The 72,089-nt window shown below is 37.5% G+C and overlaps 3 protein-coding genes, 1 long non-coding RNA gene and 1 other non-coding gene across 7 annotated transcripts; 1 reads left to right on the top strand and 4 right to left on the bottom strand.

The window, feature by feature from the left end:
* Nucleotides 1-6,706: 6,706 nt before the first annotated feature.
* LOC112754416 (uncharacterized) lies at nt 6,707-10,864 on the bottom strand. 2 transcript variants are annotated; one of them, XR_011874360.1, is made up of 9 exons: nt 10,671-10,864; nt 10,536-10,585; nt 10,182-10,278; nt 9,785-9,819; nt 9,624-9,686; nt 9,334-9,502; nt 9,129-9,162; nt 7,505-7,609; nt 6,707-6,846 (listed from the first exon to the last, which is right to left on the bottom strand). It is a non-coding gene; the product is annotated as an uncharacterized lncRNA (long non-coding RNA). The 2 variants fall into 2 exon arrangements; XR_003178549.3 differs by lacking the exons at nt 10,182-10,278; nt 10,536-10,585; nt 10,671-10,864 and having other exon boundaries at nt 9,785-10,029.
* A 13,499-nt stretch (nt 10,865-24,363) lies between these two features.
* LOC112754413 (uncharacterized) lies at nt 24,364-33,911 on the top strand. 2 transcript variants are annotated; one of them, XR_011874359.1, is made up of 12 exons: nt 24,364-24,504; nt 25,055-25,141; nt 27,217-27,305; nt 27,547-29,829; nt 29,912-30,223; nt 30,337-30,443; nt 31,330-31,571; nt 31,665-31,877; nt 32,010-32,102; nt 32,239-32,340; nt 32,444-32,794; nt 33,646-33,911. XR_011874359.1 is itself a non-coding variant. In XM_025802055.3 (11 exons), the coding sequence occupies exons 5-11, from the start codon at nt 30,205-30,207 to the stop codon at nt 33,724-33,726; spliced, it is 1,101 nt and encodes a 366-aa protein (XP_025657840.1). In that variant the 5' UTR covers nt 24,364-24,504; nt 25,055-25,141; nt 27,217-27,305; nt 27,547-29,829; nt 29,912-30,204; the 3' UTR covers nt 33,727-33,911. The 2 variants fall into 2 exon arrangements, 1 of the variants encoding a protein (XP_025657840.1); XM_025802055.3 differs by lacking the exon at nt 30,337-30,443.
* A 5,822-nt stretch (nt 33,912-39,733) lies between these two features.
* Nucleotides 39,734-41,153, bottom strand: LOC112754412 (uncharacterized). Its single transcript, XM_025802054.3, has one exon. It carries the CDS (start codon nt 40,805-40,807, stop codon nt 39,878-39,880), a length of 930 nt encoding a protein of 309 aa, XP_025657839.1. The 5' UTR covers nt 40,808-41,153; the 3' UTR covers nt 39,734-39,877.
* A 9,243-nt stretch (nt 41,154-50,396) lies between these two features.
* On the bottom strand, nt 50,397-50,504 carry LOC112760279 (small nucleolar RNA R71). The gene has a single exon (XR_003180728.1). It is a non-coding gene; the product is annotated as a small nucleolar RNA R71 (small nucleolar RNA).
* A 17,989-nt stretch (nt 50,505-68,493) lies between these two features.
* LOC112757207 (probable choline kinase 1) lies at nt 68,494-70,496 on the bottom strand. Its single transcript, XM_029293842.2, has 5 exons — nt 70,421-70,496; nt 69,878-70,269; nt 68,810-68,851; nt 68,664-68,708; nt 68,494-68,619 (listed from the first exon to the last, which is right to left on the bottom strand). Exons 1-5 carry the CDS (start codon nt 70,467-70,469, stop codon nt 68,494-68,496), a joined length of 654 nt encoding a protein of 217 aa, XP_029149675.2. The 5' UTR covers nt 70,470-70,496.
* Nucleotides 70,497-72,089: the final 1,593 nt, after the last annotated feature.

Below are 72,089 nucleotides of genomic sequence, written 5' to 3'. Positions count from 1 at the left end.
AGGGAGTTAGGGTGGTCGGCAGAGTAAACCTCCTGGGTAACACGAAATTCATCACCTCGACCGTGAATGGCCCAGGGGAACTTTCTTGATTGTCGTCCTCACCATCTGACCAAGCTTCCTCATCATGCTCGGGTTGCTCTTCGTCGTGCCGAGCGGTTTCAGAGACGTGTGTTGGTCCTGATTGATGTTCGGTTTCTCCTGTCGGTTCTTGCCGATCATTGTTGTTTCGATCTGGGTGTTATTCAAGTTGGCAATTTGATTTGCCATTCTTTGGTTCTCTTCGGCCATGCGCTGGTTGGCTTGCCGCAACTCGGTCACCATCTGAAGGAGTTCGGATGGTGTGGGTGGAAGGTATTCAGCCATGACTTCAAACGAGAACCTCGAGGTCGATGATATATGGAAGGGATTATATTCTCGGCCCCACGGTGGGCGCCAATTGTTCTTGTATGGATACCTGAAGGGTGAGCTCGGTCCCTAGGAGCCGATGCCGAGTTATTATCTTCGGGGACGACCTTTGAGCTTTTGTATAGATCCGAGCTTTTTTCCAAGAGAATGTCCAATCGTGCTAGGCGTGAGCAAGGAATAAGGGGGGAGTGTACCTGCAAAGGCACTCCGAAGTTTATGTAAGTATTGAGCATTCAATGTGTCTTTAGGATAGGAGATCATACCTTTTGTAGGTGGAAATGTACTAGTCGGTTATGTTTCTGCTTTATTGTCTGTATTAAAGAGCAATAATGTTGGGTTGGACGTTTCACTTTTTGAAAAGCATTCCGTTAAGCTGAATTATAACGTAAGTTACCAATTAATGACGTTGATTGCCGATTAATAATGTGGCACCGATTAATAACGTAACGCCAAACTATGATGCGTTCTGCTGAGTTATGACTCATAATGCCGAGTTATGACTTGATATTTTTAACGGTCAGATCATTATTGAACTAATATTTGCTTAGAAATTGTCACTAAAAATTTTTAAAATTTTATTTGTAAATTATAACTTATTATTTGCTTAAGTTGTTACTTTTTAAAATTTTATTACGCTTTCTTAGGTTGTTGCGTATATAATTTTTAATATTGTTGAACCAATTATTTACTTAGGTGTCGTTATTAAAAATTATTAAAAATTATAAATTATTATTTGTTTAGATTGTTCACTAGAATTTTTTAAAATTTTATTTATAAATTATAAATTATTATTTGTTTAAATTGTTACTTTTTCATTTCAAGTTATTTGTTGAGTTTGTTATTTTTCAAATTTTAAATTATTTGCTAAAATTATTACTTTTTAAATTTTGAATTATTTGCATATTACTCTTTTTAATTATTGATTATTGTAGTTACCTCATATTCCTAAACTAATAAAATAACATTTTTGAAAAAATTAATTTAAATATATTTTAATTTAAATTTATTTTTAAACTAATAAATTCACGTCATTACTGTGATTTTTGAAAAATTAAGTTCTATTTAAATAAACTAAATAAAAAAATAAGAGAATCTCTTTAATTTAAATTTACATATGAATTAACTAAGTTCACGTAATAATAATACTAATTCTATTTAAATAATAATTAAAAAGATATTTTTATCATTTTTTGAATTAAGTACGAATTAGTTTTATCACTTAAGATTTAATTTATAACTAGATGTAAATCAGTTTTTACGTAATAACAATAATAATTAATAATTATTCAATTAGTTTTCGTGTAACAATAATAATTTGTTTATATTATATCATTTTTTAGTTAGTTGTTAGTATTTATATTTTAAATTCAAATCAAAGCCAATTAGATTTTAAAAAATTATAGCTATGAGTCAAGAATTAGAAATGCACATCAGCATACCTCTCTTAGTACAATTAATTGCACCTTTTAAATTTTTTCTATCTTTTTTTAATGACGTTCGTATTCATAAAATTGTTGAAATCAATCATATAGTTAATAATTTGTGTGTACATATATGAGTGATAAGGTTATGAACACTACCGAGTTACAAAAATTTTTCATTACCATCTTGTATCTCGATTATTTAGTATAATGAATTATTTCCTTTACATATGTGCCTTATTTAAAATTTCTCTACTTTTTTCAATGGTAATTGGTATTCATAAAATTGTTGAGATCAATTATATGGTTGAAAATTTGTGTGTATATATATGAATGATAATGTTATGGACAGTTGGACACTACCAAGCTACAAAAATTCTCTACTGCCATGCTCAATGAGATGGTTTGTCTCGATAAAGATGTGAGTTTTTTGCCAAATTAATGTTAAATTTGTTTTATTGATATTTTAAGTGTGTTATTTACTATTTTTATTTGTTCTTTGATTTTTGTGTGTCAATTCTAGGGAGAAAAAATACATGCCTCAATTAAGAGGATTCTTGTGTCTCGATTCATGAATTTGTTAAGAGAATGAATAGTTCTGTGAGTTTAAACCAAATGTACTGATGTACGGAGACTTTTGGAATCGTCAAGTATCCTACAATATGGATTTAGGTTTGTGAGTTTTGATACTTTCAATGCTCCGAGTTTGATTACACCTATTTAGTTTATAAGTTTGTTATTTTAAAAAATATTCAATGATAAATTTATTTAATTCATCGATAATTTTGGCTGTATTTTTTTAACAAACTTATTGATAATAAATATTTTTTATTTTAATCCATTTTAAATGTTATTGAATATCTTTAGAACACTCTTGAAAAGGATGACAAGTCTACCACATACAATATTATTGAAATGAAAGTCGATGATAGATAATTAATTATTATTTTTTAAATATAAACACTTACACATAATAAAGGAGTAAAATAAAATCTAAAAATTTTAATATTAATTTCAATGAAAATTTATTTATTTGAATTTGTTTTAAGATTTCATTCTATATATTCAAATTTATTTATTTTAGTATTTTGTATTTAAACTGTTATTTTAACTTTATTTTGTTATAAATATTTTTATAATATTAAACTTTTTTTTTGTATTGGAAGGATTTTAATTTGTTAAAAATATTTGTTTCCGCTGAATAAACATTTTTTTTATTTAAAATATTATTATTGATATATTAATATTAAAAATATAAAAAATAAACATACTTTAGAAAAAAATTTTACGTCGTTTGATCTTTACAAAATTAAAATGATTAATTAATTAATTATTAATTTTTAAATTGTAACTATTTCTTTAATAAAAAATAATTTATAAATTGTGTTTAAAATTTTATGAATTAATTAATTTTAAAATTTTAAAATATAAAATATATATGTATATAGTTTTGGTATAATTTCTTTTATTGTTATTTTTAACTTGTAATTAGTCTTTTTAATATAAATACTTATACATATTAGATGAGTAAACAAAATCTAGAAATTTTAATATTAACTTTAACGTAAATTTATTTATTTAGATTTATTTTAAAATTTTATTTTATAAATTTGAATTTATTTATTTTAGTATTTTCTATTTAGATTGATATTTTAACTTTATTTTGTTATAAATATTTTTTAATATTAAACTTTTTTGTGTTTGAAAGATTTTAATTTTTTGAAAAAAATTTATTTTCGGTGAATAAATATTTTTTTATTTTTTTATTTAAAATGTTATTATTGGTATGTTAGTATTAAAATTATAAAAGATAAAGCATACTTAAAAAAATGTATTATAAAAGACTGTATGGAGAACTTTGGCTTATGATATTCATCGGAGATGACCTTCAGTGAGGAGATTAACTTTTTATTTACCTAAAAAGTAAAATATCATCTTTAAAGACGATGACAATCTTGAGAAAATCATGGATTAAGAAAAAGAGAAAGGTATGATATTCTTAGCATGGATGGAGGCCAATAAAAAATTTGAAGCAGGTCAAACTTTAAGGTACGATGAGTTTTCAAATCAAATTATTTATGATAGAGAAGAAAGGGAATGACATCCACGCAAGAGAGAGTATTCTATGTGGAGGTTAAACTATGTTCCACTGGGTACAGGTGATATCTACTATATGAGAATTTTGTTAATTGTTCAAAAATATTGCACAACATATGAGTCTATTAGGATAGTTAATGAGACTACACATCCTAGATTCGAAAGTGCTTTCTATTTTATGGGACTACTGTATGACGATGGATAATTCATTACAGCTATTAATGCGGTCTGGTCATCAATTAAGAAAACTGTTTGTGATGCTATTGATATCTAATAGTGTTAGCAAACCAAATCATATTTAGAATGTAACTTAAACCTTATTGGCTGACGGGATACTATATACGAGGAGAAAAATATTGAAAAACCAAGGTATTTCACTATGTGGTAAATCATTGTCACATGTAGGACTTTACTTTTCAAAATCAGTATTCACCCATAGACAAATTTACGTTACTTTGTCAAGAGTTAAGAGTCACAATGACCTGAATATTGTAATTCTAGATGAAGACATCAATCCAAAATTATCAACAATAAATGTCATGTTCAACGAAGTTTTTAATAATATTTTGATAAGAAAATAGTATTTTTATTTTAGTAACATGTTATGATTTACACCTTTGTATAAATATTTGTCGTAGATATAACTAATTTATTAATTATAAGGATAAGTATGATTTTGGTCCTCCAGGTAGGGGCTGAAAATTTTTTTCGTCCCTTGCCTTTTTTTCGCTCCAAAATGGTCCCCAAAGTTTCGATTTGTTTTAAAATCGTCCTTTTTACCAATTATATTTTTTTTATTACCAAATTACCCTTTATTAAAAAAATTATAAAATAAAATAAATATAAAATAAATAAATAAAAAAAGAAAAAAAGAAAGAAAGGGGGATACAGAAGCGGGGTGGGTGGGGAGAAAGGGGGGTGGGGAGAAAGGGGGGAGGGGGAGGGGGGAGGGTGGAGGGAGAGAGAAAGGGGACCCATGCCGCCGCACCGCCGCTGCACCGTCGCCCCCGCCCGCCGCTGCACCGCCGCCTCCGCCCGCCGCTTCTTCTTTTTCTTCTTCCCACCGCACCCACCGCCGCCTTCTTCTTCTTCTTCTTCCCGCCGCCGCCCCCACCGCCGCCCCCCAGTTCTTCTTCTTCTTCTTCTTCTTCTTCTTCTTCTTCCCGCTGCCACATTCCCGCTGCCACACCCACCGCCGCCCCCCACTTCTTCTTCTTCTTCTTCTTCTTCTTCTTCTTCTTCTTCTTCTTCTTCTTCTTCCCGCCGCCGCACCCACCGCCGCCCGCCGCTTCTTCTTCTTCTTCTGTGAATTGAATTTTTTTGTGAAATTTCTGAATTTTTTTGTGAAATTTGTTATGGAATATTGTTGTTGCTGAAATTTGAATTTGGAGTATTGTTGTTGATTCTGGATCTGAGTTTTTGTTTATCTGAGTTGAGTTCTGGATTTTTTATGATGATTTTTTGAGTTGAGTTTTTGTTTGTTTGAGTTTGAGTTCTGGATCTGAGTTTTGGATTTGAGTTCTGATGAGGATGACGATGATGATGTTGATTTTCTGAGTTTTGGTTGGTGTGATGGAGTGGCAGTGGGTGGAGAGTGGTGGTGGTGGTTCTGGTTCTGGTGGTGGTGGTGGTGGCATGATTTTGGAGAAGAAGGGATAGGGGTATTTTGGTCCGAGGGACCATTTTAAAACAAACCGAAACTTTGGGGACCATTTTAGAGCGAAAAAAAGGTGAGGGACGAAAAAAATTTTCAGCCCCTACAATGGGGACCAAAATCATACTTATCCCTTAATTATACTTTCATATTTGAAATAAAATTTGTAACATGGAGCATAACATCATATGCCAATTACTTTTCTAATGAGGTTAGTAAAATACTAGGTTGTCGATAAATTTTCATTAGCCTTATGATATAAAGTTTAGTGAAAAATTGACATGCTACTATTACAGTTATATATGTTCTTATTTTTTAGGTCTCTTTCCCTATGGTTCAAGAATGTTATATACTTCAAACTATTCCCACTACAACAAAATAGCTTTTTAACGACGGTTTTTTTTAATGCTTGGTGACGGTTTTAACTATTACTAAATGGTTTTACGACGGTTAAAGAAAGCGTCACAGATTTGAGCGTCGCTAGCTGACATAGTAACGGTTTTGGACCACCGTTGGTAAGGAGTGTCGCTAAATTGTTTGTGACGGTTTTTAAAGTATAAAACCGTCACTAATTTGTAACACTTGTAAAGGTGTTTTTTATATTGTATTTCGCAACATTTTGAAACTGTCGTTAAATTACTAAATTCTGTGACAGTTTTTTCTTATATTTCATGACTATTTTAAACCGTCACTAAGTTACTAGTTCTTATGATAGTTTTTAGGTATATTTAGTGACTATTTAAATCGTCACAATATTTTTAGTGACAGTTTTTCTATTTAAAACCGTTACTAAGTTATTTATTCCTGTGACAGTTTTTTCCTATATTTAGTGACAGTTTTAAACTGTCATAATCTCTTCAACATCAAAGATTTCTATTATCAAAAGTTAAATTCTAGAAATGATATTGTATTTCAACAAATCAAAATTCAATCCCACAAATTTTACAAAAATAGCAACAATGTATTTCAAAAGTTGAATTCTACAAGTTCTAATTACATAGTCATAATCCCACTTCAACTCTCCTTCTTTCTTAGCCTTCTTCTCATCATACCTGTAAAAACATAAAAGAAATAAAAGAAAATTATATTACTTAAATCAAAGAATAACAATCATGTATAGTTCACACTTTAAGAATTTGGTAAAATTAAAAATTGAGATATGATCATTTCCTCTTGCATTAGGGAATAACACTAATTTAGCATCTTCAACAATTTTGAGAAATTTTTTAGGACTTTGATACTTCTTTATTAGCCTTCTTCTCTTCATACCTGTAAAAACATAGTAAAAAATATAATTAAAGAGTTCCATGTTAATAAATGGTGCACACTGCACAGTTTATCAAAGAAATAAAAGAAAAAATAAATATAAATTAAAACGGCACATTTGGTATGACTTGTATACTATTAATGGTTCATCAAGAAGAAATGTGCTTTAGCAAGACTTAATCAATTTGCTAATTACACAACTTAATCTTTTATCACCAATATTTACTTACAAATTATTCCTTAAAGTTTAGTTCGTCAATAATTACTCCTAAAAATTATAAAGAATTGATTTGACTCATGTTGGACGCACTCATTTGGGACCTTATCAGTTCATCAAATGAGAGAGTGTGGCTTCACCCTTGAGTGGGACCTACACTACATCCTATCATGATATAGTAATGAACTTTTCAATTTGTACACATCACTCTTCAATTAAATATGCTATAGGCTTACACTGTTAAATTCTGCTTCACAAAAGGGGACTAAAGTAGGGGAAAAGATGAAAATGAGAACAAACAAACTTGAAGTCGGCAAAACACAATCCAATGGACATAAAAGGTAGTTTCAACTTCCAGCAAGTAAAGTATCTGCATATATAAGTTTTCAACTCATAACCAATTAGACATAAACCAATGGCTGCGTGGCAAGGAAACATGCTTACCTCCCACGTTGCAGCTGATAGTGTTTCACCGGATTCACTCTCTTTTAGCAGCCTTGTTTCTATCCAAGGGCAATCAATGCTCCCTTCTCCTAACCATGCCAAATACTACCAGGAAAGCAAGCAAAACCCAAAAATAGTGCAATCACAAATCATATGAAATGACCAAAGATTAGATTGAAACCACAAATTCTACCTATGACTAATCCACAATATAAACTCAGAGCCAACTAAAAGCATTGTTAAATACTCAATTGAAGAGCTAATTCACAATATAATATGAACAAAAGTATATATGTAATGTACTATTTTAATATACTATAGTTTTCATCCTTACATGATGAAGCAAACTTAAACTTAATTACCCTCCCACATATAGCTAAAGTCTTCCAAGAAATCATCACGTGATTCCAAAATGTATGTAGTGGTTGATTCACAAAAATAAATGAAAAACATGAGAAGTAAATTACTGTGCTAACACTTATATATCACAGATGAAATAATTAACTCAAACTAATTAAAAGAATATCAAGCATTAAATTACATACACAACTAACAGTTTTTGACTCAACTTCCACATTCCAAAGTTGTTGTTAAGTCAATGAAGGAAGATCACAAAATGATAATGAAGCTCAATGCTTGATTTGAAATTTCGAATTCCTTCCCAATTTTGGGGCATAACAAGGAATCAGGACAATATTCATGGCCCAGAAACAGATTAATTAGCAACAAAAACATATGTGACAAGTATGGGATTTGTTTGAAGCATCTCTACTTTTACATTTTTAAACATTATTACTAAGCAAAATCAATCATAGATGCATGAAAGTAATGAGTAATTAAATTTGCAGAAGCAGAATTAAACACATGCTAAGTAAATATAAACCACTTTTTCACCTTACTATTGACTAAAACCAATCTTAGATAAATCAAAGTCATCAGTGATGAAGCTCGCAAATGCTGAACCAATCTAATTGACAAATGAACTAACATTTAACCAATCTAACTAAAAAATTAGCTAATTTTTAACCAATCCAACTGATTTCTTCAGCTGTGAAATATTACTAGTCTCTCCTTATGCTTCTAACTTTCTATTAATCTAACAAATCCTAAGCTTTTCAAATACTAAACTACTAAACATAAATCACTCAATTTCAGTATTGTTAAATACTCAATTGAAGAGCTAATTCACAATATAATATGAACAAAAGTAAAACATCAAAGTGGAGACTATAATAAACCCTAATGATAAGAGCATTTTTAATGTCAGACTTGTACTACAATAGCAATAGAAATAAGAGAATGCAAAGAAAAAAAATCAAACAAATTTGGTTGAAGCATTTCATCGAACATGTTGAATATTGTGGTTGAAAGAGAAGAAATGGTTACTGAAAAGAGCCCAGAGATTAAAGAGCTCCTGCTGAATTTAATCACACATTGAATTTACATCTCATAAAGAGGCAATATCAAAGCTAATCTAATAAAATAGATCAATGAACAAAGAAATTAAAAAAGTTGAATCCATATGTGTTAACACATCAAGTCATTAACCATCGATTAATCAGAAAATAAGATCTTGAGAGAGGCACAGAAACTAGATGAGAGCAGATCAGTGGAAAGAACTGACCAAAGGCGAGAGAGTTCAGAGGCAGTGACGGAGACTGGGGGATCGGAGCAGAGAGCAGAGCAGCGGCGGCGAGAGCAGATTTGAAGCAAAAACAGAGCAACGGCAGAAAGCGGCATAAAAGAGCAAAAAAGAGCAGATTGGAGACGAGCTCAGAGGTGGCGAACGAAAAATGCTAACTTCCTAGAGATTCAGATTCAGAGTTTACCTGACCCTTAAATATGTTCCTCAAATAAACAATAAAGGCCATTAAAAGAGTTTACATGGCCCTTATCCAGAAGATATCGACAAAGGGACTCCGAATCATCAATTCTACCAAATCCTTCAGCTTCTTTTCCATAGTAGTAGTTGAAATCAATGAATAGATAAAATGCCCCCTGCATGTGGGAAGAAAGAATACACATTTATGAAGCAGAACAACAAACATATTAGGAAGAGACAAAACACAGAGAATAACTATTAGGGAATTAACAAAAACATAATTGAGTTTTCTCAAACCTGGGGTTCTGATATTTTAAGACCCTCAATTTCCCTAAAACTTTTAACCAAGAAATCTCGTCCCTACAAGATGAGAAAATTAGAATTTTCTTGGTATGCTAATATTACACATGATAAAAAAAACTGAGAAAAGGGAGTAACAGCATTTGCTGCCAACAGACCTGAACCACAAGAGCTTCACCGAATGTCTTGAAATCTGTGGCATAGAGAGGTTCAACTGTTAAACCAAAACCAAAAGAAGAGCCAACCAAATTGAGTTTCCCTATTCAAAGCTCAAATTTCTCTTCCCTAAGGGCCATTTCGGCAGCCTCTTCCTCCTCATCATCAAGCACAAAGTACTCATTCTTCTCCACAGGCCTAAACATATAGAACATCACCATGTAAAATGCAAGGCTCACGGTCTCCTCGGCTGCATTGCTCACCCACTGGTACTTATAATTAAAAGATTCAGCATAATGCTATTCTTGCTTTTTCAATACTTAGAATAAATACATCAATGGGAGATTATAAAATTAAACAATCTAGAAGAAAAAAATTAATCTGAACAGAATTTGAAACCTTGTCGAAATTTCAGTGTCTTAGTGGATCCTCTTGATGAAGTAAACACATCCTCAATACCAGCGAACTACAGCACCTTCTTTGGAACCCTCATACTCTATTGATATAAAAAATTAGGCAAGAATAAAATACAAGGAGACATCTTCAATTATATATAAAAGTCGTGAAACTTCAATGCTAACAAATCCGTACAAGGCATAACAAAGTCATAGTATCCCCTATTTTCAGATTTCAATCATGATTATACAAAAATTTGATCCTCCTGAAACCTAAATTTGCATATTTCCTCCCTGGAGATTACGTGTATCATAGATATAAAAATAAAAAATTGAAAAAGAAAGAAGACAGATATACCGTCGATGACCTGAGTGATTGATTCGAAATCCATGAAAGTTTTGGTTGCCCTGTCGTGAGAGCTCTAAATTAGAATGATCGGTCGCGATTTGACCGCAGAATGTGAAAAGAACAGAATAGATTAGGGTTTTATACTCGTGAAAGAGGGGAAGAGAAGGACGAGGGGGACGGCGAACGGCGAACGGCAATCGATAAACGGCAAAAGCGAACGGAAAATGGAGAACGGCGAACGCAAACTGCAGTGCGGTGAAGGCTAAGCTGTGGTGATACTTTCTCATGTCCTCTTCTCATATCAAACGAGCATGAATAAGGTGGAAGAAATAGGAAGTAAATGAAAAAGTGTAAGAGGTATAGTCTCAACATAGTGACTAGTGACAGTTAAAAAATTTGATGCAAAAGTGTCACAGTATTGCTAAATAGAGACATTTATTTTAAGTGTCGTAAAATAAGCGTAGCTATATACTTAATTTGTTGTAGTGATCCATTTGCATTTTACTTTGAATAAAGATAAAACAATATATTCAGTACGTTTATTATATAATGACGATAATAGAGTTATACTAAACTTGAGAAATTTATCATTGTAAAATATTATTTTCGATTTACCATGTCAAATTATAATGTAAGCACGTACATCGCATGGATTTAACACTAATATCATATATTTGATAATATATATAATGATGATTAGTATTTTTTTTAATAAGTACTTGTCAAATAAAAAAATAAACTTAATCCATATAAAATTTTCTTTTAGATTTTAAATTTGATAAAATAAAAAATTATTTATTTTTTATTTTTTAATTAATTTGTTTTATTAAATATTATGTGATAATAAATTATATTTTTATATTTTATATCATGAAAAATATAGCATAAAATAATATAAATAAGTTATTCTAGTAACTTTATTATATGTATTTAAATTATATTTGTGAATAAAATATGTAAAATATGTTTGGTTTAATAAATTTATTTAATATATTAAAATTTTAATTTCATGAGATAAAAAAATAAAATTTAAAATAATTTAATAGAAAAAAGAAAAGTAAAAAAGGAAGAAAAAATCAAATAAAATAAAAAATAATATTATTATAAATATTAAAGTATTTTTGTAGGATAATAGATATAAAAATTAGTTAAAAAGAAAAAGACCAACTAAACCAAATAAAAAGCAAATAATACAAATGCGTGAGTTGGGATTTGAGATCTAATTCATACACATAGCAACACCTTTTCCTACCCTTACATCATAAGTTTCGCTCAAGACATACACCATTTTTTTTTTTTAATTTATGAAAAGATAAATGAATAACTATGTTATTGCTAATTATTACAGTAATACAAATATATTGTGAAAATTGAGAAGAAAGACTTCGGAATCGGGACCACTCCATTAGCTTGCGTCACCACTGTAATTCACGTAATTAAGTAGTCAGGCGGATCTTGTTAAGTTTTAGATGCAAGACTTAAGTCCAGTTTGAAAACATAGTTTAATTAAGTTATTTTTAAAAAAATAATTAAAACAATAAAAGTGTTCGGCAGGTCGGTTATTGGACGGTTCAGGTCAGGTTCAGGGATGAAGGAAGGGGCTCGTCTGATCACGGTCTTCCAGTCCGGGAGTGCGAGGTCCCGAACACTTCGTGTAAGGGGGGATGTCACCTGCAAAGACACTCCGACGCTCTTGTCAGAATACGTGCAGGTGGAATAAGTGTAGTGTAAGGATATGATGTACCTCGGGGGAAGTGCCAGTCTTCCCCTTATATACATGTCAGTGTTGGGCCCCTCTGGAGGGCAGGCCCAAATTCCCAAGGACGCAGTCCCATAGCTGTGAGAGAGCCGTACGGGACGCGTTTCCGGGTCGGTTGAGAGGTATGTGGTCGGGCCGGGTGGAGCTCGGGTCGGGTTGACCCGCGGGAGTCCAGGGCCGTAACAGTGCCCCCGACGCGCCAGTGATGGTCGTGAGGCGATTGGTGGTGCGTGATGTCCTTGTTCGTGTGTTGTCACCGAGTCGGCTGGCCGTGGGAGAGGCGCGTTTCTTGTGCGCGTGTCCCTTGGTCTGTTGAGGCGTTCGTTCGCCGCTTCGTTCTTCGTGCTGAGCATTAAATGCTCATAATGGGTTAAAACTCCGTGCGTAAATACCATTTTGCCCCTATCTCTTTTCGCGCTCCTTGTGGTGGTTTTTAAACAGTTTCTTTCTCTTTTTCTCCTACCCTTGCCATTTTCACTTTCCTCTCTCCCTGATATCCAAAATTCCCTGTTCAAGCCTTCTCGTTCCTTCTTTTTCCTCTCAAGTTCTTGCAACCAACTCAGGTAATTTCTGCTTCCTCTTCCCTTGTGTTTATGCTATGTTTTACTGCTGCGTAGTTGTTGTTTGCGATTGTTGCATGCTTGGTTTACTTTAGCCGAATGGCCTTCCAATGGTGGGGTAGACGAATTAAGGGAGGGGTACCATTCCTGGGTAGGTTTTGGGTGATTTGCGTGATAGGCGTAGTTTTTGACTATTCTTGGCCATGAGTTTGAAAAGGCATAGTTTCTGGGTTTTTGTGGACTCCCGACCTCATAGTCTAACGGAGTGGTACCCCGATGTAGGTATGCCTCGCATTGTTTTCCGGTCTTCTGGATCTGGCGCGGCCTACGACCCGTACGCCTGGGTGACTGACGATATCAGGAGTTCGCCCAACCAAATGGATTTGGAGGAGTTGACCGAGTTCCGGCAAGCCGGCTACTTGTGCGGGGGGACTGACGAGGAGGCCAACTACGAGGCCATTGTCCCTGCCCCCCATGAGCGTATTTATGAGCTCAACTTCCACTCTCCTCGTGTCCCTGATTGGATTTGGTTTAACAAGTCCATGTTCACACAAGTTGGCATTCGGATACCGTTCTCCGACTTTCAAATGGCGCTGCTGAACCGGATATCCGTCCCCCCTTCTCAGCTTCATCCGAACAGCTGGGCTTCGATCCACTGCTTCGAAATGGTTTGCGAGCACCTGGAGCTGCCGGTTTCGGTGGACGTCTTCCTCTTCTATTTCAACCTTACCAACCCTTCCAAACAGGGGAAGGAGAGGAAAGGGTTTCTCTCTTTCCGTTCTGCTCAGGGTAGGAGAATTTTTGGCCTTTTTGAGGACTCCTACCATGGCTTTAAAGATAAGTACTTCAAAGTTCGTCCCGTCAAAGGTCGTCACCCCTTTTGGTTGTCGTTAGAGGGGGAGCGCCTTATCCAGACTTATTGGAGTTTTGGTGCGGGGTCGAATCATTTCATCAAGGTGACATACAAGAGGTTGTCGCCTGTAGATAAGCAAATAGCTGACGTACTTTTTGCCATTTTTGAAAAGAACCCTGTGAACCCTCATCTTCTTATGGGTGAACGGGAGGCCGCCAGGAGCTATATTCGTGAGTTGTTTGCTTATGTTTCTTTGTTGTTGTTTTTCTTTTCCCGATCTAACGACTAATGCGCCTGTTGTTTGTTGCAGTGGAGATGTCTGCCACCGTGACTGGTCTTGAGAATCTGATGAAGACCTTTTTTGAAGCAAGTGAGGACGAGAATGCCGAAGAGAAGGATGCCGGTAAGTCGGAGGATCCTTCAGGGGAGAAAGAGAATCAGGCTGTGCCTTCTCCCCAGGATGCCGACGTGTCGGGGAAACAAGCTGAAGGGGTCCAGGCTTCCCCTACTCGTGAGGAAGGGCCCGCTGGAGGGCACGCGTCTCTCACCCCCCAGCCGGATAGTGACGTGGAGCTCATCCATACTCCCAAGAAGCGAAGGATGTCTTCCAGCCCGGAAGGGGCCCTTACCATAATGGAAAGGAACTTTGATGCTACCAAGTTTATTGACTCACAGTTGATACCCGGGACCGAGGAGCATTTTCACGAGACCGAGCTGTCCGGGCAGGCGAGGTGGATGTACCGCACCTTGCTTCGTGGGGCCGTGATAGCTCAGAAGGCTGAATTCGAGTTATCGGGGATGGAGGCGCTCCGGAGGAAGCTTGAGTCCTCTTTTAAGGCAAACAATGACTTCAAGGCCCAAGTTGAGCTTCTCCAGGGTCAGCTGTCTGAGATGGGGGGAAAGCTTAGCGCTGCTGAGGAGAAAGCGTCATTTGTTGCGGAGAGGTTGAAGGCGTCCGATGAGACCGTGGCCCGGCTTCTTGAGCGTGAGATGACCTTGGAGGGTCAGCTGAATGCCGCTCAGGGTCGGGTTGCCACCTTGGAGAAAGAGCGGGAGCAGGCCGTCTCAGAGGCGAAAACCGCTAAAGCCGAAGCCGCAGAGCTTAAGAAGAAGCTTAAGGTGACCAGGGAGCAAGGGAAGAACGCCATCTCGATGACCGAAGATGCCCTGAAGGCTTAGCTAAAGATCGCATCTCTTGATTTCGACACGTCGTCAATTGGTGTTTTCAAGACTATCCAGGACGGAAAGATTGTTGACATGCCGAGGAAGTGAGGTCTTGTAACTTAGGATATTTTGTAATGCATTTGCTGAACAACTTATTGCTCGTTTTTGTTTTGACTCTTTGTAAGTTATGCTTATTTAGTCGTTTGGCCGAGTTGCCGTTTGCTATATTTGCTGTCGTTGTTTTCTTTCGGGGGTGGGCTCGTGCCCGTTTTTCCCGTTTTATGTTTGTTATGGCTTGGATCGCCGTGGTCGTGTTGTCGTCGTAGTTGGCTTTGGCCGTGAGGAAGATGGCCCCGGGGTGATCAGTCCCGGTCTGCCGTTTTAGGGGCGCTCGTGCGCGGCGCACGTGGGAAAGTAGTGTACAAGTGCGAAAATTTTTGGCAAGTATGAGTTAGTCGTTAGCTAAACAAATTAATAAATATGGCGAGTATTTAAAATAAAAAGATAGATCATCATGCGAACAAGGCGAGTATTTACAATTTTCTTGGGTTCTCAGGTCGGCGAGTCGTCTGGTCATGAGTAGAACCTTCTTAGGCTACCCGTATTCCATGTTCTGGGTATTTCCTTGCCGTCGAGTCTTTCTAGCTTGTAAGCGCCTTTGCCGAGTACTTCCCTTACCAATTTACCGCCAGCTTGCCTTCCCCTGGGGTCGGGATGCCGATGTCGTTGCGTCGCAGGACGAGGTCCCTTTCCTCAAAATCTCGTTTGAGGACTTTTGCGTTGTAACGCAGGGCTATTCTTTGTTTCAGCGCCGTTTCTGATAGGTGAACCATTTCCCTTGTTTCCTCAACCAGGTCCTTTTCGACCGCTTCGCTCATGCCCGCGAGTAGTAGTCGGGGGCTCGGTTCGCCGATTTCGACGGGTATTACCGCATCGACCCCGTATGTTAGGCGAAGGGGAGTTTCCCCCGTGGCGCTTTGCTCAGTTGTCCGGTAAGACCATAGGACGGAGGCGAGTTCGCCAGCCCATGTTCCTTTCTTATTGTCTAGGCGCTTCTTTAGACCAAGAAGGATGACCTTGTTTGCAGCTTCTACCTGCCCGTTTGTTTGGGGATGTTCTACCGAGGAGAACTTCTGCTTTATCCCTAGGCCAGAGAGGAACTCTATGAACTTCTTGTCCGTGAACTGGGTCCCGTTGTCTGAGATAACGACCTCCGGGATACTGAAACGGGTTATCACCTGCCTCCACATGAACTTCCGACAGTTGGAGGACGATATCATAGGCAGCGGTTCAGCCTCAACCCATTTAGTGTAGTAGTCAATGGCGACAATGAGGTATTTGACTTGTCCTGGGCCGACCGGGAAAGGCCCCAGGAGGTCGATTCCCCATTGTGCGAAAGGTCGAGTAGTCGTCAGAGAGTTTAGCTCGGATGCCGGTGCCTTGTGGAAGTTGGCGTTTTGTTGACACTTTATACATTTTTTAACAAATTCCTTTGAGTCCTTCACCATTGTCAGCCAGTAGTATACTGCTCGGATGAGCTTCCTTGCTAGGGCTTTGCCCCCGATGTGGTGTCCGCAACACCCCTCGTGGACTTCTCTAAGTACATAGTCCGTCTGGTCGGGGTGCAAACACTTCAATAGGGGCTGGCTGAGTCCCTTTTTGAATAGCTGTCCCTGTATGATTGCGTACCTAGCCGCCTCTCTTCTTAAGGTTTTGGCTGCTTTCTCATCTTCAGGCAACTTGCCGAGTTCCAGGAAGTTGGTGATGGGGTCTAGCCATGAGGGGCTCGACTTCGTCAAGTGGAGGGCGACCGTCGGTTCCTTCACCATGCCTTGGATAAGGGACCGGTTACCCGACCCTGGCTTTGTGCTCGCCATCTTAGACAGGAGGTCCGCCCGTGTATTCCTTTCTCGTGGGACGTGTTGGACGATGACCTTCTGGAACTGACTCGTTATTTCTTTAACCTTTTCCAAGTATTTTTGCAGGAGGGGGTCCCGGGCTTGGTAGCTTCCGTTCACCTGCGAGGTGACAACTTGTGAGTCGCTGCATACTTCGACCTTTGTCACTCCGACTTCCCGAGCTAGTATTAGTCCGCCCAAGAGAGCTTCGTATTCTGCTTGGTTATTTGACACTGGAAACTCAAACTTAGTCGATTGCTCATAGATGACCCCTGCAGGGCTTTCTAGGATGACCCCTGCTCCCCCGAACGTTTGGTTGGAGGCCCCGTCAACGTGGAGCCTCCACCGTGTGCCCGTTTCCTCGGGGGGCTCCCCCGTCACTTCTACCAGAAAGTCTGCCATTGCCTGGGCTTTGATCGCATGTCGGGGTTCATATTGTAGGTCGTATTGGGAAAGCTCGATGGCCCAGGTCATCATCCTACCGGCCAAGTCAGGTTTTTGCAGCACTTGGCGAATCGCCTGATCCGTCCTTACGACTATACGATGGCTCTGGAAGTATTGTCTTAACCTTCGGGAAGAGATTAGGAGTGCCAGCGCCAGTTTTTCCAGTTTGCTGTATTTCAATTCTGGTCCTTGGAGGACCCTGCTCATGAAGTAAACGGGTTGTTGGGTCTTTCCTTCTTCTCTAACGAGCACTGCGGCAAGTGCTTCCTCGGTTACTGATAAGTAGAGGTAGAACGGTTCTCCGGCCTTGGATTTTCCGAGGACCGGTGGTGCCGCTAAGATCTACTTGAAGTGGTTGAATGCCTCTTCGCATGCTGGGGTCTATTCGAACGTCATTCCTTTTTTCATTAGATTGAAGAAAGGCAGAGCTCTTGCTGCTGACATGCCGAGGAATCGGGATAGAGCCGTTGGACGTCTTTGATACAACCCGGGCTCTTCATCTGGAGGACTGCTTGACACTTCTCGGGGTTGGCTTCCACTCCTCTTTGAGTAATCATGAATCCCAGGAACTTTCCGGCCTCCATGGCAAACGCGCATTTGAGCGGATTAAGCTTTATGCCGTGTTGCCGTAGGGAGGAAAAAACGCCATCAAGATCGCTTAGGAGGTCGTCGGGTCGTGTGGTCTTTGCGAGTATGTCATCCACGTAGACTTCTACTATTTTGCCTATATGTTCACTGAACATCCTATTCATCAGCCTTTGGTACGTGGCCCCAGCGTTTTTCAGGCCAAAAGGCATTACCTTGTAACAGTAGATCCCCCCTGGCATTATGAATGTCATTTTTTCCTCGTCGGGTCGGTGCATCGGTATCTGATTATATCCTGAGTAGGCATCCATGAAGCTCAGATACCGGTACCCCGCCGCTGCGTCGACGAGTGCGTCGATGTTAGGTAGGGGGTAGCAATCCTTGGGACACGCCTTGTTCAGGTCAGAGTAGTCCACGCACATTCTCCATCCCCCATTGTGCTTTTTAACCAGGACCACGTTCGACAACCAGGTCGAGTAGTCCAGTTCTCGGATGAATCCTGCTTCTAGGAGGCTAGCCGTCTGCCTGGCTACCTCTTCTGCCCTTTCTTGGGACATTTTTCTCCTCCTCTGGGTCACTGGCTTGGTTCCCGCCTTAACGGCCAGATGATGCGATACGAGCTGGGGATCTATTCCGGGCATATCGGCAGGCGTCCAGGCGAAGAGGTCGGCATTAGCCCTGATCATTTCCATCAAAGGCTCCTTCATCTCATGGAGGAGGTTCTTGTTTATGAACGTGAACTTATCGTCCTCCACGCTGACCCTGAATTTTTCCAAGTCTCCTTCTGGCTCTGGTCTGGATTTATCGTCTATCCTGATGTCCAGGTCAGCAAGGAAGACCCCAGATGCTTCTTTGGACTTTTTCCTGAGAGAGAGACTGGCGTGGTCGCAAGCGACCGCCGTTTCCAAGTCGCCTTTGATGGATCCTACGGATCCGTCGTCGGTGACGAACTTCATCACCAGCAGCTCTGTGCTGATGGCCGCCCCCAGGTCGTTGATGGTTTTTCTTCCCAGAATGATGTTATAGGCTGTGGAGTCTCGTAATATCACGAAGTCCGCCATGACTGTTCGTCGTTTTTGCCCCTGTCCTACAGAAGTCGGGAGTGAGATGATTCCATCCGGCTTGATGAAGTGGTCCCCCAACCCTACCACACCGTGCTGGTGGGTCGTCAGGTCGGCGTCCCTTAGCCCCAGGGCATCGAAAATGTTTCGAAACATGATGTTCGAGTCTGCCCCCATATCTACCAGGATTCGTTTGACTAGGCCCGTTCCGACCCTGGCCGTGATGACCATGGGCGGACTTTCCGGTGCCTCGTCAAACCGTTGGTCCTCCGGGCCGAAGGAGATGGGCGGGGTACTTCGGAAACTTCTAGCAGTCGAGGTGGAGACCGCTAGGACTTTGGCGTCTTTTTTTGTACTGACTTTGACCTTGGGGCGGTATTTCTGGCCGTTACCACATTTACCACTGTAAGGCCGTGGTCGTCACCCTCTGGTTCCTGCCGTCGCCTTGTCGATTGGGATCTGTCTTCGCTATCGTGGTCCCGGTTGCGTCTCCTTGGTTCCCGGATAAGGTGGGAGAAGTCGGCAAGTTTCCCATCTCTGATAACTTGTTCCAGGGCATCTTTTAGGTCGAAGCAGTCTTGGGTCTTGTGTCAGTAACCCTTGTGGTACTCGCAGTAGAGGTTCTTGTTTCCTCCCGTTCTATCCTTCAGAGGTCGGGGCTTTGACAATATCCCCTTTTCCGCTATCTGTTGGTAAACTTCGGTGATTGGTGCCGTGAGGGGGGTATAATTGGTGAACTTACCAACTCGGAGGAACGGTTTGGGTGTTTTACTCGGGCCGCCGTCCCTGGCGTGTTCCTTTAGTCTCTCCCTGCCTTCATAGTGCCGTGTTTGGTTGTAGGTGGGCTGCCGTTTATTGGCAGCCACGACCCGGCTGACTTCTTCGTCGTTGATGTATTCTTTGGCCACGCATTGGATCTCTTGCATTGTCCAAATGGGCTTTGTGGTAAGGTGTTTCCTGAAGTCCTCATTCGAGAGCCCGTTCGTCAAGCACAGGCTTGCCACCGAGTCTGTCAGACCGTCAATTTTCAGGCACTCGTCATTGAAACGGTCCAGGTATTTCCTGGTCGGCTCTCCGGGTCTCTGTGTTACCCCTAGCAGATTGATCGGGTGTTTGGCTTTGACAATCCAGGTCGTGAATTGAGCCAAGAAGGCGTGGCTGATGTCGGAGAATTGAGTCACTGAGCCCTGCGGGAGGTTGTTGAACCACCGTATTGCTGGGCCCGCCAAGGTGACTGGGAAGGCACGACATCTGACCTCGTCTCCTACCCCTTCCAGGTTCATTCTGGCCTCAAAGGCCGTCAAGTGTTCCAGGGGGTCTTGTGTTCCATCATACTTCATGTCCGTTGGCTTGTCGAAGTGTTTCGGCAGCCGGACCTCGAGCACAGAACGGTGGAAAGGGGTCGCTCCTATTATCACTGGTCCCCGAGTAGTTCTCCCCGGCTCGTCGTTCTCCCGACGGGCGTCCTCTTCGCCTCTGTTCGACGCCCGCCGTCTCTCGTGTCGGGCGTAAATGATGGGGTCCCAACTCCTTCTTCTGGCTCGTCCCCGTCCCCCGGTGCTCTCCGACTCGTATTGGGGGCTGGGTGAGCGCCTCGAGCGGCTCCTTGAACGGGAGCAGGTGGGGCTCCGCTCCTGGGTGCGTTGGTCGCGTTCTCTCTCGGCTAGCCGGCGCTCTAAGTCTTGCATCCTATGGCGCAACTCTTGCATTATCCTGGCGTGGTTGTCGCCAGTACCTCCGAAGGGGCGTCTTTCGTGAGTCTGCGTTGTGTCCCTCGGAGGCGACCTCTGCTGTTGTCGGGTTTCTGTTGAAACGGCGCCTCCCCCAAGCACGGGAGGCGCGGCCTCGCTGCCAGTTCCAGTCTGGACTAGTACGAAGTCCATGGACGAGTCCCCACAGACGGCGCCAATGTTCGGTAGGTCGGTTACCGGACGGTTCAGATCAGGTTCAGGGATGAAGGAAGGGGCTCATCTGATCACGGTCTTCCAGTCCGGGAGTGCGAGGTCCCGAGCACTTCGTGTAAGGGGGGGATGTCACCTGCAAAGACACTCCGACGCTCTTGTCAGAATACGTGCAGGTGGAGTAAGTGTAGTGTAAGGATATGATGTACCTCGGGGGAAGAGCCAGTCTTCCCCTTATATACATGTCAGTGTTGGGCCCCTCTGGAGGGCAGGCCCAAATTCCCAAGGACGCAGTCCCATAGCTGTGAGAGAGCCGTACAGGACGTGTGTCCGGGTCGGTTGAGAGGTATGTGGTCGGGCCGGGTGGAGCTCGGGTCGGGTTGACCCGCGGGAGTCCAGGGCCGTAACAAAAAGATTATATTAAAAATAGTTTATAAATAAATTATTTTGTGTTTAAATTTTTTATTTTAAAAATATTTATTTTATAAAAATGTAATAAAAAATAATAATAATATGAAAGAAATTATTTTTTTAATTTTTTTTTAAATTTTTAAATAATTTTTTAAAAAATTATAATTTAATTTTAAAAATTATACTAAATATTAATATTATTATTTTTTATAAATTAAAAATTTAAAAAAATTACTTTTAAAATTTCTCCAACGAACGAGTCTTTAGTATGAAACTATGAATAGTTAGTGTAACTAACTAACGTCAGTTAATTGTGTGAATAGCCGGGCTACGTGACTAGGCTCGTGGTCGTTTTGTTTTAGGGTTTTTTTTTTATTATTATTATTCTTATTAAATAAGTCAGATTTAGATTTTTTATAGTTTATTAACTGAATAGGCTAAGTCATATACTTTTAAGAAATTTCATAAAATTTATTGGATTGGTCCATTGAATATCATCTTTTAAAGTTTGATATTTTATAATTTATGAGATTTTTTTGAGTAAATTATTATTTCTATTCATAAAATTTTTAAGTACTACTGATAAATTTATCTATACAATAATAAAATTAAAGTTGTACCCATAAAATTATGAAAGATAAAATTTGTACGATAAAATTATCTAAATCCTAAAAATCAACTCAAAAATTTTAAATTATCTTTTTTAACCTAACCTTATCCATCTTAATCCCTCATTCCTTTTATGACTTTATCACTACTAAAATTCTTCTACTCCAGCTCTCATCCGCATCTATCACAGCCGCCAATACCACTGCCACCACAACGTAACCACCACATGTCTCCTCTTTCTCTTTACCACCACCATCCTCCTAACAAACAACCAGATTCAGAGGTCAAAAGTTAGAACCATAGCAACGCCACAAAACCTAAACCAAATACTAGTCACGCCACCATTCCCATAACCACGTTCCTTGCCACTACCATAACTACCACTTTGATATCCATCGTTTTTGTTGAATCCACCTCTACAACGGCTACCACCATGGCTAAATCTACCCCCACCATATCCACAACCTCTTACACTTCTCAAAACATCGCCATCACCTTCGTCGTCGTCATGGGACTGAGGCTTATTGACAGTGAAGTTGCGGCCGTTGAGGTTGGAGCCGTTAGCAAGGTCAGTGTCTCCAGTGGTGAGCTCCGTCGACAGTGACAGCAGGCGCGGCGCTGGCAGAACGGCTCCTCTTCCATTGTATCCCTCTTCCTTTTTCTCTGGCTAAGTCGAGCTCTTCTTCTCTTCGTTTTCTGTGCCTTCAGTTACAACGGCGATGACAAAGATATTTTTGGTTGCTGCTCTTTTATTTTCCGTATACCATAGTAGTGGTAGGACTTTCTGATCCAGTAGTCATTCTTTTTTTCTTTCACTCCTCCATCTCTCCTATTCCTCTTCATCACTTCCCAACCTCCTCCTCCCTCTCTAGGAGAAACAAATGATTGTGATGTTCACTAAGGCATGAAAAATAATTGATTGTTAACCCTACGAGAAATGACTAAAACAAAGTTATACTTGTTTTGGATTTTTTTTTAATTAAATTATAGTTGTGATTTGTAATGGGGAAGAAAGGAGGATAAGGGACTAGAAAAATTAGGGTTAGAAAAAGCGTAATTTGAAATTTTTAAGGTTTGGATAATTTTATCGTACGGATCCTATTTTTCATAGGTACAACTTCAATTTTATTGTTTCATGTGGGGTGCACATGGCTCGACCCGGCCCGAAGACCTAGTTCAGACTCGAATACTTTGGAGGTTAATTTGGTGTGATTTCACCTGGTCTAGGATCAGGTAAGGGTCTCAAAAATAGACCCGGTCATTGTTTAGGGTCGGGTCCGAGTTAAGGTGAACCCGGCTTCACCCAACCCATGTACATTTTAAGAAGACTAAAAATTAAAAGGTATATATGTTTTAAATTAGTTCCAATATTATGTTATATTAATTATAAACTTATTGTTTTATTTTTAATCACATTTGATGAATTAAAAAATAAATCAAAGAAGCATGAAATTAGAATTTATAGACAAATTCAAGTTCAAATATAGATATCAACTTCACGATAACAAATATATTTTTTTCCCTTTATAAATAGGTGATCATAATTTTTGGACATAAAATTTAGCAAGACTCAAACCTCACCAGTCTAGACCTGATTTTAGTGTGACTCAAAAGTAATGTGATTTTATTGGGTCTAAGATCGGATAAGACTCTAAAAAATTAACCCGGTCATTATTTAGGATCGGGTTCGAGTCAAGACGAACCCCACTTCACTCGACCCATGTATATTTCTAATTTCATGAGTAGATTTATCAATATTTAAAATTTTCGTAAATAAAAATGATAATTTACTTAATTTTTTTTAATATTTTGGATCATAAAAGAATTTCATGTATTTTCTTGGTAGGTGATAAATTAGTAATATAAAATTATGTAAGTTATTAATTTGGTATTAGTGTATTCTTTTTCTAGGAACAATTTAAATATCCAAACTTAATACTAGGTTGGTTTTACTATACGTGGATTATATATTACTTGAATATAATTTGAATTTAATTTATGTTTATAGACTGTAGTTATAAGTAGAGTTGTAAATATGGTTTATATATCAATAAATTATGAATTATAAATTCTTAAATGTATCTAATGTTATTTTGGATTTTTTTAAGTATATGATTTTGAATTATAATGCATGAAACAGATTAAATAGGCTTGTGGGATTATATTTTTTTAATTAACAAATTAAATTTGAACCTCGAAATTAAAAAAGCTTATAAAAAATAATAAATTTGGATCCTCTAAATTTTTAATTTTTAATTTAGAGAGAAAAATGTGATCTCTAACCCTTGAATAATTTCTCTCTCATATTTTTTTTGTCCCACCTATAAAATAAATAGTGAGAGATTACACTTTACCTTTTAAAATGAAATTCAAACTTTAGAGAATTCAAATTCAAAAATAACACTACAAAAAAAAGAGTTTAAAATGGCATTAATATTACGGCAATTTTAAAGAACCGCCGTAATACCCGGTTATTATGGCATTGTTAGTTGCTGCCATAATTAACTTTGTGTTTGGTGGCGGTTCAGGTGATTATGGCGGTTTTGAACCGCCATTTTCATACGTATATAAAACAAAATAACTGGAACCCTAGCTCATTAAACGAAACACATCCAGACAGCGCTTTCGATCTCCCTTCTCTCTCCTTCGTCTCCTCCGTGTAACGAAGCCCTCCGACAACGCCGTTCTTCCCTCTCTGGCTTCTCCTCTCTCCGCCGGTTACCATTTCTCTAGGTACCTCTCCTTCTCAAGTTAAACTGAAATAGTTATTGATTTGTTTCTCTGCACTCCCTCTCAAGTTCTTTACACAGAGAGCTTCTTCATTTTGGTTTCTTCGTTTTTGCTGATTTTTGGTTTGCTTAAATGAAAATCTCATGAATTTCGATCAAGGTGTGAGCCACTCATAGATCTCTACACTGCACACCCAGTTTCCTTTCTCCATTTCTCTCATCCTTCACCTCCATGCAACCTAACTCAATCCAGATCCACTAGTGCAACTTTTCTTCTTCTTCTTCTTTTCGTTTGAATTTTCACTGTGTTGTGCAGTTTTTGCAATCGTCGTCGTTTTCACCGGTATCTTGTGTTGGTTAATCATTGTCATTTTTTAAAATCCCTAATTATTTAAAATTGTAATTTTAAATCGTTGATCAATAAATCTGTACATGAAGTTTCGTCAAATCCTTATTTCCCAATTTCCATGCTCGTTATTTATTCACAACAATTAATAATGATTAATTAATTAATTATTGTCACCGTTTGACCTCTCTTCTTTGTTTGTTTGTAGAAAATTGAAAACATGGTACCAGAGAGGCCGTGAAAGCTAGATAGTCAGATCTCATTTACAGAAAGAGAGAAAGAGAAAGCCACGACGGTAAATCCTTCTTTGGAGATTAATGTAAAATTGTTTTTGTTGTTGATAATGGTATTAATAATAATTATTTCTCTTCCTTGTTCTCGTTCATATATATATAGTGATTGATTGAGCTGTTCAGAACATATATACTCTAGGCTCTGTTGTTTACTAGGATTTTGTTTTTACAATTCATTTGCTACGTGATAATTGAATTGCTGGTTTTCTGTGCTATTAACGCTTTCTTATTGTTTCTCATGTGAAGGTTTCTTCTTATTTGTTTTTCTGAGCTGTTACCAGCTGGTTTCATATATCCTTTGCTAAGTTTTGTTTTTTACAGAACATTTGAACTTGTGTTTGGTAGGTGATGTTACTTTGCAATTGGTTTGTTGGGTTTTGGTCATTCAGATTGCAGTTTTTGAGCTTGGGGACCATTCTTGATGCAATTGTTGTTTACTAATTAGTCTTATTCTCCATATTCTTATGTTCTTAATTGGTGAATTTGCTAGACTTAGTTCTGGACGTTTTAGTGTTTTCTTTGTGTGTCTTGCTCATTAATCATTAAGTTTAATGATTGAATTTCCATTATTTGAAACAATGGAATCAGAAATGGTATCTCAATATGGAGTGAAATTCTAACTTCTAAAGGTTCATATTTTCTAACTTTTACAAACCAGCTAGTAGTTTCAGATTTTGTTCTGCCTTTATTTTTGGTATCTTATTTGTACATGTCTTGAGAGTCAACAACTCCATACACAAACTTTACTTCTACATTCCTATGTAACAAAATGAATCTATCTATGAACTCTACAAAGGATGATTTGGTGTATCTGGCATATTTGAGTAATCAGAAACCTCCAGTACCAGTGGGTGTATGTCTGATTTTGGATTATATTGCTGAAACACTACAACAGAAGCAGAAGTGGAGAAATCTGAAGAAGCCAAGTAGCTTCCAACAGGACCAAGCTCTGAATAATCACTTGTGTTTACCAAAGGTGCTACTTGTGGAATCCTACCTACCAAAACTAGATTGCTCCTACTCTTTTCCATCAATACATTTTTAACATCATCTTTGTTTTCCACCAACCTTTCCTCATACACTATAGATTCTTCACTACTACTGCATACACTTAAGAACTCAGACCAAAACTGCATAGACTTAAGAACTCATACCATAGGCTAGTGCTTCGCGGTCATCACGTCTTCCAAAGAATGCAGCCACTACATTGTAGAAAATAAGTTTTAGTGTTTTCTTTTAATGATTTACGTTACTTCTTTTTGGTTCAGTTGTTTCTTTTCTGTATTTAATAGCTTAGTTTTAAGGTTCTAAGATTTCCTCTATCACTTGAAGACCAAGACTTCCCTTTCTGAGTGAAGAGCAGCAGTGCCTGAATTGAATGCATGCTCTTTTTGTTATTTTTCCTTATAAATATATTTTGTTTTTGTTATTATTATGTGTTCAATCAATTATATATATATATATATATATATATATATATATATATATATATATATATATATATATATTATGTATTCTATATATAATGCCCTTTCTGTGGTTTTTTTTGTTTCATTATAACTATTTATTATTATTATTATTATTATTTGTAGCTGTTTGTCATTATTGAAGATAAGTATCAAGGTGCATAATTGGTCTTGGAGTTATATAAAAGTGTGTCCTTTAATTTCTTATTCATATTAGGGATGGAATATAGCTCTATTTGTAATGTATCCGTATGTGATGTTATCTAAATCGTGTGAATATATATAGGTGGGGCCTATATCTATTTGTATGTCGCTGGGATTGTAATCAAGCATGAATATATTACAGTTTGGAGTTTGGACTCCACCAGTTACACTAAACCTTATAATACTAAGTTACTAACAGTTTGTAGTCTGTACCCATTAGCTTGACAACCACATATTGTTGTAATATAATCTGTTTAATTAAATAATAAATAAAAAGTATAATATATGAATATAAAACTAATTAGTTAGTTAGTTAATATAATATGAGTTTTATATGAATTGTTTTTATAAATTATAATTTGAGAATAATATATTTGCTTTATTTTTTGTCTCTTTTTATCTTGTAGAAAAAAATTAATTTGCATATATACAACTACTTGAGAAGGAAAAGTTCATAAAGCCACTATAACAGCCACAAAATTATCATTTGAAAGAGGTAATTATAATTTTTTTTATAATTTCTTTTAGAATACTATTTAAGTATTTGTTTGATATCTAATTTGCACATACAAGAATTTCTTTTTATAATAGCGCCTGCTGATGTATACTAGTTAGTTGCCTAGTAAATATGAGAGAGAGAGAGAGAGAGAGAAAGAGAGAGAGAGAGATTTATTTTTAATGAATAGATTTTTTAATATTCCTCTTTGTTGTCCCTCTTCGTCATGTCAATTGATAAGTCATGGATTGGAAAACCACGAAACACGCACGAGTATAAAGATGGTCTAAACAAGTTTTTGGATTTCGCCTTTGAGCATCGATCTCTCAGGGGTCGTTAAATTAAATGCCCTTGTCCGGTGTGTGATTTTGGCAAGTGGCAAACAAGAGAGGAAGTTTTTGAACATTTAATAGTCAAGCCATTTCCAGAAAACTACAAAGTTTGGTATTGGCATGGTGAAGAAGCAGTGGAGTTGGGTCACAAGCTCATCAAACTAGTCAAATTGTACAAGATGATTCGACATCTCAACATCCAATGGTAACAACGCTCAATGACGCGTTTGGAGTTGCTGGACCTGACTTGAATGAAGATGGAGATGGAGATGAATACAACATAGAAGATGGAGATGGAGATGAAGACAACATAGAAGATGCAGAAAATGAAGAGCACAATGGAGAAAATGTAGAATTTTACAAGTTGTTGGAAGATGGTAATGAGCAATTGTATGAAGGGTGCACAAAGTATTCAAAACTGTCTTTCTTGATTAGTCTGTATCACATAAAGTGCTTATACAGAATAAGTGACAAAGCCATGACCGAAATCCTCAAGTTAATAAAAGATGCTTTTGGAAATGCGAAGATTTCAAACACATTCTATGAGGCCAAGAAAATCATAAACAAACTAGGGCTTAATTATACCAAGATACCTGCTAACCCTAATGACTGCATGTTATATTGGGAGGAGGATGAAGATTTGCAAGAATGCAAAAGATGCAAGACATCTAAATGGAGTGATGCTAAAAAGAAGAAACCGGCAAAGATCTTGCGATACTTTCCACTAAAACCGAGACTTCAGCGATTATTCATGTGTTCTAAGACTGCACAATTAATGCAATGGCATGCTTCGGCAGAAAAGAAAGATTCGAAGATGAGGCATCCGCGGGATTCTGAAGCTTGGAAGACATTCGATTTACTTCATGATAAGTTTGCCGAAGATCCTCGAAATGTACGTCTTGGTCTTGCAGCTGATGGATTCAACCCTTTTGGAACTTTGCGTACAAACTATAGTGTTTGGCCAGTGGTGCTTATTCCATACAATCGACCTCCATGGGAGTGCATGAAGCCAACATCACTTATCTTGTCAATGATTATTCCCGGAGAGAAAATACCGGGAACAACATAGACGTATACTTACAACCTCTTATCAAAGAGTTAAAAGATTTGTGGTATGATGGTGTTCAAACATTCGATAGGTTCAAGAATGAAATGTTTACATTGCGAGCAGCATTAATGTGGACAATTAGTGATTTTCCAGGCCTTGGTAACCTATCTGGGTGGAACGTACACAGTAAATATGCTTTTCCCACATGTAACTTCAACACTGATTCATATAGATTAAAGCATGGTGGAAAATGGTATTTTTTGGGGCATCTCCGTTTCTTAGAAAGGGGTCATAAGTTTAGGCTAAGTCGTGCAAAATTTAATGGAAAAGTTGAGTTGAGGGATTCCCCAGCAGCACTAACAGGGTCAGAAATATTGGAACAACTTGAAGGCATCAATGTTTCATTTGGGAAGGAACTACAGGCAAGTAAAGGTAAGAGGACTCAACGAAAAGTTGTTGAAGAAGATGATGAATCGGGGATGTGGAGGAAGAAAAGCATATTTTTTTATCTTCCTTATTGGGAGTCTAACTTATTGCGCCACAATCTAGATGTTATGCATATTGAAAAGAATGTTTGCGACAATGTGTTATACACCTTGCTCAATGAGACTGGAAGGTCAAAGGATAATCTCAAAGCTCGTAAGGATCTTAAAGAAATGGGTATAAGAAAAGATTTATGGCCAGATGAAAATGGGAGATATCATCCATCTTTGTTCACAATGTCAAATTCTATGAAAGATATATTCTTGCGTACTATAAAGAATATTAGAGTACCAGATGGTCTCTCGAGTAATATTTCACGGTGTGTTGACCTGAAGCAAAGAAAGCTCTCTGGATTGAAGAGCCATGATTGTCACGTCCTTATGCAGCAACTATTACCCATTGCCATACGTAATGTGCTACCAGATAAAGTTACTGCAGTGCTAATAGAGTTGTCTTCATTCTTTCAACAGTTGTGCTCTAAAAGCTTAAGTCTTACTGAACTTGAGAAGCTCCAACCTCGAATAATCCTTACCCTTTGTCATTTAGAAATGTTGTTCCCTCCTTCTTTCTTTACAATCATGGTTCATTTAACCTGTCATCTAGTTGATGAAGCAAAACTTGGAGGACCAGTACACTATAGGTGGATGTATCCTATTGAGAGGTAAATATCTCTTTTCAATCATTGTTCATTTAACCTGTCACTTAGTTATATCTTGCTTACTAAAGCCAATTATACAAACTAGGTATTTAGGACATTTGAAGTCCTATGTACGAAACAAAGCTAAATCAGAAGGTTCTATAGCTGAGGGATATGTGGCTGAAGAAGCTCTTACATTTTGCTCTTGGTACTTAGAAGGGATTGAGACAAGATTTAATAGGCCACCACGTGTTGATGATCGTCCGGATGGTAATTACAGTACACATGTTGATTCACTTTTTTCACAAATGGGTAACTCTAAGGGAGCTTTCACAGTATTTGAGTTGTCACCTATGGAAAAAAAACAAGCACATCGCTATGTGGTTCTAAATTGTCCGTATGTCAAACCGTTCATTGAGTAAGTACTTAAGGATTTGCGTACATGTTTTTTATTGCCAAATGCCTAAACTTTGCATTTTTATTTACTTGAAAATAGTTGTTTAGTTAGAGTTAAACTTCTATATCTGACAGTGACTTTAAAGATTTTGTACGAAGACGATCTAAGGGGTAGAAGGCCTTCAAATGTAGAGATAGAAAAAAGAGTCAATAAAGATTTTGTTACTTGGTTTCCTACGCAGGTAAATAGAAAAATGATAAGTTTTTTGCTAATATTGAGCAGTATTTGTGGATATAATAACTAATATGTTGTTCTATCATAATAGCTTATGAACCCAGACATTATGAACCCAAACATTATTATCAATAGCATTAGAAATCTGAAAAGATACTACTTTTCTTTATGCCCATGAATAAGTCTCAAGTTTGTAGACTTGTAGTACAAGAATTAAAAATCATTCAGATCTACTTTTGAACCTAGGGAGTAGCGCCATACATCAAGGCTTTTTTTTGGGTATTAAAACGGGACTTAAAAGCCTGAAAAGAATAACGAAATTAGATGCAAACTACTCAGTCTAAGAGGCTCCTCTATCACCTTCTTGAAAGATTTTGATTAGCTCTGAAGGAATAGCAAGGCTTTAATGAATTATTAGTGGTCTGGTGCAGAATGCTAGAACAGATCGGAGTGTACAGAGAAAAACTATCATATCCATGTTAGAACAGATCGGAGTGCCAGCTTTAATGAATATTAGTGGTCTGGTGCAGAATGCTACATAATCTGAAGTGATTTAATGCTGTATAGTTAGTTTTTCATTGTTTAAAATTATTGGTTTAATATAGAACAGTGCTTTGTAATGATAAATCTATGTAAAAGGCTAGGCCTATTATTAATGAAATTTTTCTGTCCAAAAAAAAAGAAGCAACAGATCCGAGTAATGTTCTAATGGGAAGGGAACAAAATTCTGGCAGCAATACCCAAAAAATTAAAGCAGATTAACATTAACTAAACTGTATTTTAGGGCTTTAATTAAATAAGACTTTACCATTTTATTAGTAAAGCGAATTTTATTTATTTTATTCTTTAGTCGCTCATTTACTCATTTATTTATACTCATTTGTCTATTTTAGATGAATATGAAAATAGTACACGCCTTCATTTATTAGCGAAGGATGTGCATAATTTGCCAGAAGGTTTGCGCATAGTCGTCAATTTTGATAAGCATCATGCAGCAATAGGAGAAGCAGCTGGACTCCTTGCAGGAGTTTGTGGGCAATTGGCCACTGATTATGTAGCATTTCCAATCAGTTTTGAAAAGTGGTCAGACATTCCAGCAAGCTTTTTTGAAAATCAATGGAATATTTTTTTCCTAGTAAGAAGATTACTCAAACTCTAAAGCTTATTTCTTTGCCATTATTTAGTTATATTTGCTGGTTAATATATATTCTTTGTTATAATATTGAAGGCTCGATTTTGCTTCAAAGTGAGTGATAACTTGGCCAAACGATTTTTGCTGCAATCACTTGGCAAAAAATGGAGGGAACATAGGATAAAGCTTTGGAATGATTTTTATGATCCGAGGTTGAGTAAAACCGAGATCATAAATAATGCACCAGAAGATATTGCTCCAGATCAGTGGGCTCTATTTGTAGAATATCGTTTGAAGCCTGAAACTCAGGTAAGTACTTACTCTCCTACTAAAAAGCCTTATATGAAGCAGATATTGTTGCTGCCTGCTCTTGTATTTTATTTTATATAGAGTTGAATGCATGTTTGTCTCTATTTAATTGTGTCCAAATTTAACTTGCAGAAACTTTGTAAGAGGAATCAAGAAATTCGACAAAAACAAATAATTTCTCATACTTCAGGTGCTAAATCAATTGCAAGAAGAAAGGCTGAATTGGTAATCAATTAATGCATGCATATCTAATCTATCTCAAATATAATGCATGCATCATCTCTTAATTTTCTGCATATCTAATCTAAGTTAGTAAGCTACTATTTTTTGATCGAGTCTTTCTAATTTTCTTAAATTTTAGACGGAAGAGACGGGAAAAGAAGTTAGTAGGGTTCAAATGTGGGACATCACTCACAAGAAAATAGATGGAAGTTATGTTAATGAAAAGGCTAAAGAAATAGCGGTAAGACTAAAGTGCAATAAGTAACTTGTTTGTATTTCTTTTTCTTTCTTTTTTATAAGATAATACTATTTTTGATTCTTTCTCTTTCTTTTTATATATGTAGGAGAAGATTGAAGCACATAGTAGCCAACAACCGATGGAATCAACTGTTAATTCTCCTCTTGATGCTCTTGGAGTAGTTTTTGGGAAAGAGCACCCTGGTCGTGTTCGAGGTTTAGGTATGGGAGTTGTTCCAACAATTGCTTTCAAGAACAACACTACAAGGATTAGTCAAATGAATTTAGGTTCTTCAAATGATGTTGGCACATCATCTACTTGTGGTTCAAATGTGCAAGAAGAGTTAGATGCCGTTAAAGCGCAATTGCAAGCGCTAGTCTCCTATATTGCTTCTAAGGAAGGAGGTAAAATTCCAATACAATTGGCTGGAATGTTCCCTACTCAACAAGTTTCACAGGTACATTCATATTTTGCTTATGATTCATATTATTAATATAATTAGTAGTAGTGCTAGCTTATGCTAGAATGATAGTAAACCTTGTCTTGTGTGTACAGTATTTTGCATTAATATTTTGAGGAAAGACTATACTATTATGTTTTAATCGAACTTTGATTGGTTGCTTGCTTGCTATCTTCTATGTAAAAGGAGATGGGACCTTGGTAGTTGGTAGTAATGGGATATTGGCTTCATTTCATCCAGCTCTGCATTAGATGGGTAAAAGATCCTTTTAATACTGAATTGCAAATTATATATTTTAAATAAAGCTATATCAAATAAATAAATAAACAGGGTTAGTCATAATTTTAATTTTGCCATCAACCTTAAGTTTGTTCACTCTTCACACCAAGCAAACCTTCGGGTTAGGACGCGCTCAATGATATTTAATTTTCCCAAATGAAAATATCTAATGATACAGGAAACCTATATAACTGAGTATAGTATACAGTGTGCTGATCAAAGTATAGTTTTCCAATTGTAAAGAGTGTGACTGAGGGAGGAGCTAGTTAGGAGGGGCCATGAATCAATTCCAATCATGTATTCTTCTTTTATCAAAACCCTGGGCATATGTGAATGAAAACTATGGGTGAGATACAGAATTGATAGTATATGTTCTTTTATCAACTGTTAATTCTTGACTTGCTCAGTTGCTATGTATCAATGCTATGTAATTAGACATGATAAATGTGTGAAAACAGAGTCAAATTTTTATTGTATCAATGCTATGTAATTAGACATGATAAATGTATATCAATATATGCCTTTTTCTTGCATTTCTTGTGCTCATAATAGTTATATTTTTATTGTAGGGATTGGATCAGGAGAGTGAGATTCTATCACCAAAAGAGTTAGGAAGTAGGTCTTATGGAGCAAGCAACAAGGAAGCATGACCTTGTTTGATATGTTAAGACGTATATTAAGAATTATATGTTAAGACGTATTATTGAAAAATGTTACTTTGATACTTTGTTTTTGGATTATGACATTTCAATTATGACTTGGATTATGACTTTTGGATCATGTATGAATTAAAATCATCATATGATGTTTGATTTATGACTATGCCTTTTGGTTATTATGAGATTTTTAAGTGAGTTTCAAAAATATCACTTTAAATTGGTAGTTTCAATCTTATTTTAAAAAGCATTAAATTGTCATCATAATTAGGTACAAACGGCGGTTAGAAACTCTCATTTTAAATAAAAATGATGCCATTATATGCTGGTAGAAACTGCCATTTTAAACACAAAAGATGCCATTATAACCTGGTAAAAACGTAGAAACTGCCATTTTAAACACAAAAGATGCCATTATAACCTGGTAAAAACGGCGCCTAGAAACTACCATTTTAAACACAAAAGATGCCATTATAACCTGGTAAAAATGACAGTTGTAATGGTAAAAACGGCGGTTTTCAACCGCCATTTTAAACAAAAATGAAGCCACAATATTCTGGTAAAAACGGCGGGTGTTCAAAAACTGCCATTTTATGCGGAAATAACGGCGGTTACAAACCGCCATTTTAACCCTCAAAAAATCGCCGTATTATCCACAGGTTATTACGGCGGTTTTTTGAAAACCGCCGTAATAACCAGAATGGCGCCCAGAATAACGGCGTTTCTTGGAGGCGCCAGTTTTGGTCATAATGGCGGTTCTAACCGCCGTAATTTTCCAAAATAACCGCCGTTTTAACCCCTTTTTTTGTAGTGTAATAGGATTCAAATTTTTTTTTTTGGTATTTACAATAGAATTAAATTTTGACCACATATTTATCAGATGGGTCAGGCTTGATTTAGCAAAAGCCCAGATAAGCCCAATCCTAACAGCAAAGAGTCCCAAAATAAAGTACATTAATAAATAACCAATTTGGGTTGGTCAATTGGTCAGTTTACTCGTCCGTTTAAGTAAGTGTTAGAGTTCGAATCCTGTCTTGTGTATAGGGTTGGAAGTGAGTCAAGCTAGCTCATGAGCCAGTTTGAGCTCGACTCATTAATAGCTCGATAAGCTGAACTCGTGAGCTGGTGAGCCGATCTTAAGCTTGGATTTGAGCTTATAAATTAAATGAGTCGAGCTTGAGTTTGGATAAGCTCAGCTCATTAGCTCGTGAGCTGGCTCGATTATATATATAATATTAAAAGTATAGATAAAACGCATATAGGATATGCGTATTAATATATATATATATATATATATATATATATATATATAATTTTACATATATATTAATGTTGTTAATTGTTCAAAATTTTATAGTCATTTTTTATATATAATTTTTATTTAGAGTATAAATAAAAAATTTATAATTGATAGATAGACAATATATTAAATTTATTTTTTTAATATTTTTTAATATATATAAGTTATAATTTGTTGATATAGAATTATAGATTATGTTCCTATTATTTGAGCTAGCTTGTGAGTTCGAGCCAACTCGTGAGCTTTCGTTGAGTCGAGTTTGAGCTTACGTAATAGGCTCGCTTGTTAATGAGTCGAGCCGTGAGCCAAATTTAATTTTCATGAGCCGAGCTTGAGTTTGGTCTAACTCGACTCAACTCGGCTCACTTCCAACCTTACTGATGTATGTAGTAATTTATTGGTTAGTAATAAATCTTTAAATAGAGTTTAGATCTATAAGAAATTAATTTTTAATCTATTGAATTAAAAAATACCGTGAATAAAAAAAACTACGTTAATAAATAAATAGAGGTTTTAGGCTTTACAGTGACTGCAATTTACTTTTTTTGTCATTTAAGTTTTTGTCAATTTACTTTGTACAATTTAAATTTCTTGCAATTTACTTTCTGTTGATCAATTCTCACTCAATTCACCACTGTTAGCTTAACTAAACTAATCACCTCACTAAAGTTGCTTGATCCATTAGTTCTCGTGAGATCGATCTCACTCTAAGTAAGTTTTGTTACTTAATGACAACCTGATATACTTGTCGGTAAATTTGTGTGGAATCGATTTTCCCTCGTCAACTTCCTAACATAAACTTGATCAGCATATATATATATATATATATATATATATATATATATATATATATATATATATAAAATTAGCCTTTCTTAATAGTTAATGTATGTTAAGTGTCTCTCTTTAGTCTGTTAACAAATAACTATTTACTTTTTTTGCAAGATTATATTACCATTGAGACTAACGTATTACCAATTCACTTTTTAGTTATTTTATTAATTCATGTATTCTCTCTTCCCAATTATTCCATAGAGTAATAATTTAATAAGTATATCACTGAAAAAGAAATAATAATATATGCAAAGGAAGTAATTTGGTTACATTTATTTGTTTTTCTATAAAGTTCAATAAAATTATATCCATATTTCTATACTTCTATATATACTATATATAAAGTCTCCAAAAATGTACTATATATAAGGCTCATATAAGTGAGACATAATGTATAATGTTTTTAAAATATCATTCATTATATATAGGATCGAATCCAAAAATTTGGTAAAGAGACTAAAAATTAAAATTTTATATAATTAAATATAATCTTTTTTTTTCATTTTTATAATAATATAAATGAAAAATTCATATACAGATCTAGCAGCAACAATTATTATTTTGTTTGAGCCTATTTCAGATATATGATTGTGATGTTCACTAAGACATGAAAAACAATTGATTGTTGATCCTTGGAGAAATGACTAAAAAGAAGTTATACTTGTTTTGGATTTTTTTTTAAATCAAATTATAGTTGTGATTTGTAACGACGATAGAAAGAGGGACAAGGAACGAGGAAAATTAGGGTTAGAAGAAGGGTAATTTTGGATTTTTAAGGTTTGGATAATTTTGTCGTACGGATCCATTTTTCATAGGTACAACTTCAATTTTATTGTTTCATGTAGGGGTCTACATGGCTCGACTTGGTCCGAAGACCTGGTTTGGATCTGAATACTTTGGAGATTAATTTGGTGTGATTTCACTAGGTCTAGGGTCGGGTAAGGGTCTCAAAAATAGACCCGGTCATTATTTAGGGTCAGGTCCGGATCAACGCGAATCTGGTTTCACCTGGCCTATGTACATTCTAAGAAGACTTAAAACTAAATGGTATATATGTTTTAAATTAGTTCCAATATTATGTTATATTAATTATAAATTTATTGTTTTGTTTAATCATATTTGATGAATTAAAAAATAAATCAAAGAAGTATGAAATTAGAATTAATGGACAAATTCAAGTTCAAATATATCAACTTCACGGTAACAAATATGTTTTTTTTCCCTTTATAAATAAGTGATCATAATTTTTTGATATAAAATTTATCAAGAATCAAACTTCACTAGTTTAGACCCAATTTTAGTGTGATTCGAAAGTAGTGTGATTTTATCAGGTCTAAAATCGGATAAGACTCTAAAAAATAGATCTGATCATTATTCAGGATTATGTCTGGGTCAAGGCAAACCCAACTTCATCCGGCTCATGTTCACTCTTAATTTCATGAATAGATTTGTCAATATTTAAAATTTTTGTAGATAGAAATAATAATTTACTCAATTTTTTTAATCTTTTGGATCATAAAAAAATTTCATGTATTTTCTTGGTAAGTGATAAATTAGTAATATAAAATTATGTAAGTTATTAATTTGGTATTGGTGTATTCTTTTTCTAGGAACAATTTAAATATTCAAACTTAATACTAGGTTGGTTTTACTATACGTGGATTATATATTACTTTAATATAATTTTGAATTTAATTTATGTTTATAGACTATAGTTATAAGTAGAGTTGTAAATATGGTTTATATATCAATAAATTATAAATTATAAATTCTTAAATGTATCTAATATTAGTTTGGATTTTTTTTAAGCATATGATTTTGAATTATAATGCAAGAAACAGATTATTAAATAGGTTTGTGGGATTATATTTTTTAAATTAACAAGTTAAACTTGAACCTGAAATTAAAAAAGCTTATAAAAAATAATAGGATTTAACTTTTTTTTTTTGGGTATTTATAAAAGGATTTTTTTTTTTGGTCTTGTAATAGGATTACATTTCGACCACATATTTATCAGATGGGTCAGGCTTGATTTAGCAAAAGTCCAGATAAGCCCGGTCCTAATGGCAAGGAGTCCCAAAATAAAGTACATTAATAAATAATTAATTTGGGTTGGTTGATTAGTTAATTTACTCATTTATTTAAATAAGTGTTGAAATTTAAATTCTGTCATATATATCTAATAATTTATTGACTATTAACAAATTTTTAAATAAAATTTAAATTTATAACAGATTAATTTTTAATCTATTAAATTAAAAAATATCGTAGACAACAAAAAAAATTACATTAATAAATAAATAGAGGTTTTAGGCTTGAAGCGTGTCTTTCTACAATCTCAAAAGACGGCCCAGTCTTGTCCCCTTCCCCAAGCACCCCAAAGCACATACATGTCCAATTGTCCAATACTCATTTGCAAAAACGTACAACAACATTATGGAATCTCTCGTACATGGCTTCTCCTAAAATATCTTGTAACAACTGTAACTCAGTTTCATTTTATTCAAAAAATTAAGTAATATATATTCGAGTAAAAGTTTTTTTTAGTCTCTAATAATTTATTTAATGGACATTATATTTTTTTAATAATTATAAAAATATAAATTGATTTTTATTCATTTTTATAATTGTTAGTAATACATTACATGTTGAGGTGTTAAATAAGGTATTTACATACCTGTCTCTTTTGTAATAGGAATAAATCACCTATAAATCCTTCAACTGTTTAGCGTGATCCCTCTTTTGCTTTTTTCACTCTCTTTCTATCGCAGTCTCCTCCTCATCTTCTTTGACTCCAAAATCCTAACCCCAACAGTCCTATCGCTACCGCATACGTACTTCTCCTCATCCTCATCACAATCATCGTCGTCATCAATAATATCATCATTAGAACTCGAAAATCTGAGATACTGGTGGCACATGTTCTGATCTTTCATAGAAACGTCGTGCTACGATCAAGTGAAAGAGAAGGCGTTGGGATCTCAATGATGGTGGAGGGAGATGACATGGGGCAACGAATTTAAACTTCTTCTAGCAGGTCTTGAGCTTAGCGAGGAATTTAGGTGGAAGAAAGGAGAGTTTCGAACAGAGAGGGAGGAAGCGGCGATAAAAAGAGTAGTAGAAGCAATGGAGAAATCACGCCGGCCAATTAAGAAATTGAGGAGTTTAGGGGACAATTTATCCCTATTAAAAAGGAGACAGCCACGTAGATACGTTATTCGATATATTAGTGTGACCTGCTGTCAACTAATAGAAATGAAATCTCTCCAGTTTTTTTAACACAAGTGTGATCTCTTACCATTAACTTTATAAGTGAGACCAAAAATAAATATGAGAGAGAGAATAATAAAGGGTGAGAAATCACAATTGACACCATCCTTTTTCATTGAAGAGGATCACTCCGGTCAACTACTTGCATGGATCAATTTATATTTTTATAATTGGCAGCGAGGGCAATGGCAATCGAGTAAATGGGTAGAGACAAAAAAAAAAAATTTTACTCTATATATTGATATCAAAATATGGTATAGTTAACTGCTAATCAATTATGTCTCGTTTTTCATAATTACCGATACAATCTCAATCACAGCGTAGTGCAGGTTAACATAATATTTACAACATTGATTACTCGATGGTTAAACTCAAATCCAGAACTACTAATTATAATCTCTATTGATAAATGCACGAGAGTGCGATTTGAATAAATTCAACGAAAATATTATGTGTAACTTGATGATTGTAGCCTTGTAGGGGACGAAATTAGCACCACATTATATAAAATTAATTCCACTATACATATAATATAATATTTTCCTTAATCTAAATGGTTGATCTATCCTTTAAAAATGAAAATATATGAGCAAAAGATAATATATAAACCTTATGAGTCTAGATAGATTAAGAGGGGAAAATCTCAATAGGTGTCAGTTTCGTCAAAGTCTTGAGAGAAAGAAAAACCAGTTGAATGATAGATAATAATATATAATAATATATAGAAGCTAAGTGAATGAATCAATCAGGATTCTTACTGTTAGCACATATCAACAAAGAGAATCCATTGTCACTTGTCTGGAAATCCTTCTCTTCTAACAACCACAACCTACTGTCCAATCCACTCCTCGTACGGAACATGAAAACAGCAGAGCCTCTGTTGTTTTGATCGAAGAAAAGCCAATCATGAATGTCCCACATCATATCCACAACTAAACCGTCCACGAAAACAGTTTGGTTCCCGCGAAAGTTCCACTTCAGCCTCTTCACCTGCAAAATTCTCTTCTCGTCCATATGCACACACAATACTACTTCATCATGTCCATGTCCCTTGTAACATTCTTCGTCTTCCGTACGAAAATTTATCACTATGTCGTGCGAGGTTCCCGCATCAGAGAACCTCGTCTTCGTCGAAAACATAGTATTGCCAAAGAACCTCTCGATTCTAGAAACCAACGAGAAGCTTCCATAGCCACCATTTGCCTCGGCGTTCTTGTTGTCACCGAGGTGCAGGCAGGGTTCTGCGTCCACCGAAACATCAACGTAGAACCCGCCAATAGGCTCTGGCCCTTGATCGCTGCTGTATTTTGCGGCAGTGACATCCCACGAGACTTGAACGTGAAGGTTCTGAGACTCCAAGGTTTCGTTTCCTTTGCTTTTTCTTAATTGGTGCTCCTTTGGTATGGAGTGGAAAGAAGGATCAGAATTATTGGTAACGGTTATGACGAAGCCTTGGCCTATGAGTTTCTTGGTCCAAGTTATTGATATCAAGAGTAGTTGTGGTTTTTGCGTTGAATTAAAGTTGACTTTGTAAACTGAAGTAACAGAGTATTTGGTGGAAGAAAGGGTTATCTTTGGACAGAGATAGGCTTGGCTTGAAGGCTTTGAAGAACAATACGAATCGGACACTCTAATCGCATGTTCATTGTAACATAATGCTAACCCTCTCATTGTTAATATTAAAAGAATAATAATTAACCCCAATTTTTTAAAAAAATAAAAAGATATGGATCAACGGTTACTTACTCTTGTGTTTGCATAAGATGGAAGAAAGAATTAGCTAGCAACTACAAAGAGATGGAGAGATTGAAGGTGACAAAAGACAGGGCAACTTCCGCTTCTGGAGTTTTCCATGTGTTAAACGTCCTTTCCGTTATCTTTACTTCTTTAGCATAGCCTGTTGAGAGAAACATAAGTGGAAAGAGTAAAGACAAATATTAACACAGGAAGAAAATGAAAACCATCTTCCTTGGCTCCTACATTGAATGGCACCACAATTAAATCCAAGCATTAAAATTAATTAATATTTTACTTTATCATGATATTGAAAAGTCATGTGATGATTCAATCCTAAACCGATTACGTTTCTTTTTTGGCTATTAATCCCAGCTTTGACCTTATCTACTTACAATATTCCTACAGTAATAATACTCGATGCTTTCAAATAATTTCCTATTTAAAATTCAATTTGGTCTAAAATAACTTTTATTTATAAAATTACATAACGTTAAATTCTTTTTCATTAATAGCTCTATTAGATGACAGAGAAGAAAGAGCAAATAATACATATGCTTTACAAAAAGAAAATGAAATTACAATAATAGAATAATTAATAAGGATAAATTGAGATCATTTATCTAAAATTAAGATTATGACGCTATTAATTATCTTTACTTTTATGTAAAACTATTGAGTAATAATAAACAGAGGTAAATACCAAATCGGTATCCGAAAGATTTTGGCGCTGACAAAATGATATCTAACTTTTGTAATTGACAAAATAGTTTTTAAAAGATTTTAAAATTTGACAAGCTTACCCACGAGTTCACCGGAGCACATCTCCGGCAAGTACAATGCTGACATGACCATTATGTTTTGATAACATGGCAAAAACCCTCCCCAACCCTAATCCTTTCCCTCCAACGCATTCTCCCCTTCCCCCTCCACAACGCACTCCCTCCCTTCCCCTTCCTACATGCATTTTCCCCCTCCCTAACCCTAATCCCCCCTTCCTAACCCTAATCCCCCATCCCCAATCTAAAATTTTACCTTCTGAACTCTAATCCCCCTTCCTTTGCCCCTTTGAACTCTAATTCCCCATTCCCAACGCATTATCTCACACTCTCAACTCACTCTCCTCCAAAATGGAAGTGGAGCTCAACCTTCTTAATCTTACAGAGCTAGTGTCACCGACACCGCACTGTCACCATCTCATCCTCGGGTCTTCTGCATCCGCCAGCGTCGTCTGTCTCCTTCGTCGGCCTCGTCTCCATCACATATGCTCACTGCTCACCGCCAGTTGCTGCTTGTATCTGCCTACTGCTCGCCCCCATTTGCTGTCCTGCCTCCTCTGTTTGTGTTTCATCTTGGCTCCGTCGTGCCGTGCCTCCTCTGACCTTGTCTAAATCTGCTTCTTGCCTCGGTGGTGTCTATATTAAACTTTATTTTATTTTATTTTGATTACTGTATCTGAATTTGTTTATTTTCTCTGAGTTTAATTGTTATTAATCTTTTTGAATTATAAATTAATCTAAAAATTTGGGACAATTCATGATTTGAGACAATTCTGTTGATGTTGAGGTTATTGTTGCTGCGAGTGGTGGTGTTGAGGTAGGGAGAGGAGAGTGTGCGTTGGTAAAGGGGGAGTAGTGGAGATTGCTGTTGCTGTTGATGTTGAGATTGTTGTTACTGCGAGTGGTGGGGTTGAGGGAGGGAAGGGCAGTGTGCGTTGGGGAAGGAGATAGTGGAGGTTGTTGTTGCTGTTGATGTTAAGGTTGTTGTTGCGAATGGTGGTGTTGAGGGAGGAAGGGAGGAATGTACGTTGGGGAGGGGGTTTGTGATGGGGTGGGGGCTGCGATGGGGGAGAAGAGTGCATTGGGGATGGGGGTTGCGACGGGGAGGGAGAGGGAAGGGGAGGGAGTGTGAGTTGAGAGGGGGCTTTGGGGGTGGTTTACCAAGCCACCAAAACACGGTGGTCTCGTCAACATTGTGCTTGCCGGAGATTTGCTCCGGTGAGCTCGAGGACACGCTTGTCAAATTTTAAAATCTTTTAGGGACTATTTTGTCAATAACAAAATTCAAGTACCATTTTGTATCTTTCGGGTACCGATTTGGTATTTACCTCTAATAAATATTACTTGGTAAAATTTGAGATGGACCAATTAATATGTACTTATGTAATTCTCTTTTTCTAGTGTATTGATAAACATCGGGGCAAAGACGTCCAAAAAAAAAGAAACTAAGCAGAGATTACTCTAGAGAGAGCAATACCTATAGAATCAGCATAAAACTTTAAAGAAATACAAGAAGGCATATTGAAAAAAATATGACAGCTGGACTGAAGACTGTAGTCAAAGTGAGCCAACTTATCGACACAAGTATTTGCTTCCCGAAACTGATGATGAATACTCCAGTTAGTAAATCTGCTGCATGTGTTTCTGATAGCCAATACTAAAGATCAAGTAGCATGTAAATCGATTCTCTCCTGGAGGCAAAGCTTCATCGTAGCAACAGAATCAGCCTTAATAATCAGATGAGAACAACCAATATTCAAAGCTAGATCCAAGCCTAGCAAAATTCTCCAAAGATCCATTATCGTCACTGTTTTGCAATCTAAATTAGCACTAAAGCAAGACAGAAATCTTCCATCAGAGTCCCTTAGGATCCCACCACAAGCTACTTTTCCTCCATCTAACACGGAGCCATCTAAGTTAAGCTTAATAAAAGGGTGATCTGGTGGCTTCCATTTGATCTATCTTTCCATGAAGTTGCCAACCTTCTTCCTACTCCGAGCTAGCTCGGACTGCGCCAAAGAATAGTCCTTCGCTAAGCGAAAGGACAAAGACTGAATGCTATTCTCTGCTACAGCCTCATCGCTATCAAAGACCACCTTATTCCGACGACACTAGAGAGCATTCATTGTGTACACAAAAAGGAGGGGCTAGTGAACCCTTTTGAAGAGGGATTGGGATGATAAGTTCTCCAACAACTAAGAGAGGAAGGGGTGTTGAAAAAATTATCAATTCACAATCAGGCATCAATGCTCATCCATGTTTGTCAGACAACTCTGCAGTCTCGGGTCACATGGACCATCGATTCGGTTGCCTCACCACAAATTACACAAGACCCATCATTGGCAATATGTCTTTTGACTCTAATCTCATTAGTTAATAGGACCGCATTTGCAACAAGCCAGCAAGAAGTACGCAACCTTTAGGAAGCTTCAAGCTTCCAGATCTTCAAAAAGAGCTTAGCCTTAGAGTTATCCGAGGTACTTAAGTAGAGCTAGCAAGCTGACTTGATAGTAAACGTACCATCTGATGTCAACAGCTAGGCTAATATATCCTCTCCCATCGCAGGTTTAGGTGTTTTCATTGAACTAAAAACTAGAATCCAGTCTTCGCCTAGAACCACTGCAATTCGACTGAGTTTCCACCTCTCGTCTGACACATAGTCACACACCCGTTCCTCCAACATATCAGAAAACACATTGAGCTAAGGAAAATCCATTAGGTGGTGTACCCCTGGCATCTAATGATCTCTCCAGAAATTATCACTTTCTCCGGAACCAAGTCTCCAAACTAGACTATTAGTAAACTTCTTCCAAACTTGAAAGATATATTTCCAAGTGTTGAGTTTGGAAAACTTGAAATATGATAATGATCAAACATTATTAAAAATATTCATTACAAAGTTATTAATTTGATTTTTGATTCCAATTGGTTGATTAATAATTTTGTTAATGTGCAAATTTTGTTATTGGGCCAAAAATTACACAAGCCCAATGTGATAAGGGTATATTGGCCTTTGTACAAAAAAGAATTCTAAGCATTGTGGCTGAATAATTTTGCAAGTGTTATTTGGGCCAAGTATCATGTGAATAGCCCAAATTAATTTTTATTGTGAGACTAACAAGCTTTGGTCCAAAATTGAAAGAAGAAAGAAAGTAGTGGAGCATGCTTTCCACGGTTACCTTTCTCTATGGGTTATGGAATTCAAAGTCTAATTAAATTAAATGAATGCATTGGTAACAGAAAAGAGAAAATTCAAATTAATTTGATGGCACTTAATGTTCCACACGTTACTATGCATAGGAAAATGGAAGTGAGATTTAATTTATTTTAATTCCATTCATTGCATCCAAAGCTTTTTCTCTCTTCTCTCTCCTCTCTCTCTTTGCATTCGGTCATGTCATACAGGAAGGAAGAAAGAAGAAGTTATTAGAAAAGCAGTGAAGCTATGAAGAAGGAAAAAGGCTAGGATGATGATGGCCTTTGCAAAAGGAAGATCTACAGCATGGCGTGGCTGAGATTTTTGCCACTAAAGGCAAGATGTGATGAAGAAGCTTCAAGATCTCCATGCCGAAAGTAGAACCAATCGGTCTCGGTCAGAGAGGAAGATCTCTGTGGTGAAGCTTGTTTCCACTTTTGTTCATCCAAGACAGAAGGTAGCTACTGTAGCTACGTAGAGGAAGAAGCAAAAATGGAACAGATGGAGCTGTCAAGGATCAAGGATTCATCAAGTGTCGGAATTCTTTCTTGGGGACAAAGTCAAGATGGAAGGCTCAGATCGATGAAGCTTGATAAGAAGAGATGAGAGAGAGGTACATGCATGTTGATTTGCTTTCGGTTTTCCCTCTCTCTTCTCTCTGTCCGAACCGGCCTTTGTATTGAAGAAGAGGAAGGTGGCTTGGTTGAACCGGTTTCAACCTTGGAAGCTTCCCCTTCTATAATAAGGGTGAACGGCCAAGGGTTAAGACAAGGAAAGTAAGCAAAGAGTTCTCATAGCTACCCTAAGCTAACAGAAGTTCTTCTCCTTTAATGTGTTTCATTTTGTTTTCTTTTCTTTAGTTTTGTTTGTCTGAGTCTCATGGTGAAAAAGACAAACAGAGTGAGGTTTGTAAGAAAAATCCAGTGAGAGGAAAAAGGCAGAGAGTGCAAATTAAAGAAAAATCCATAGATGTCTGAGAGTTCTTTTGTACATCTGTGTTGTGTTTCATGATCCTAAGGGAATTTCCTTGCAAGTTGGGTTAACACTTTGCGGTTGAAAGCTTGGTAGGTGACCAAGTCAAGTTCAGTTTTGGGGATAGATTCTGGACTTGTCCCGGATAGGAATGGGTAGTTCCTAGGGAAGAATTGGTGTATGTAATCAGTTTGATTATAGTGAAATTCCGTCACTGTTATGATGGAGACTGGATGTAGGCTGCATTGCACTTAGCAGCTGAACCAGGATACTTCTGGGTGTGATTCTCTCTTTCTCTTCTACTCCTTTTCTGTTTCTGTTTGTGAGAGACAAAATTGAAAAATATCTCCTAACCAGTTACGAGACAAAAAAAATGTCTCTTGACCTGTTATGAGACAAAAAGCAGACATATCTCCTGGAGCTATTCTAAAAGGTAGAAGGTAATACTCAACAAAAAGAGGGCTAAGATTCAACCCCCTTTCTCTTAGCCACTGATTTCCATCACCAAGCATTAGATGAAGATAGATATTTTATGATAAGTGGCAGGGAGTCATCTCCACATCCATACTTGCTGCAGACTATCTTTACCCATAGTGCATCCTTATTATGGATTAGTTCATGGTTTGTATGACATAGGAAGGAATAGATGCCAGTGTTGATTGGGTGAGAGTAACTCTACCCACAAGAGAAAAATTTTTAGCCTTCCATGAGCTTAGTCTGTTAGTCATTCTATCTAAAATGAACTAAAAGTCCTCCTTCTTGGTACATCCATGAAGGAGAGGGACTCTGATAAGCGGATAATTTATACGCTTTTTGGCATTATTTTTACATAGTTTTTAGTATAATTTAGTTAGTTTTTAGTATATTTTTATTAGTTTTTAAATAAAAATCACATTTCTGGAGTTTACTATGAGTTTGTGTCTTTTTCTGTGATTTCAGGTATTTTCTGGATGAAATTGAGGGACTTGAGCAAAAATCATATTCAGAGGTTGAAGAAGGACTGCAGATGCTGTTGGATTCTGATCTCCCTGCACTCAAAGTGGATTTTCTGGAGCTACAGAACTCCAAATGGTGCGCTCTTAATTGCGTTGGAAAGTAGACATCCAGGGCTTTCCAGAAATATATAATAGTCCATACTTTACCCGAGTTTAGACAACGCAAACTGGCGTTCAACGCCAGTTCCATGCTGCATTCTGGAGTTAAACGCCAGAAACAGGTTGCAAAGTGGAGTTAAACGCCAGAAGCAGGTTACAAACTGGCGTTCAACTCCAAAAGAAGCCTCTACATGTGTAAAGCTCAATGCTCAGCCCATGTACACACCAAGTGGGCCCCATAAGTGGATTTCTGCATCAATTACTCATTTCTATAAACCCTAGTAACTAGTTTAGTATAAGTAGGACTTTTACTATTATATTTATATTTTTTGGATATCTTTGGATTGTCTTTTGATCCTTTGATCACGTTTGGGGGCTGGCCATTCGGCCATGCCTGAACCTTCATCACTTATGTATTTTCAACGGTAGAGTTTCTACACACCATAGATTAAGGTGTGGAGCTCTGCTGTTCCTCACGAATTAATACAAAGTACTATTGTTTTTCTATTCAATTCAAGCTTATTCCGATTCTAAGATATTCATTTGCACCTCAATATGAATGTGATGATCGTGACAGTCATCATCATTCCCAACCTATGAACGCGTGCCTGACAACCACTTCCGTTCTACCTTAGATTGAATGAGTATCTCTGGGATTCCTTAATCAGAATCTTCGTGGTATAAGTTAGAATCCATGGACGGCCATTCTTGAGATCCGGAAAGTCTAAACCTTGTCTGTGGTATTCCGAGTAGGATCTGGGAAGGGATGGCTGCGACGAGCTTCAAACTCGCGAGTGCTGGACGTAGTGACAGACGCAAAATGATCAATGGATCTTATTCCAGTATGATCGAGAATCGACAGATGATTAGCCATGCAGTGACAGCGCATTGGACCATTTTCACCGAGAGGATAGGATGTAGCCATTGACAATGGTGATGCCTAACATACAGCTTGCCATAGAAAGGAGTATGAATGATTAGATGAAGACAATATGAAAGCAGATGTTCAGGAGGAACGAACGCATCTCTATATGCTTATCTGAAATTCTCACCAATGAATTACATAAGTATCACTATCTTTATTTTATATTTTATTTATCTTTTAATTACTAGATCTCCATAATCAATTGAATCCGCCTGACTGAGATTTACAAGGTGACCATAGCTTGCTTCAAGCCGACAATCTCCGTGGGATCGACCCTTACTCACGTAAGGTTTATTACTTGGACGACCCAGTGCACTTGCTGGTTAGTTGTGCGAAGTTGTGACAAAGAACTAAGATCATGAACGTGCGTATTGAGTTTTTAGCGCCGTTACCAAGGAACGGAACCGTCACGATTTCTGCGCACCAAGTTTTTGGCGCCGTTGCCGGGGATTGTTCGAGTTTGGACAACTGACGGTTCATCTTGTTGCTCAGATTAGGTAATTTTATTTTAATTTTAAGCTTTTTATTTATTATTTTTGAAAAATACAAAAAAAAAATTTCTTCTTTTTCGTTTTTCCAAAATAATTTTCGAAAAATTCAAAAAAATTATAAAATCATAAAATCAAAAATAATTTTTGTGTTTCTTGCTTGAATCTTGTGTCAGTTTTTAAGTCTGGTGTCAATTGCATCTTTTTAATTTTCTGAAAACTATTTTCGAAAAATTTCATGCATTGCATTCTTCATGATCTTCAAGTTGTTCTTGGTCAGTCTTGTTGTTTGATCTTCATATTTTCTTATTTTGTGTCTTTTCTAGTTTTTCATATGCATTTTTAATTTGTTAGTGTCTAAATATTAAAAATTTCTATGTTAGGTGTCTTGCATGTTTTCTTTTATTAAAAATTTTTCAAAAATACATACTTGATGTTCATCATGATCTTCAAAGTGTTCTTGGTGTTCATCTTTGCATTCAAGGTGTTCTTGCATGTTTCCTTTGTTTTGATCCAAAATTTTCATGCATTGAGTCTTTTTGATGTTTTTCTCTTTCCTTGTTAAAATTCAAAAATAAAAAAATATCTTTCCCTTATTCTCTCATAAATTTTCGAAAATTTGAGTTGACTTTTTCAAAACTTTTTAAAATTTAGTTGTTTCTTATGAGTCAAATCAAATTTTCAATTTAAAAATTCTATCTTTTTCAATTCTTTTTCAAAAATCAAATCTTTTTTCATTTTTTCTTTCATATTTTCGAAAATTTCAAATTGATTTTCAAAATCTTTTTCTTATCTTTTTTGAATTCAATGTTAACATTTAATATTTTGGTTAAAAAATCTTTCAAGTTGTTACTTGCCTATTAAGAAAGGATCAATCTTTAAACTCTAGACTCATATCTTTTTAGTTTCTTGTTAGTCAAGTAATCAACTTTAATTTCAAAATCAAATATTTTTAAATTTCTTTTTCAAATCTTTTTCAAAATAAGTTTCAATCACATATTTTCAAAATCAATTTCAAAATCTTTTCTAACTTCTTTTATAACCTCTTATCTTTTCAAAAATTGATTTTCAAATCTTTTTCAATTAACTACTTGACTTTTTGTTTGATTTTAAAAGTTTACTATTTCAATCATATCTTTTTCAAAACTACCTAACTAATTCTATCTCTAATTTTTGAAAATTACCTTCATCTTTTTCAAAATTCCTTTTTAAATTAACTAATTGTTTTAAATTTAATTTAATTTGATTTAATTTTTCCTTTCTTAATTTTTGAATTTTTAATTTTAATTCTAATTTAAAAACAAAAATACTTTTATTTTATTTTATCTAATTTTTGAAAATTCTTCTCCCTCACCTCCTTCTATTTATTTATTTATTTATTTACTAACACCTCTCTTCATCTAAGAATTCGAACCTACTCCTCACCCTTGTGTTTAGATTCTCCTTCTTCTATTCATATCTTCTTCTACTCACACAAAAGGAATCTCTATACTGTGACATAGAGGATTCCATATTTTCTTTTCTGTTTTTTTCTTTTTCATATGAGCAGGAACAAGGATAAGAACATTCTTGTTGAGGCTGATCCTGAACCTGAAAGGACTTTGAAGAGGAAGCTAAGGGAAGCTAAAGCATAACTCTCTGGAGAAAATCTGACAGAAATTTTTGAAAAAGAAGGAGGCATGGCCGAAAATAATAACAATGCAAGGAAGATGCTTGGTGACTTTACTGCACCTAATTCCAATTTACATGGAAGAAGCATCTCAATCCCTGCCATTGGAGCAAACAATTTTGAGCTGAAACCTCAACTAGTTTCTCTGATGCAACAGAATTGCAAGTTTTATGGACTTCCATCCGAAGATCCCTTTCAGTTCTTAACTGAATTCTTGCAGATCTGTGATACTGTTAAGACCAATGGGGTTGATCCCGAGGTCTACAGGCTTATGCTTTTCTCATTTGCTGTAAGAGATAGAGCTAGAATATGGTTGGACTCTCAACCTAAAGACAGCCTGAACTCTTAGGATAAGCTGGTCACGGCTTTCTTAGCCAAGTTCTTTCCTCCTCAAAAGCTTAGCAAGCTTAGAGTGGATGTTCAAACCTTCAGACAAAAGGAAGGTGAATCCTTCTATGAAGCTTGGGAAAGATACAAGGAACTGACCAAAAAGTGTCCTTCTGACATGCTTTCAGAATGGACCATCCAGGATATATTCTATGATGGTCTGTCTGAATTATCAAAGATGTCATTGGACCATTTTGTAGGTGGATCCATTCACCTAAAGAAAACGCCTGCAGAAGCTCAAGAACTCATTGACATGGTTGTAAATAACCACTTCATGTACACTTCTGAAAGGAATCATGTGAGTAATAGGATGCCTCAGAGGAAGGGAGTTCTTGAAATTGATACTCTGAATGCCATATTGGCTCAGAATAAAATATTGACTCAACAAGTCAATATGATCTCTCAGAGTCTGAATGGATTGAAGGAATCATCCAACAGTACTAAAGAGGCATCTTCTGAAGAAGAAGCTTATGATCCTGAAAACCCTGCAATAGTAGAGGTGAATTACATGGGTGAACCCTATGGAAACACCTATAATCCCTCATGGAGAAATCATCCAAATTTCTCATGGAAGGATCAACAAAAGCCTTAACAAGGCTTTAATAATGGTGGAAGAAACAGGTTTAGCAATAGCAAGCCTTTTCTATAATCCACTCAGCAACATACAGAGAATTCTGAGCAGAATCCATCTAGGTTAGCAAATATAGTCTCTGATCTATCTAAGGCCACTGTGAGTTTCATGAATGAAACAAGGTCCTCCATTAGGAATTTGGAGGCACAAGTGGGCTACCTGAGTAAAAGAGTCACTGAAACTCCTCCTAGTACTTTTCCAAGCAATATAGAAGAAAATCCAAAGAGAGAGTGCAAGGCCATTGATTTGACCATCATGGCCGAACCTACAAGGGAGGAGGAGGACGTGAATCCTAGTGAGGAAGACCTCCTGGGACGTCCAGTGACCAATAAGGAGTATCCCTTTGAGGAACCAAAGGAATCTGAGGCTCATCTAGAGACCATAGAGAATCCATTGAACCTCCTTCTGCCCTTCATGAGCTCTGATGAGTATTCTTCCTCTGAAGAGGATGAAGACATTACTGAAGAGCAAGTTGCTAAATACCTTGGTGCAATCATGAAGCTGAATGCCAAATTATTTGGTAATGAGACTTGGGAAGATGAACCTCCTTTGCTCACCAATGAACTAAATGCATTGGATAGGCAGAAATTACCTCAAAAGAAATAGGATCTAGACAAATTCTTAATACCCTGTACCATAGGCACCATGACCTTTGAGAAGGCTCTGTGTGACCTGGGGTCAGGAATAAACTTAATGCCACTCTCTATAATGGAGAAACTTGGGATCTTTGAGGTGTAAGCTGCTAGAATCTCACTAGAGATGGCAGACAACTCAAGAAAGCAGGCTTATGGACAAGTAGAAGACGTGTTAGTAAAGGTTGAAGGCCTTTACATCCCTGCTGATTTCATAATCCTAGACACTGGGAAGGAAGATGATGAATCCATCATCCTTGGAAGACCCTTCCTAGCTACAGCAAGAGCTGTGATTGATGTGGACAGAGGAGAGTTGGTCCTTCAACTGAATGAGGACAACCTTGTGTTTAAAACTCAAGGATCTCCTTCTGTAACCATGGAGAGGAAGCATGAAAAGCTTCTCTCACTGCAGAGTCAACCAAAGCCCCCACAGTCAAACTCTAAGTTTGGTATTGGGAGGCCATAACCAAACACTAAGTTTGGTGTTGAACCCCCACATTCAAACTCTAAGTTTGGTATTGGGAGGTTCCAACCTTGCTCTGATTATCTGTGAGGCTCCATGAGAGCTCATTGTCAAGCTATTGACATTAAAGAAGCGCTTGTTGGGAGGTAACCCAATGTTATTTAATCATATCTATTTTATTTCCTTTTTGTTATTTCGTGTTTTATTAGGTTGATGATCATGTGAAGTCACAAAAACTACTGAAAAATTAAAAACAGAATGAAAAACAGCATTGAAAACAGCACACCCTAGAGGAGAGCAGTCTGGCGTTTAAACGCCAGAAACAAGCATCTGTCTGGCGTTTAACGCCAGAAACAGGCACCAAGCTGGCGTTTAACGCCAGAAACAAGCATCTGCCTGGCGTTAAACACCAGAAACAAGCTACATTTGGGTGTTTAACGCCAGAAACAGGCAGCAGTCTGGTGTTAAATGCCAGGATTGCACAGCAAGGGCGTTTTACACGTCTAATTGGAGCAGGGATGTTAAGTCCTTGATCCTCAGGATCTGTGGACCCCACAGGATCCCCACATCTTCTTCTCTCCTCTTCACACCTTTTTATAACTCTCTTCCCCAAATACCCTCCACCAATCACCTCAATCACTCTTTCCCATCACCTCTTCACCACTCACACCCATCCTATCTTCCCCATAAACCCCACCTACCTTCAAAATTCAAACTATTTTTCCTCCCAAACCCAACCCTAATGGCCGAACCCTAACCCTCCCCTCACTCCTATATAAACCTCTCATTCCTTATTCATTTTCACACAACACAACCCTCTCTTCTTCCCCTTGGCCGAATACACCCCTCTCTCCCTCTCCTCCATTCTTTTTCTTCTTCTCCTTCTTTCTTTCTTCTTTTGCTCGGGGACGAGCAAACATTTTAAGTTTGGTGTGGTAAAAGCATAGCTTTTTGTTTTTCCATAACCATTTATGGCACCTAAGGCCAGAGAAACCTCTAGAAAGAGGAAAGGGAAGGTAATTGCTTCCACCTCTGAGTCATGAGAGATGGAGAGATTCATCTCAAAGGTCTATCAAGACCACTTCTATGAAGTTGTGGCCAAGAAGAAAGTGATCCCTGAGGTTTCTTTCAAGCTCAAAAAGAATGAGTATCCAGAGATCCGACTTGAGATCCAAAGAAGAGGTTGGGAAGCTCTCACCAACCCCATTCAACAAGTCGGGATCCTAATGGTTCAAGAGTTCTATGCAAACGCATGGATCACTAGGAACCATGATCAAAGTGTGAACCCGAATCCAAAGCATTGGCTTACCATGGTTCGGGGGAAATACTTAGATTTCAGTCCGGAAAATGTAAGGCTGGCGTTCAACTTGCCAATGACGGAAGAGAACGCATGCCCCTACACAAGGTCAACTTTGATCAAAGGTTGGACCAAGTCCTCATAGACATATGTGAGGAAGGAGATCAATGGAAAATTGACTCAAGAGGCAAGCCGGTTCAAATAAGAAGGCATGACCTCAAACCAGTGGCTAGGGGATGGTTAGAGTTTATTCAACGCTCAATCGTTCCTACTAGTAACCGGTCTGAAGTTACTATAGACCGAGCCATCATGATCTATAGTATCATGATTGGAGAGGAGGTGGAAGTTCATGAGATTATACCTCAAGAACTTTACAAGGTGGCTAACAAGTCCTCCACTTGGGCAAGGTTAGCCTTTCCTCACCTCATATGCCACCTCTGTAATTCGGCTGAAATTGACATAGAGGGAGACATCCTCATTGAAGAGGACAAGCCCATCACTAAGAAAAGGATGGAGCAAATAAGAGATCATGGACCTCAACATGAGCATAAGGAAATTCCTCACCATGAAATCCCTGAGATGCCTCAAGGGATGCACTTTCCTCCACAAAATTATTGGGAGCAAATCAACACCTCCCTAGGAGAATTAAGTTCCAATATGGGACAACTAAGGGTGGAGCATCAAGAGCACTCCATCATCCTTCATGAGATTAGAGAAGATCAAATAGCTATGAGGGAGGAGCAACAAAGGCAAGGAAGAGACATAGAGGAGCTCAAAAGCACCATTGGTTCTTCAAGAAAAGAAGACGCCATCCTCACTAAGGTGGACTCATTCCTTAATCTCCTTGTCTATTTATTTTACTATTTTTCGATTTTTGAGCCTTATGTTTTATTGATGTTTGTGTCTTTATTATATGATCATTAGTGTTTAAGTGTCTATGTCTTAAAGCTATGAATGTCCTATGAATCCATCACCTCTCTTAAATGAAAAATGTTTTAATTACAAAAGAATAAGGAGTACATGGTTTCGAATTTATCCTTGAAACTAGTTTAATTATTTTGATGTGGTGACAATACTTTTTGTTTTCTGAATGAATGCTTGAACAGTGCATATGTCTTTTGAATTTGTTGTTTATGAATGTTAAATATGTTGGCTCTTGAAAGAATAAGGAAAAAGGAGAAATGTTATTTGATGATTTGAAAAATCATAAAATTGATTCTTGAAGCAAGAAAAAGCAGTGAATACAAAAGCTTGTGAAAAAAAGAGAAGAGAAAAGAAAAATGGCGAAAAAAAAAAGAAAAAGCAAGCAGAAAAAGCCAAAAGCTCTTTAAACCAAAAGACAAGAGCAAAAAGCCAATAGCCCTTAAAACCAAAAGGCAAGGGTAATAAAAAGGATCTAAGGCTTTGAGCATCAGTGGATAGGAGGGCCTAAAGGAATAAAATCCTGGCCTAAGTGGCTAAACCAAGCTGTCCCTAACCATGTGCTTGTGGGGTGAAGGTGTTAAGTGAAAACTTGAGACTGAGCGGTTAAAGTCAAGGTCCAAAGCAAAAAAAAAAAAAGAGTGTGCTTAAGAACCCTGGACACCTCTAATTGGGGACTTTAACAAAACTGAGTCACAATCTGAAAAGGTTCACCCAGTTATGTGTCTGTGGCATTTATGTATCCGGTGGTAATACTGGAAAACAAAGTGCTTAGGGCCACGGCCAAGACTCATAAAGTAGCTGTGTTCAAGAATCAACATACTGAACTAAGAGAATCAATAACACTATCTGAACTCTGAGTTTCTATAGATGCCAATCATTCTGAACTTCAATGGATAAAGTGAGATGCCAAAACTATTCAAGAGGCAAAAAGCTACAAGTCCCGCTCATCTGATTGGAGCTAAGTTTCATTGATATTTTGGAATTTATAGTATATTCTCTTCTTTTTATCCTATTTGATTTTCAGTTTCTTGGGGACAAGCAACAATTTAAGTTTGGTGTTGTGATGAGCAGATAATTTATACGCTTTTCGTCATTATTTTTACATAGTTTTTAGTATAATTTTATTAGTTTTTAGTATATTTTTATTAGTTTTTAAATAAAAATCACATTTCTGGACTTTACTATGAGTTTGTGTGTTTTTCTGTGATTTCAGGTATTTTCTGGATGAAATTGAGGGACTTGAGCAAAAATCAGATTCAGAGGTTGAAGAAGGACTGCAGATGCTGTTGGATTCTGATCTCCCTGCACTCAAAGTGGATTTTCTCGAGCTACAGAACTCCAAATGGCGCGCTCTCAATTGTGTTGGAAAGTAGACATCCAGGGCTTTCCATAAATATATAATAGTCCATACTTTACCCGAGTTTAGATGATGCAAACTGGCGTTCAACGCCAGTTTCATGCTGCATTCTGGAGTTAAACGCCAGAAACAGGTTGCAAAGTGGAGTTAAACGCTAGAAACAGGTTACAAACTGGCGTTCAACTCCAAAAGAAGCCTCTACACGTGTAAAGCTCAATGCTCAGCCCATACACACACCAAGTGGGCCCCAAAAGTGGATTTCTGCATCAATTACTCATTTTTGTAAACCCTAGTAACTAGTTTAGTATAAGTAGGACTTTTTACTATTGTATTTATATTTTTTGGATATCTTTGGATTGTCTTTTGATCCTTTGATCGCGTTTGGGGGCTGGCCATTCGGCCATGCCTGAACCTTCATCACTTATGTATTTTCAACGGTAGAGTTTCTACACACCATAGATTAAGGTGTGGAGCTCTGCTGTTCCTCACGAATTAATACAAAGTACTATTATTTTTCTATTCAATTCAAGCTTATTCTGATTCTAAGATATTCATTCGAACCTCAATATGAATGTGATGATTGTGATAGTCATCATCATTCCCAACCTATGAACGCGTGCCTGACAACCACTTCCGTTCTACCTTAGATTGAATGAGTATCTCTGGGATTCTTTAATCAGAATCTTCGTGGTATAAGTTAGAATCCATGGACGGCCATTCTTGAGATCCAGAAAGTCTAAACCTTGTCTGTGGTATTCCGAGTGGGATCTGGAAAGGGATGGCTGCGACGAGCTTCAAACTCGCGAGTGCTGGACTACAAACGCAAAAGGATCAATGGATCCTATTCCAGTATGATCGAGAACCAACAGATGATTAGCCATGCAGTGACAGCGCATTGGACCATTTTCACTGAGAGGACAGGATGTAGCCATTGACAACGGTGATGCCTAACATACAGCTTGCTATAGAAAGGAGTATGAATGATTGGATGAAGACAATAGGAAAGCAGAGGTTCAGGAGGAACGAACGCATCTCTATATGCTTATTTGAAATTCTCACCAATGAATTACATAAGTATCACTATCTTTATTTTATATTTTATTTATCTTTTAATTACTAGATCTCCATAATCAATTGAATCCGCCTAACTGAGATTTACAAGGTGACCATAGCTTGCTTTAAGCCGACAATCTCTGTGGGATCGACCCTTACTCACGTAAGGTTTATTACTTGGACGACCCAGTGCACTTGCTGGTTAATTGTGCAAAGTTGTGACAAAGAACTAAGATCATGAACGTGCGTATTGAGTTTTTAGCGCCGTTACCAAGGAACGGAACCGTCACGATTTCTGTGCACCAGACTCCAAGGTACTTTTCCATATTGTTTGTTAGCCTCAACTCCAAAGCATCACTCAGTTTTCTTTTCCTAGTGAATCACATTTTCTCAGAAAAGAAAACACAAGATTTATCATAGTTTACCTTCTGACCAAAACATTTACAAAACAAATCCAGAATTTTCTGTACCACCTCAACCTGTTCCACGGAAGCCTTCCCAAAGAAAACAATATCGTCAGCAAAACATAGATGAGAAAGTTTTGATCCACCTCTATTATTCAACACCATCGGCTCTCAAAAATTATGATTAACAACAACATAGATAATCTGAGACAGTCATTCCATACATAAAATGAAGAGATACGGTGACATAGGATCACCCTGTCGAATACCTCTAGAAGGAATGAATGAATTAGAGGGAATAGCATTCTACAAAACTTTCATCTCAACAGACAAATAGCAATGCGAGATTAGGTTAACCAAAGTCGCTGGCAATCTAGGTTCAATTAATGTATCCCGGATAAACCCCCAGTTCAAACGATCATACATTTTTTCCAAATCCATCTTAATAGCCATATAACTAGTAGCACCTTTCTTAATTCTCATGGAATGGATGGTCTCTTGAGCTATAATAATAGTATGCACTCTGCCTACTAGGGACAAAACTTGACTTGGAGGGGCTAATTAATTTGGGTATTACCTCTTTCAACCGATGAGAAATAATCTTCGCAATAAGCTTATAAGAAACATTACAAATCCCAATAGGACGAAAATGGCTAAAGGTTTTCAGAGCATCAGTTTTTGGGATAAGTGAGATATAAGTGCTATTCGCCACTTTAATTTCTTCATGATTATTGAAAACCTTGAAAACCCAATTTACCACTGAATTTTTTACAGATTTCCAGTTGCTCTGATAAAACATTGGGGGCAGGTCGTCTGGTCCTGGCACCTTCCAGGCTCCCATAGAGAACATAAATGATTGGATTTCTTCAACAGTCACCATTCTTCCTAGCTGGTTTTGCTCTACAGTCATAAGAGTAGAAAAAAGGCCTGGAGCATTTAGTTTCTCACAATTCCTATCATCAGAGTACAAAGTTAGAAAATGCTATGCTCCAATATTTTGAATTTGTCGCACATCATCGACCCATTGACCTTCTGCATTTTTAATCATAGTTAATCTGTTCCTTCTCCTCCTAGCAGATGCTGTGTTATGGAAGTAAGTAGTATTTTTATCTTCATAATTAATCCACTTGCACCTAGAACATTGCTTCCAGAAGACTTCTTCTTGAATAAGCAAAGTTTCCAGTTCCTTCCAGAGTTGGGTTTGAAGATTTCAAGAAAAGGATTTGGCATGAAACTGAGGTAAGAAGATATACCATTTAATCTCGCCAGCAGCCGAACTTTTCTTTTAACAAGATCACCAAATACTTCCTGATTGCAAATTCTAGTAGCCTCCATGAAAGTAAAGATATTTACCTCCAGTGGTTGATCACCATCCCAACTACCCCCGTAACAAGTTATTAAAATCGTCGTGAGTCAGTCGTGCCGTAATAAAACAAAATGGGCGAGTAGATAGGCCAGAATTATTTGCTGATCTCAAATCAAGTAATAACGGTGTATGATCAGATTTTAGTTTCAGAAGATGCTTCACTACCGCATGATTGAATCTTTGAACCCAGGAGGTGTTCGCAACATACCTGTCCAATCTCCTTCGAATATTACCTCTCTGCCAAGTAAATGGTTGTCCTCAGAAGCCAATGTCTTGGAGGCCACATTGAAAGAGACAATTTGAGAAGCAAGCATAATCCCTGGAAAGATTTGAGAGAACACAATTGAATCACCCCACACATACCAATCACCATGCCCTAGATCCCCTAGTCTTCGCAGATTTTCCCATAAATCGGATCTTGATCCAATATGAGGTGAACCATACACTACCGTCAGATACCAGTATTGTTCCTTACAAAAGAAATTCTATGGTAAATAAATTGCCTATGGGACTCAATAACATTAACATCCCAAAGATTGCCATTCCATAGAAGCCAGATCCCACCTGAGAAACCAACACCTTCCACTAGATGCCAATTCGGGAAACCAAATTTTTGAGCCACCTTCTCCGCTTTAGCCCCCGAGATATGTGTTTCAAGTAAACAAAGAAAGCTTGAATAAAATCTATTGCACAAATCCTTCACCGATATGGAGAAGCCTTTACCACCCACACCTCTACAATTCCAATTTATTATATTCATGATAAACACAATGGAAATGAAGCAAGTGACCAAAGGGCCAAAAAGCAACTGAGCATTTGGCATAGCACCTGTGGCAGTATCTACCACCATGTTATCTGAACTCACCCCAATCAGGGGCATATCAGAAATTAACTCACCGGCATTCACATTCTGACTTACTCTTAGATCAGGGGGATTTGTCACTGAATTTTTCATTACAGGTTTGCAGCGAAGCTGCTCCACCATCATATATACTTCCATAGAGGGCAAGTGAGTTTGAACACCAAGAAAACCCCTCTTCTCCAAACCTTCACCACCTCCCATGCTTTGAGCTTGTTTAATTAAATTTATAAAAATCCAATAATCCTCATTTCTCCGATTGTGGACCTCTGTTGAATTAGAACCTTCTATCTCCTTTCCATTCAAAGTAAACACACTCATATTACTAATTGCCCCCTTACTTTGATTAATATTAGTTTTTTGAGTGGATTTTTTATTTTCTTTTTCTACTAGGTTAGGCTATGCAACCAAAGCATCCTTATTGGGCTGAGGTTTTTTGTCCCTGGACTCCATATGAGACTCATTCTGCCTACCCACCAAGTTTAGTTCAAACAGGCGGGATTGCTCCGACTCCTAATTCTCTATTTGTTCTAGAACCTGGTATCTTGAGCCCATGTCAACATTTACACCCTTATTTGGTTCAGGCCCAAAGACTTTTTCTTCATATTTCTTAGCTGGGGCCTTTTAACTAACATTTAAGGCCCAAAAGAGTTCATTTTTTTTCATTTTTCTTAACTTCATTCAGATCTGACACCCTAGTATTCATCTCCGTAATGTTTTTGTAACTGGACTAACTGAATCCGAAGGTTCTGGTGCCAAAGTAGTAGATCCCACAACTAAATTCTTTGGAGCACTTATCGATAGCTCACCACCATCGATGGTTGCCCAATCTCCTTCCTTGTATTGTATCCAAGGGCTGGCGGAACAAGATGATCCCAACTGAAGACTTCTCAGCTGGCATGCGATTTGTCTTCACTAGAAGTCCAGTCATTCCACATACAGTGAATCTAATCCTGTCTCTAGAACATGTTGAATTGATTTATGAGAGCACAGGACGGAAGTTCACCAAGTAGGGTGAAGATCTGAGCCACTATCAACCTTCATAAAGGAGTTGTCCTTCCACTTTGCAGAATTCTATCCATGTTAAGAAATAATAAGAACTCCATCATTGTTGCTAGAATCCGCCAGTTCACAGCATGCCCACATCGCACAAAGTCTATTACTTCGTTGAACACAGGCAACTGTTGATGCAGCGGCACGTTAAGCAACAAAATCCCCTTCAATGTCACTGACCTCACTATACGCTCATCGTTGTCGTTACAACCATCATGTTGTGGAACTTTATCGTGGCGGCAAAGAATTTGCAAAAATACTGGTTCTAACTTACAGAGAAAAATAAGGAAATGAAAAAGAAAAAGTGTCTTGAGGAAGAGGAAATGAGAATTTGTGCAACATGATTCGAAAAAAGCAACAACAGCAAGGAAGGATGGAGCCACAGAGAATTATTAAAGATTCGAAGAGGTTGAAGGGGTAAAGGGTGAAGGGATTGTAGGATATATAAAGAAGGTCATGGTGGTTGCGACAAAATGCAGTTATTTGAAAGAAGTGAGAGTAGTAAAATAGATATGGTGGAATAACGTGGACTACTTTACAATGAAAGTGGTGCTTGTTGTGTTGATGAGTGATAAAAGTAAAAAAAATTTATGAAAAAAAATGAAGAAAAAATAAAAAAATAGAGTATTTATGAAATTATTTTAATAGAATTAAGGCTTTATTAATTTTGTCTAACAATAATAATTTTTTATAGTTATTAAATTTATTTAGATTTTTTTAATTAATTTTATTAACACTAATTTTTTTATAATTAGAAATAGTTATTTATTCGTATAACAAAAATAAAAATATATACCGTACGTATGAAAACATTGAATTGCGTAACATTCTATACCAAGTGTGGATTCGTGTGAAAAAGCAAGTTGTTATTGGCCGAAATAGGAGGATTTCGTTTGCTTGATACCCCATTGAGATAACATGTGGGTTGGGATGATGGTGATGGATACTGTAATTCGATGGTGAATTGGAGATGAAGATTGAAAGGATGAAAGCGATTCTTGGGCCCCACGAAATTAAAGGCAGGCTTTGAGATTTCACCTACTCGTAAGTTGCAAGAAAGACAAAGATCATGCATGTTTCAATAACTTTTTAAGAGTTTAACCTTTTTCTTTGCTATTATTTATGTTGGTTATTTATTTAAGAAATTCACAACTAGAAAATGGATTAATACAGACAGATTTACAGACAGATTTAGTCTTTATTACAGACGGATTTTTGGTTATCGACGAAATTACTGACGGATTTTGTCTCTCTGTAAAAGTCCCGTCAGAAATTATTTACCGACGGATTTTTTTCCGTCGAAAAATTACAGACGGATTTTTACAAGTTACCGACGGATTTTCCCTCTGTAAATTTTCTATCCATTTCCCAAAGACGACGAACTTTCCGACGGATTTTCTGTCTGTAATTACAGACGAATTTTCAGACGGATTTTCCGTCTGCAATTACAGACAGATTTTTCGACGGATTTTCCGTCTGTAATTACAGACGGATTTTCCGTCTGTAATTTGCACTTTGGAAAATCATCCCACGTTCTGATTACAGACAGAAAATCCGTCTGTAAATCCGTCTGTAAGGTAAAATAGAATTTTTTTTATTTTTCTAATTGCAAAATAAACTTGTTTTCATACAAAATAAATATAAATTTAATACAAACTTTTATCTAATTTGTATTCGAATATTTATAATATTACAAAAAATAAATAAATTCATCGTATTATAAAACTAAAAGAAAATTATTATAAATAAGCAAGTCAATATAATTCAAAACATAAACAAAGTGTATTATCAACTATTTTTTTTTTGAAAGCAAAGCTCAACACAACGAAGGTGGAGCAAACAGGAACACAGCATAACTAAAAATAAATCTAAAAACTAATAGCTAAAAAAGTCGCACGAACCGATCCTCAGTCATCTCCGGACAAAGCCATCAACAACAAAAAGGATCTACACAACTCCACTCATTAGCACTAAGGAAGGTCATGTTGATGATTTCTTCAACGCCTTTGCTGGTATTCTGGAATATCCTCCTATTTCTTTCCAGCCAAATGTTCCAAAGGATCGCACAGAAGCTCCTCAATCGCTGTCTTTGGTTCACCTTACTCCGCGGTTCCTCTGTCCAGCTCAGAAAATGCTCTTTCATCGATCCTGGAAAGGACCAATGTCTGCCAAAAGCTGCTATCCAAGCATTCCACACCTGCGACGCAAAAGTACAGCCTAGAAACAAGTGATATACGTGCTCCACATCATTATTACACAGCACACAAACATTATCTTCCTGAGTAATGATACCAAACCGGCTTAGCCTTTCCTTTGTATTCACTCGGCCTATCAGCACGAACCAGGCAAAAAGCTCCACTCTTGGTGGAACCAAACCTTTCCAGATACTCCTAGTAAAACTGAAACTGGTTATCTCCTCTGGTAGCATTTCCTCCTGCCATACCTGCACAAACGATTTGGTTGAAAAAACACCTTGTCCATCATATTTCCACACCACTCTATCTTCTCTGTTTTGTACTAGCCTCACTGGTCTCAAAGCCTCATGCAACTGGTTTAGTAGTTCCAATTCCCATTGGAACAGCTCACGTCTCCATTGGAAGTTCCACACCCACTCTAACCCATCCCAAAACCCACAAGCCCCAATAACAGAACCCTCCTGGTTTGAAACAGAGAAGAGCCTCGGAAATCGATCTTTTAGAGCTCCACCTAGAAGCCAGACATCCTCCCAGAACCTAGTTCGTTGCCCATCACCTACCTCCAATGACAAGCCTGTGATCAACTTATCCCAAGTTGTTGGTTCGTGATATTTACTTGGCAAATATCCTTCCATGGGCCTCCTCTAGTAGACAGAATTTGAGTTGAGAGTAGTTCATTTGAGTTCAGATTGTGACACGAACACACTACCTTCTTCCACAACGGGCACTCTTCCTTAGCAAACCGCCACCACCACTTAAATAATAGAGCAGTGTTCCGAATCAAAGCGTCCCCAACGCCCAACCCACCTAGCTTCTTAGGAGCTTGCACCACTTCCCATCTTACCAGAGCCATGCCATCCCGACCATCTTCCTTACACCACAGGAACCGCCTTTGTAATGATATCAGCTTCTCAGCAACTACTTTTGGCATCTTGAACAGACTCAAGTAATACACCGGCAAGCTATTTAAGACTGATTTGATAAGCACCAATTTTCCAGCTTTATTCAGCACTTTAGCTTTCCACAGACTGAGCTTCTCCTCCACTTTGTCTATTATAGGCTGCCAAGTCTTCACCAACCTTGGATTTGCACCTAACGGGATTCCAAGATATTTAACTGGAAGAATGTCTCGCTTACACCCCAGCAAATTGCACATACGCTGGGCCCACTGCTCATCACAATTGATTGGAATCAGGCTGGATTTATCGAAATTGATAGTAAGACCTGACATCAACTCAAAGCACCTCAGCAGCCTCCTGTAGTTCCTTATAGTCTCCTCTTCTGGTGGGCAGAAAAGTATAGTATCATCTGCAAATTGAAGGTGTGACAATACTATACTGTCTCTGCCAACCAATAGAGGTGATATCCGTCTGTTTCTAACTGCCTCTCCAATCATACGATGCAACACATCCACAACTAGAACAAACAAGAAAGGTGAAAGGGGGTCACCTTGTCTCAGTCCTCGTTCCATCTTGAACGGCTTGGAAGGCGAGCCGTTTATCAGAATCGACATAGAAGCAGTGGTTACACACTCCATAATCCATGCTCTCCACTTCTGGCCAAAGCCCATCTTCTGCAGCACAATGTCCACGAAGCTCCATTTAACCCTATCATAGGCCTTTTGGAAATCCAGTTTGATTAAAGCTGCCTCCTTTTTCCTCACTTTGAGCCAGTTCACCGTTTCACATGCAATTAGTGCCCCATCATGTATTTTCCTTCCCTGAACAAATGCACTCTGAGTCTCCCCTATTAATGCCGGCATCACTGATCTCATTCTCCTAACAAGGACTTTGGATATAACCTTGTACACGCATCCCACCATACTGATAGGTCGCAAGTCTTTAATTTCCTCTGCACCAATGAACTTAGGAGCTAGTGCCACCCAAGTGATATTGCACTCCACCGGAAGCTTGGATGTCTGAAAGAACCCCATCACTGCTGCCGTGAACTCTGCCCCAATCTCATCCCAGCATCTCTTGATGAAATTCATGTTGTATCCATCACACCCTGGTGCCTTAGATGACTCACAGTCCTATACTGCCTCTCTGATTTCCTCAGCCGATGGTAACACTTCTAAAGTCACCGCATCATGGTCGTCTATTCTCTCCACCAACCCATCCCTGAAGCTCACCTTGGGAGACCTTTCTTGATGATATAAGTCTCTGTAGAAATCTCTGATAGCAATCTTTATTCTAGCTTGGTTCCGGACCCTTCTACCATCAATTACCAATGCATCAATCCAATTATTCCGTCTTCTTGCTGATGCGATGTTGTGAAAGTACCTTGTATTTTTGTCCATATCCTTTGCATGTCGAGACCGAGACATCTGTTTCCAATGTACCTCCTTTCTCACGTACCATCTCTCGCAGCAAGTGACCAGAGCCTTTCTTCTGGCCTCCATTGTTCCATCATACACCCCATTACTAACCATATCATCAAGTCTCTTGATTTTATCCTCAAACTTTGCAATCTTCTTGTCCATCTCACCAAAGTTGTCCTTATGCCATCTCCCTAGTGGAACAGCCAAAGCATTCAGTTTATCTGTGAAAGGCTTGTCCCCCAGCCCTCTCCACTCTTCCTTCACCATTCTGAGGAAGCCCTCATGTGTGAACCACGAGTCCAGGCTTCTGAACGGCCTTGGACCACACGACAACTTCCTGTCCTCCAATATTATAGGACAATGATCTGACAAGCCCCTTGGCCCACCTCGTAGCCGAGACTCTGGGAACTCTTCTAACCACTCAAGATTTAGCAGGACCCTATCTATCCGGCTACAAGAACGTCCCCTGAACCATGTAAACTTGTGGTCAGAAAGCGGCATATCCACTAAGTTCATATCTTGTATCCAGCTCTTGAAATCTTCCGCAGACCGAGTCAAGCTAGTACCACCTTTCCTTTCCCCTTCATGCACTATTTCATTAAAGTCTCCCAGAAAGCAACAAGGGGTTTGACATAACCCAGCTATATAACTCAGCTCTTCCCAGACATGAATCTTCTCTGCTCTAGTTTGTGCTCCGTAGACCAAGATAAAAGAACAATTGAACCGTCTCTTTAACATTACTCCTTCAACACACACCCACCTCTCCCCTTTGTAGCAGTTATTCATACTAAAAACCAGATCATTCCAAATTAACAACAGTCCACCGGAAGCACCATCAGATCCTACATATTCCCATCCTAAGCCGTCATTCCCCCAGATTCTTGTAACGTCAAATCTCGTCACAATCTGCTTCTTGGTCTCAATTAATCCAATCATGTCTAACTTATGTGTATTCCTAAGATCCTTCACCATTCGCAACTTCCCATCACCTCGTAGCCCCCTAACATTCCATGAACTAACAATCATTTATAAAATTTTTACACACCTTTTTTTTGTTTTTTGGTCTGCACCGTCTCAGCTTCTCCTTTTGCTTTGCCACTCTTCTTTTACGATCTATTTCTTCATTCTGCTCTCGGAGAATTTCCATAATATCCACATCCTCCTCTTGCAGTTCCGCCCCAGATTCTTTACCCAGCTCCCAGGTCCTTTGGTTTTCCAGAGCCTGCTCCGCTATCCTTGAAGGCTCACCATCACCATCCTGTTCTTCATTTTCCAGGTCCTTTTTTCCGCTAGTCCACCGTTCAATACGATAGTCCAACCCTTGGGAAATCCCTTTTCGGTTTTTTTGTGTAAGACCCTGGCCACCATCAGGTCCCAGGATACGTGCCCCATCCTTGTCTTCCAGGTTCCAGCGACTCTGCGATGCACCTCCTTCAAGCACCATGGCCCCTCCTTCCTCGATCCACTCATCACCTTCAGCCCTCTCTCTGCCACCAGCGTTCTGGTTATCCGGCACCCCAGCCGTCTCACCCTCCGCTCTGTCTATACCGAGTTCATCTTCGCCAGCAACCACACTGCCATTGTCTTCTACCGCCAGCACGTCGTCGGCTCGGGTTCGGTCATCCCCTTCGGGCCCCCGGTTCCGTTGGTCGACGTCTAGGTTAAGCCCCTGCCTTAGTCCCTTGCCCGCGCCATCTGCAGCTTCGTAATCGTCCGGCTTGGGTGCGTTACCTTCCCACTCCTCAGCGTTAGCTTCAAACCTTCCTGCCCTAGCCTCTCGAATCCCTTTTCGACCCGACCCATCAACATCAGGCCCTACCCATGTCTCTAGTCCAGCTGAGTTCATCAGGCCCGTTATGTGCAACCTTTCCCCGTGTATCTCTCTATTAGCACTGGCCCATTCCTTTGTTAAACAAACAAGACTCCCCCCCTTGTGAGACTTTGAGTAACCGGTCACAGGCCTGGGTTTGAATCCCTTTTTTTGTTTTTGTATTTCTTCATTAACGGGCCCCTGTTCCAGTCCATTAAGAGCGCAAGACACGGTCCTCTCTGAGTCAGCCCTGCTGCTTTGAGCATTACTCCCCCCGAGATGAAGATCAGCGTGATTCTCTCCCCTAATGGCTTGGTGCGTTACGATCTCCCCATAATTGCGATATCCACGGTCATTAATCCATTCATTCAAAAATTCGTCTGTAATTACTGTTCTACCCCTTCCATCATCTTCTTCCCTAGGCACCTGTAACACCAGCTCTTCGTCATGGATTCTCGTACGCCCTGATTCCGTTTCCTGCCTCAGCCCTGTTGTCAGTCCTAATTTCTTGCGTGTGCCATTCTGATCCAATAATGCACTACCTTCTTCGTCTCCACCTTTCTCCATGCACGCTAAATTAAACGCGTCATGCCCAATCTCTTTAACCAGAATCTCAAAAACCTCCGTTCCATCAGTGATATGAATTGATTCCTGAATGATCTCCTTCACACAGGTATCAATCTGCACCCGTCCAACCGTGAAAGAGCTACACAATTCAGTTCCTCTATCACAGGTGATCGCATCACCCCATAGGCCTCCTATCGTTCTAAACGTGTCCACTGACCAGACGTGCAAAGGAACGCCAAAACATTCTAGCCACACTCTCCGGTTATCACTATGCTTCGACTCCTCCCACCTCCGTACACTATGAAACAATTGGAGTAGCCTATTCATATTAACCGTGTATGTTTCTTCCGCAGTCCGTACACTATCAAAAGTGATAAGAGCTTTGTATGAACCCATCTCCCGGATTTGAATTACATTAGGTAAGTTCTTAGCGACCATCTTCTTCATAGACTCAACGTTAATAGGCATTGCCATGCCCACTACGAGACTCCTTTGTAGCCATTCTAGATTTCCTGATACCACTGCTACCTCCACGTTTTTTACTTGTCTATTCTCATGTGGCCCCTCCTCCAACCCCTTCTTACGTGCTTCCTGTCCAGCCAGCAAATCATTCTGCACTACAGCTCGACTTATCTGCAATGTTCTGGGGTTTTTCGTAACATCTCCTCTACTTCTCATGGTCATGTTCTGGGGTTCCAGCGTTCTTCTATACTTGGCCTCCCCCACAAACAACACCTTACCTCGTAATCGCATCCGATTCATTTCCGCTATAGCTTTCAACGCCCCTCCTTTTGTTGTGTATCGAATGAACGCAAACATGTATATATTCGTACCTTTATTTTTTCGCGTTAAATATATATCAATGATGCGTCCCGTCCAGTTGAACAAGTGGAATAACTCTCTTTTTGATATGTCGCCTGGAAGGTTACTCACGAAGATTGAGAAAGATTCATGCTCTAGCCTCCGATACTCTTCTCGATTCCAAACCCGAGGATCCTTTCCTGAGTTCCTAGATCTATCCCTCCCGGTGTTTCCCACCCACACTCTCTCTCGCTCTCTCGCTCTCATTTTTTTAACCGTTTTTTGCGTTTTTTGCGTTTTTTGTGTATTATCAACTATAATCCTCAGTATATTGGTCAACCATACTAAATTTTACACAATTTTACATATATTACAGAAAGATTAACTGAATTCTTTCTTAAAAAATGGACATGAATCAGCATCCATCAGCCATATGTGCATGAATCCTTCTTGAACCTGATATGGACTTGAATCAGCATCCATCATTAATTCATTTCTTTCCATCCTCTATATATCATTTTTAATCAAAACAAATAAACCAAAGTTCTTACAAGTTCAAGAAGGAGATTTCCGTTCATCTGCTCCAAGCTTCTCACCTGTATATTGTAAAATTTAATTAACACCAACAATAATCATTCATCAAAGAAATAACTAAAGCAATATTATTATTATGTGATTGACCACAATTACTGCTCACCTTTTTTCTACAGGTTTCAGTTCGAGTTCTGATCACATGGAACTGTGAAAAACAACCGAAGAATTTAAAATTATATGCCATATTAATCTAAATCCTACAGGATAAGAAATCTTTAGATATGAAACACAGATTATGCAGCTGAATCTCCAATATATAACTTATATATTGTTTTTTAAAAAATGAGATAAATCAAAATAGTGTATTGTTGTTTAATTTGCTTTTAAACTTGAATTTTGACTCTTTCTAAACGTAAGTTCTGTGTGAAGAGCATTTTTCTTGGTCAAAGTGATTCTGGCAACCAAAAACAAATAAGCAAGTTTAGATCTTGCAAATAATTATAGATTTCTTCTTAGCAGATATTAATGAGACATACTTAAACTAAAGCAATTTGCAATGCAAAAGACATACTTAAACTATATAATTGCAAGTTTCTTTTCTTTTCTTCCCCCAATTTGATTACTCTGTTTCCACTTTCCAATTTCTTTTTCTCTTTATGATAAATTTTAACCTCATTTAACTTCATTTGCTGACGTCAAATAAGTGCTGATTAAAAAACTAAATAGCTCTTAGTCTACTATGAATGCTGCTATTTTTATATCCGAATAAATAATGTCACTACTGCTTGATCACATAAATTGTTCATCTGGTAACTACTTGATTAGATTATTTCTTTGGTGATAAAGTAAGAAAGAACATCCATAAGGTATTAGGCAAAAAAGGGTATGCAAAGGAAGCACTTAAAAACCTGATCTACCATGACTGGATGCCATTCAACTTAATTTTCGGTAGATGCTTTTTGTTATAAATCTAAAGAACCAATAGGAAGTGGTGGCCAACCTATCTATCTTCCAAAAAATGATAATAAAATAATGAAACCAAAGAACCATGACCAAAGGAAAGCTTTTTGACTTAAAAAATAAGAAAGCAACATGGAAAAGATAATGCCCGGTGACTTTAATTTAAGCACATATTCTCCAATTCACAAAAACAATCATGCCTAATATACTCACTGCAATCACGTTAGATTTAATTAATCAGAACATGAAAAACAAGATGAATATTACATACTCTGGCATGAATGAACTCCTCAACTCGACCAGTGGCGAACCGGCCAAGAAGGCATGGACCCTGACCGTGCTTTGACATGCTCTCAAAAGTTTGGATTTCATCCTCAACATCCCTGTTGAAGAAAACCTCAACACCTTCGCCGTATAATCGGACTAGAACCCTTCTGAGATGGCCATCACTTTTGGCTGGCCAGTTTATCTCGAAAACCTCATTAGTCATTGCTCCCTTCAAAGGTTTGACCTGCAAGAAACTCACATCGATGACATCCCCCAAATCTGCAGCCACTGTGGCAAGAATCTCCATAATCTCTTCATGAGATGCAAAGTCTTTCAGCAATTCAACTATTTTTATTACCATCTCTGCTGAACAACCAATCAATACCAAAGATTTGTCTGGATCAAAAACAGAGGAAATTAGAACAGATAACTAACTTCTTTCTATGCATGCACCACAAAGACCCTTGAGAAACAGAATTGACGATCTAGTGTGAAATTCGCACTGCTTAATGTAGAAAAATATAGAATTGAGATTTTAACAATTCACCTAATACAAAGAAATTCAGAGCTAAATTCGCTGGTATAAGAACCCCCATGCACCATGAGAAACAGAGATTAGATGTCAGTTTATTTTCACACCAAATATCTCAAAAAGAAGTTACTTTTAACTACATAAAACACTTAATTAGATGTCAGTTTAAAAAATAATTTTACACAAAATTTACAGAATCAAGCTCTTTAACAAGAACGCTGCTAACCCGGCCCGACCTAGCTTAAGTCCCATGAAGAGGGTTGATCCCTTAGCAAATGTTTTTTCTATTCCCTGGATTCATTGATTAAGGAACCAAGATATTTATCACCTTACCAATCCCACATTAGTATTCTCTTATTCTATCAAATCCAATCTTTTACCCAAACCATTCAAGTAGCAAGCATGAACACAACTACTTTTACAAATGTAGCAAAACATGACTGAATATCTGATTATAGTTTCTACATATTAGCAAAGTCATTACCTTCATAGTTGTGACATTATATGTAGAAACACCAGTTATTGGAGTGGAACTTTTGTTTTCAGCCGTATAAAATGCGAGGGCACTTTCTCCAGGCTTGACTCTTACCTATTAGAATAATCAAATAATGCTACATTACCAATCTAGCAAGTGTTAACCGTAAATGCAACTAGAACCAGATCAGAAAATACTATATCAGTCTCTATAGAAATTAAATTGAGACAACCAAGCTTTTTTATTTAATATGATAATCAACAGTTCTCTCCAAGCTAGCAGAATGGAACTTTAATAGAATAATATAATATAAGTAAACTTAATGGTTCCAAGAAATTATAAGTAAAAGTTCCTCAATGAATACTTGCACAAGTTATAATTCTATTTCCTGATGGAAATACAGCATACATCCAGTAAGGTGTTAAGTAAAGAAAAACCTCTCTTTGAGTAGGAGTAAACTTCCATGGCATGCCATCAGCAATATCAGCATTGAATTGCACTATAATTTCCCTGATAAAAATATAGTAACTCATCAAACTAGCAGTCTATTACAACCGTATCAAAGTCAACTTCTAAAACGAAGAGCCTAATTGAGGTTTATTGACTAATGCCTTGTAAGCATATCACTTATTGAATCATTATTCACTTGTCCCTTGACAAAACCAAATGTGAAGTCCCAAGGCTGATATAGCAAGTTTAGTGCAATGTACCAAATATATCATAGGGCTTAAGAAATATAGTAGAGTTTATTTCCTTTGGTCTTGGAATTGTTCAATTTCTCTCAGTAGCTTATAGCAATGATTCTCATAGTAACCCCATTTGATCTGTTTAAATTTTTCAACACTCCAAACTTCAATGCTTACCTTGGTATAAATTTTTAATCAAATCAAAGATCATAACTTATAAGTCCTTAAATTACAATATTTCTAAGCACTTCCAGTGACTGAAATTTATCAGCATCTCTCTGATGAGTGTTTATGTTCCTCAAAATTCGCTTTTCATCCGCGAGACTCATGGTTCCGTGTCGCATCAATGAATTCAGATTCTATACAATGTACATTATTATCAAGTGCAAGATGTAAATAGAGATTAATCACAGCACAATATATATCCTACTAAAGTTCTAAGCTCTTACATAGTTATCAATCTCTTCTTCCGTGAAGCATTTCTCCTTCTTAGATCTTCTCCTAGGTGCATTGTTCATGAAAC

Source organism: Arachis hypogaea, chromosome 16, assembly GCF_003086295.3.
Source record: "Arachis hypogaea cultivar Tifrunner chromosome 16, arahy.Tifrunner.gnm2.J5K5, whole genome shotgun sequence".
In the NCBI taxonomy this organism is placed as follows: domain Eukaryota; kingdom Viridiplantae; phylum Streptophyta; class Magnoliopsida; order Fabales; family Fabaceae; genus Arachis; species Arachis hypogaea.
The sequence above is the reverse complement of the archived record's forward strand: the minus strand, read 5'-3'. Positions and strand labels throughout refer to the sequence as shown.

Bases quoted from the DNA above. Each gene is read 5' to 3' on its own strand.
- LOC112754413 (XM_025802055.3), top strand. The intron at 31,572-31,664 runs GTAAGAAGATTA...ATAATATTGAAG, and splicing joins AATGGAATATTTTTTTCCTA to GCTCGATTTTGCTTCAAAGT. The intron at 32,103-32,238 runs GTAATCAATTAA...CTTAAATTTTAG, and splicing joins CAAGAAGAAAGGCTGAATTG to ACGGAAGAGACGGGAAAAGA.
- LOC112754412 (XM_025802054.3), bottom strand. From the start codon at position 40,807: ATGAGAGGGTTAGCATTATGTTACAATGAACATGCGATTAGAGTGTCC.
- LOC112757207 (XM_029293842.2), bottom strand. From the start codon at position 70,469: ATGGGGGTTCTTATACCAGCGAATTTAGCTCTGAATTTCTTTGTATTA. The intron at 68,709-68,809 runs GTGAGCAGTAAT...TACAATATACAG, and splicing joins CTGAAACCTGTAGAAAAAAG to GTGAGAAGCTTGGAGCAGAT. The intron at 68,620-68,663 runs GTAAGAACTTTG...AATGATATATAG, and splicing joins GAAATCTCCTTCTTGAACTT to AGGATGGAAAGAAATGAATT.